At 45.5% G+C, this 72,089-nt stretch overlaps 1 protein-coding gene and 1 pseudogene across 1 annotated transcript; one reads left to right on the top strand and one right to left on the bottom strand.

Annotated features, from left to right (window-relative positions):
• Positions 1-7,798: 7,798 nt before the first annotated feature.
• On the top strand, positions 7,799-10,653 carry LOC137345750 (nuclear factor 7, brain-like; annotated as a pseudogene).
• A 32,627-nt stretch (positions 10,654-43,280) lies between these two features.
• LOC137345751 (probable G-protein coupled receptor 139) lies at positions 43,281-53,365 on the bottom strand (the record flags this gene model as incomplete). Its single annotated transcript, XM_068009009.1, has 2 exons — positions 53,299-53,365; positions 43,281-44,176 (listed from the first exon to the last, which is right to left on the bottom strand). Coding segments are annotated over exons 1-2 (963 nt in total), but the record flags the coding sequence as incomplete, so codon positions are not given.
• Positions 53,366-72,089: the final 18,724 nt, after the last annotated feature.

The raw sequence follows: 72,089 nt of genomic DNA on the forward strand, positions 1-72,089 counted from the left end.
TTAGATTTGAGGGGGGTGATCTTCTTGATGGTTGGCCCAAGAGCTCTCTTCATGCCATCATACATTCCTCTGATGTTTCCGGTGTCTGAGGCCAGCTGAATATGACTGCATAGGTGTTGCCAGTAGTCGTTTGCGCAACGCCTAGCTGTTCTTTGTGCAGTACTTCTGGCTGCTTTAAGTGCTGCGGATGTTAAATCGCTGGGGGCTTTCTTGTAGTTCAAAAGTGCAATGCGCTTAGCGGCTATGACAGGTTCCAGCTCTTCATTATGAGATTGAAACCAGTCTGCATTTCTCTTCGCACTTTTGCCGTAGGTGGTCAAAGCTGACTCATAGATGGCGTCTCTGATGTGGGCCCACTTGGTCTCAGCATCCCCTGTGGGAGTGTTTTGAAGGGCTGTTACAAGTGAATTTAGAAATTTTTGTAACAGCTGTGGGTGAGAAATTCTGCTCGTGTTGATGCGCGGGTGGCCCTTCTGCTTGGAATGATGCAACTTCTTTGGTCTGAGTCTAACCTTGCTGCACACCAGGGAGTGGTCGGTGTCGCAGTCCGCACTGTGGAAGCTGCGTGTGATTTGAACACTGTTTAAGGCGGCTCGCCTTGTGACAATGAGGTCTAGCTGGTGCCAACGACGTGATCTTGGGTGCCTCCATGAAACCTGGTGACAGGGTTTAGTGTGAAAGAACGAGTTGGTGATGCAGAGGTTATGATAGGTACACAACTCAAGCAGTCTCTGCCCGTTCTCATTCATCCTTCCAACGCCATAGCGCCCAAGGCAGGAGGGCCATGAGTCATGGTCGGCCCCAACCCTGGCATTAAAGTCCCCCAGCAGGAATAGGTGTTCGGTGTTGGGGATGCTGCTAATGATGTTATGGAGTTGTTCATAGAACTGGTCTTTAGCTTCAGGTGCGGAACAGAGTGTTGGAGCATAGATGCTGAGTAGGTGTACTGGACCAGAGGTGGTGAGCAGTCGGATGGACAGTATGCGTTCCGAGCCATTTGAGGGAGGCTCTATCATGCTGAGCAAGGAGTTTCTGATGGCGAAGCCCACTCCATGCTGTCTTGGTTCTTCAGGATCCCTGCCCTGCCAGAAGAAGGTGTAGTCTTGCTCTGCTAGAGAGCCACTCGCGGGGAGGCGAGTCTCCTGAAGTGCTGCAATGTCCACATTGAGTCTACTGAGCTCGTTGTTAATGATGGCGGTCTTCCGAGAATCGTTGATTTGTGTAAGGTCTTCCGACAGACCAGGACACATAGTTCTGACGTTCCAGCTTGCAAAGCGAAGGGCTGGTACCTTCTTTCCTTTTTTCATGTTGTTTGGTGCGGTGTATCAGTCCACCTTTCGGGCAATGACCCTGAGCTCCAAGCACCCATTGAAGCAGGCAGACTGTGGCGGGACAGAACCTTATTGACCGGGGGCTGCCCGGTTTGAGGCGGGCGGTAGCTGTCCAGTGAGGTGCAATGACCTCTCCCACCGACAAAGGCAACCCGTGGCGCCCAGTTTCTACGCCAATTTATCTGGACTTATAACCCGTAACTGCTGCCTTCCGTGTTGTTTCAGTCGCTGTGAGGCAACTATGGAGTGACCTCTCCATGGCGCATGCCTGGGCAAATTTATGGAGGTTGAGAGTTGCCCAGTCGTCAAAACCCCCCTCTCGGCCTTTCTGGTGGGGTCCAAAGGAGTGCAGGACACGACGTTTGGCACCAGTATGGCTGCAGGAACTGCCGGAAACATGCCAAAGGTGACACATGACCGCCTACGGGGTTCCGCTCCGGATTTTCTGTTAGGGTTTACTCCCTTAGCCTTGGTCTCTCCCGAGACGCCCACAAGGCAGTGGGGTTGTTGGGGCCCCTACACAGGTGTAGGATGGTGCCGGTGGGAGGAGGGGATGCAAGGGGGAGGGGTAGAGGGAGGGGGTGGGGGGGGGGTGCAGGGGAAGGGGGTGCGGGGTGAAGATGGTGCGAGGGGGGGGTGGGCTGGGACGGGGTTGTGAGGGGGTGAGCTGAGAGGGTGGAGCAGGGAAGGGGACGGGTGTGGGGGGGGGGTGGAAGGGGGGTAAAGGGGGGGGGGAGGGGGGGTGGAAAATGGTGCAGGTAATAAGCCATTTCCTCAGTGCCCACCATCGACATCCGGAAAGCTCATCCACGTCCTTCGGGAGGTGAAGCATCATTTGGCAGACTTAGAGGTGATTACATTTGCTAAGGGTTTTTTTTTTTGCAGTGGTTTAAATAAAGGCATGCAGCATTGCCGACAGTGCGCTGCAGATGCTCTCCGAGCCATCTCCCGCGGGCGCTTTGAAGTTGCGGCCGGGGGGGCCGTTCGTGGATGTTTTGGGTGTTCGGGGCACCTTTTCACAGTACTTCTCTCGGGTCCCGCAGCTCCTTCTTCACCTCAATGGACTTACCGCATGCCGTGGCTGCAGACACTCTGGACTGTGAAGACAGCAGGATCGGAGATTAAAGTATCGGCAGCTGTTCTCGTCAGTTTCCAGTTCAATCTCAAAAAATAAATATATTCTTTCACAACACAAACTGAATTTGATGTCATAATCTGTTTGGTGAATTAAAAAACAGTTTGAACAATGTTGCAACCTCAATATCCCCGTGGAGATCCCACAGGGTATAAATTACAGGCTCTGGCAATGTGTCACCTCAGAGTTTAATACAGAGAGATTGCCTGCAGCATGAAGAGACTCATCACTTCACACAGAAAATGGATCGAACAATTGACAGCATCTTTAAAATATATTACCCAATCCTTGCTGTCATTGGTGTTCCTGGTAAGTGACTCATACCATTGAAGTTGTGTAAATCTGTGTGTGAGCTGGTCTTTGGTTTTACTCCGTGACTGATAATGTTAAATGCTGATCAGAGTAAATACTGACATCAGTAGTGGGCAAAATGCTAGAGTCCATTATAAAATATGTACGTGCAGAGCAGTTGGAAAACAATGACAGGATCCGACAAAGTCAACATGGATTTACGAAAGGGAAATCGTGCTTGACAAATCTACTGGAATTTCTTTAGGATGTAACTAGTGGAATATATAAGGGAGAGCCAGTGGATGTGGTGTATTTGGACTTTCAGAAAGTTTTCGATAAGGTCCCACATAAGAGATTAATGTGCAAAATTAAAGCACATGGGACTGGGGGTAAGGTACTGACATGGATAGAGAACTGGCTGGCAGACAGGAAAGGAAGAGTAGGAATAAACAGGTATTTTTCTGAGTGACAGGCAGTGACTGGTGAGGTACCGCAGGGATCATTGCTAGGATCCCAGCTATTCACAATATATATTAATGATTTAGATGAGGGAATTAAATGCAATATATCCAAGTTTGAAGACGCAACAAAGCTGGGTGGGAGTGTGAAATGTGAGGCGGATGCAAAAAAGCTCCAGTGTGATTTGGACAGGTTGAGTGAGTGGGCAAATACATGGCAGATGCAGTATAATGTGGATAAATGGGAAGTTATCCACTTTGGTGGCAAAAGCAGAAAGGTAGATTATTATCTGAATGGCAATAGATTGGGAAAGGGGGAGGTGCAGCGAGACCTGGGTGTCCTTGTGCACCAGTCACTGCAAGTAAGCATGCAGGTGCAGCAGGCAGTTAAGATGGCAAATGGTATGTTGGCCTTCATAGCGAGAGGATTCGAGCACAGGAGCAGGGATGTCTTGCTGCAATTATACAAGGCCTTGGTGAGACCACATCTGCAGTATTGTGTGCAGTTTTGGCCCCCTTATCTGAGGAAGGATGTTCTTGCTATGGAGGGAGTGCAGTGATGGTTTACCAGACTGATTCCTGGGATGGCAGGACTGATGTATGAAGGGAGTTTGGGTTAATTCGTCTTGTATTCACCAGAGTTTAGAAGAATGAGAGGGGATCTCACCGAAACCTACAAAATTCTAACAGGACTGGACAGACTAAATGCAGGAAGAATGTTCCGATGGCGGGGAGTCCAGTCAGTGTCAAATCAAAATGAGTGTGGGTCACTAACCAGAGTGGAACACCTGATCCTAGTGACCATGTATGACTGGGAGTATCTGTCACTGTGGAATTGTACTGAGTGTGGGTCACTAACCAGAGTGAAACACTGATCCTAGTGACCATGTATGACTGGGAGTATCTGTCACTGTGGAATTGTACTGAGTGTGGGTCACTAACCAGAGTGAAACACTGATCCTAGTGACCATGTATGACTGGGAGTATCTGTCACTGTGGAATTGTACTGAGTGCAGTTGTACAACCTGCTTCTATTTTGAAATCATTATTTTGGGTATCTTATCTCTTCATTCCATGAAGCTGCCTTTGTGTTTTGATAATGTAATTGATTGGAAAGTGTTTTTTGCTGATGTTTGGTAATAATTGTACAAAGTGAAATGTATCGATATTGCTCTGTCTCTTTTTGAACTGCTCCAACAGCAACACATTAACTACTTACTGATGGTTAAATAGCAGGACAGCACTGTTACAGCATTCTCATCCTCTGTATCATGACGTTTCTTACAATGAGTTGCTCTTGTTAAGACTGAGGTGGCAGAAATGCACTGTTCATTCAGTCCCACTTCCCCACAGGTCACAGCATATCAATACATTTTCCCACCTACCGAAGAATAGGCAATTAGATACTTTATTTCTCCCCCAAAATAAAGCACATCAACCAGGTTTCTTTAAACGACAATATTAACTAGTTATTGGGAAATAAGTCTTACCCACTAATGAGATAAATCGATATATATATGAAAAACTCCTTAGTTACTTCGCCCTCATTCACACATACATACATTCAGAAGAGAAAAAAAACTGTTAACTGGGGTGAAAGGATTTTGGGTTTTCAATTGTTTCAAAGGAATAGAAGGAATTATAAAGTAAATCAGTTTGTCATGTTCTGGTAGGAATGTCTTCGGTTGGGTAAGGTGTACCAGAGTCAAAGAGTTGGATGCCACACAAAGTCTGTCCAGGCGAGGTTCATGAACAGCCTGTGATGGGTAGGCATTCCAGACAATTCAGCTAAAGCAGGTGTCACATAGGTCTTTCAGCAGGGTTGTAGCAAAAGGTCTGCTTAGGAATCACAGCAGCAGTACAGCAGTAGAAGCTTTCTTCAGATTCCAGGATTTCCCAAAACACAGGAGGAAACAGGAACCACACTGGATGCAGGAATTCCTCAGAGACAGGAAGCAATAGGAATCTGCCACCTTTCAAATACAGGGTTTCATTTCAAGAGATGCACGACCTCTTTACAGGGGAAGGTATATCCTGGGTCTTCCACTTTGATCTCCAGGCAGATCAAAAAACAAATGAGAAAATGCTTGCTCTTTGTCCATCTGACTTGTTTTTAAAAGGGTTCAAAGGGAAAGTAAACCTTCCTGACCCAATCACATGACCAGACAAAGGGTTTCCCCAGTCATTCACAGTGTTGCTCTGAGGAGGTCAAAACCCCCCTGGCTGGCTTCCTTAAAACGGCTTGCTTTCCTATTCTTGGATACAAAGTCAACGTGCAATAAATTTGGGTATTTGTTGGTGTCCATGTCCACTGAAAATCCTCTTTTCAGTGTTTAAAACACATAGAATTCTAAGTTTTTAATACAAAAATTAAAACCCTGGTAACACAAAGAATACATAAGTTACCTGAGTGATAATTAATCCCCTTTCCTCCAATATGGTCCTGAGAATTTGTGGGTCATGAGTAGTGAATTTTATTTTCTGTCTATTACACAGGATGAATATTGGGCTGTGTTTATTGAATCATCCACTTCTGTAACTGATTATGGTTTGACCTATCAGTTCTTATCTCTGATTCAGAGTCTTGACACATGTAACCTGTACCAATCTCTGCCCTTAGTTAGTGAGGTGTGTGCATGTGAGGAGAGACACCTATAACTGAGGAACAGATATATTGGGTTTTCATAATACAGAGATCAGACGGAGGGCAGTAAATAATAATATTAGTTAAACTGTTAATGATGAAATAAATAGTGCACTTCTCTCAGTTCTGGTATCATTCTGGTTAAAAGAATTTAACCTTCTCCAGTGCATCAATATCCTGTTTGTAATATGGAGACCAGAACTGTACACAGTACCCTAAATGTTGCATAACCAAGGTTCTATATTAGTTTAATATTAGCTCTTTTCTTTTTCAATTCAATTCCTCTCGAAATGAACTCCAGTGCTTTGTTTGTATTTTTCTGGCCCTGTTAACCTGTGTTGCTACTTTAAATGATTTGTGAATCTGTCCTCCTGAACCCCTTTTACCCTCGATCGCATTCAAATGCTTATTTTCCAAAGTATATGAGGGAATCTTATTCTTCCAACCAAAATTCAGCACCTCACACATGGCTCCACTTAAATTCATTGTCTATTTAAATGTTCATTGTGTAAATTTATTAATTATTATTAATAATGTTTTCAGGTATTTTGTTGTATTCTTCAATTGTGTTAACTGCACTCTCAACTCGGATTTGTCTGCAAATTTTGAAATTGCGCTTTTGTTTCCTGAGTCCATGTTGTTTACGTAAATTGCGAACGACAATGTTCTCAGCACTGATACTTGTGGAACACCACTTCCCACCTTCCGCTAATCTGAGGAAATACTTTTAACTCCTACTCCCTGTTTTCTGTTTCTGTAGCCAGCTCGCTGTCCATTCTGCTGTTTGTCCCCAAACTCCACTTGCTCTGAGATTAGTCATGAGTCTGCTGTGTGGTCCCTTATCGAAGACCTTTCGAAAATCAATATTTAGATTACATCATCTCTATTAGTCTTATCCACTCTTTTTGATATAATTCAAAGAATTCAATAAGATTGGTCAAGTAACCTTCCTTTTGGAATAAGTGCTGACTACTCTTTCCTATTTTATGTGTTTCTGGATGTTTTTCTGTTGCATCTTTGAATAAGGATTCCATTATCTTTCCTGTCACTGACATGCGAACTGGTCTGTAGTTTTTGGGACTTGTTCTATATTGTGATGATTATTAATGAACAGATAATCGTGCCTCTGCTATCTCTACCATTTTTTAGTCTGTGTGGATACAAACTATCAGAACCAGAGTGTTTTCTCTCTCAAATTACTTCATCAAATATCTTTCTACCTGAAATGAATCAAAGTTTTGATTGAATTTTTTGCTATTATTTGAAAGTTTAGTTTCTCCTCTCAGTGATCTCAGTCCCTTCTTCAGGCTCAGAATCCTCATCCACTGGGTCATTCTGACCCCGACTGTTCCACAACACACGAGACTTCCTTGCTTCTGAGCTCGGAGCTGTGCTACAGAATTCCATTTACATTTCTGTCCATGTCAATCTGCCCCTGTCTGCTCCAAAGTCCAGGAAACCCGAGCTCTCCTTAAACTCACAGTGGATGGGATCTTGCCTGACAGACACCATGAGGCTGTTTCTTGGCCAGTTTCCCTCCACCATCTCCTGCTGGGACATTCTGAGGGCCCAATTTGGAACTGATTCATTTTGTTTCATTTACTCACCATTCCCACTGGAACTCCTCTCTTCCTCACCGGCTCGGGTCTGGGAGGTTCCTGATCCTGATCCCTGTGCAGGGATCCTGTTGTAAAGTTGCTACATCTGTCAATCACCATTGGAGCTGAGTTCCGAGATCCACTTTACCAGGCAACCCAACTTTGCAGCATTGAGGAATGAATTAAACTCAATTAGATAGAAAAAGATCCAGTAAAACACGTTCATGAGGAAGGAATATATCTGATTCATTCCTCTGCAGTGAGTGCACAGTTTGTTAAAAGGAGGGGAAGAGCTGTTGGGTTAATATTGATAACTGTCCAGTCTCAAGATTGATTGATTCATGACTTGCAGTGCAGAGAATGGGAGTTATGGAGAAGTCCTCATCTGTCCCCTTTGCTTCATGTTATTTGTTGATGCTGTCCTAGTGGACTGTGAGTGTAATTTCTGCTGCTCCTGTATTTTGTCCTTCAGGAAGATGTAGGGGGGGTCTGTCTGTTGTTCCCAGTGTGATGAAAATGCTGCAGAGCTGAACCTGCAGCCCAACCGTGTGTTGAGGAATGTGGTGGACAAGATTCGCAGGCTGACCGGTCTTCAGGAGGTGACCGAGGAGGAGAGGCGTCTGTGCCAGGAACACTGAGAGAAACTGACCCTGATCTGTGAGACGGATGGGAGGTTTATCTGCATCTCCTAATTTTTAACAGGGTGTAACAGTTGCAATCTTCCAGTCCTCCGCAAATTCCATGCTTACTTCCCTCAGTGACTGAGGATGCATCCCACCTGGACTGGATTGAATTTGTGATGATCTGGAATGCACTTCCTCAAAGGGCAGTAGAAGCAGGACTTGAAAGGGAGGGACTTGAAACTTCACAAGCAGCACAAATTTAGAGAGAGAATTGGATTCATCACAACATGCAAGGTATGGGATCCCTTCTCAAAGGTGAGAATGGTGATGGGGGGGAATGGTGGAAATGTACAACTCAGTCAGTACATGAAGGTGGACTGGGGTAATTCTGGCTTCTCTTCTACTTAGTAACTTTCAGAACTAGCCTGGTATCCAGGTAGCACAGCTCATTACACTTCCTTCCTGTCTCCCCTGCAGAATAAAGGAGTTGCTTTCTTAAACTCACTAAACCAGAAGGTGGTCTCTTTGAAAGATGCGCTGCAGAAACAAGGACTCGAGATTGCCCAAACTAAAGTCAGTTGGTCTGATCTACCTGTGTCTAGAAAGGTTTATAATCTGCAGTCACTTAGTCACTTGTTACACAGGCTAATGTCTACATGACAACAGTGACTACATTTGGTACTTAGGATGTTCCAAGGTTGTAAGAGGTGTAATATCAATGCAAGTTTTCCTTCAATGAGGCAGCTATTTTGCATGTGCTTGGGAAATAAATGACTGAGTAGTTAATCTGTTTTTGTTGTTGTGAAGTGATTTATGACTTGAATCAAATCAGGAGTACATCCCTATGAATCTCCTTTTATTCATGTTCAAACCAGACAAACATTTATCGACACTTATTTGCGTCCAAAGAATTTAACTTTCTTTCCTTCAAAGAAAGAAAACCAACTGAGAATATTACCATCTTTCGGATAGCCTATTTTTAAATAATTATGGTTGTCATAAATATCCCAGATATCATTAGGGTCTGAGATACTCTCTTCAATACTTATCTCTCCACCTGAAGGGAGACAGAACGGGGGTTCTTGTAGCTGTATACAGAATGCTACATGAGATGATTTATTAACTTTTATATATTCAAGAATTTAACATGAAATACACTTGTGTGGATAAGTATATCAATATCATATATTAGTAAGATATGAAACACATGATCTTATTTCTAACATAGAATTCAATATTTTAACCTTGCTAATGTTACAGAAAAATATTTTAGAATACCCATCAAAATTTAAAGTAAACTTTTCCCTTAAATTCCCCGAGTAAGGCATAGGGTAAGAAATATTATTTGAGGAATTCAACACTTTTAATCTTTGTTTCAAAAACATTCTTACTTTTGCTCACATATCATCTGACTTTTCAGCATACAGATGTTACCTTTCTGTGTTTGTTTTTCCTGCTTTTAAGATCCATATTTGGTAGCATCATTAACTAATATCGCCACTTAATGTTTTGCTGGAATTCCCCTGCTCTTGAAATTGTGAGCATTTATCTGGTCAAATTGTTCATAATTGTGTTTACTTGACCTCTTGTTCCTGTAAATCCATTCCATTTACTATTTTATTTTCTGTAATATATATTATGGTACCTTAAAGCAATCTTTTGAGCTGATCTGTCTGAATTATAATTAAGTTTATTGCTACCTCTTACTGATGTCTCACAGGATATTTCAATGTATGTGTTTATCTTCTAATTCCATGGCAACAAATTCTATTCGAACAGGGACTTTGAAAGACCTTTGAAATTTTTAACTCTACCTTCTTAAAAGAGAATGTCAGTGAGCCTTGAAAACTGACCATTTATTCAATCTTTAATTCTAAAGGTATAATATTAACTATATCTAAATTCTACCTAATTAAGCCTATTATACCTGTATTCCATCACAGTTGTTTTGAAAGAGGGATGTCAGCTGGGGTATTGGGAAGACTCCCTACTCTTTTCAGAAGTGCCAAGGGATCTTTAACATCCACCTGGGAGAGCAGACAGGGTCTCTGTATAATATCTTTTCCAAAAGTTAGTAGATCCGACAGTGCAGCGTTCCCTCAGTACTACACTGAAGGTTTCAGGCTCGATCATGTGCTCAAGTCTCTGGAGTGGGTCTTGAACCCATGACCTGTCATCAGAGAGACTACCAACTGGGCCAAGGCTGCAAGCTGTGAATTTCACAGTTGTTTGGTTTGGAGAATGTTGAGGATGTTATCGGATTTTTATTGACTAGAAACAAGCGATTTCTCTATCCTGTTTAATTCTGAAGTTCCTGTGTATATTTGATCCTCTTTCCTTAGGAAATGGAGTGTAATCTGATCTGCCATGTTACACAGCAGTTTGCTGACCTGCATCAGTTCCTCAATGACCAAGAACAATAGCTGATGGAAAAGCTGGAAGCTCAGGTGGAAAGTAACTTGACAGGAATGGACAGAAACCTGACAAAAATGCACACGATACTCTTCTCCACTGAGCTGGACATCACTAACATTGAGGTCAAACTGGATCAAAGTGACTTGACCTCTTTCTGAAGGTCTACACTATGCTCTTCTCTCCCTCCCTCCCCATCTCCCGTTGATTCTGGTTGATAGTATCTGTCCCTTCCCAGTGACTCATTCCAATGTCAATGGTGGACATCTGTAACTTGGCTTCTTTGTTGCTCAGCAACAAAGTCAAGGTTTCTGTTGCTGACGTCCATTGGTTTCACTGAGTTGATATTCTCTCATCTCACTCTTACTAACAAAATGCTTCATTGTACATTTGTTAAATTTCATCAGCCATGTACCTGCCCATTTTACCAGTCGATGTGCTATTACTGTCCCCCCCACTGTTGACTACATTTGAATTTCATGCCGTCTGTAAACTTTGAAACTGTGCCCTGTCAACCCAACTCCAAGCCATTGATATATCAAAAAGAGCAGGTTCCTAATACTGACTCCTGGGGGACACCACTGTATAATCTCCCTCCAGACTGAAAAACAACCATTCACCATTACTCTCTGCTTTCAGTCTCTTAGCCAATTTTGCATGAGTGCACCCACTGTCCCTATTAATCCCATGGGTTTAAATTTGTTAACCAGCCTATTATTTAGTACTTTATCACAATGTTCTAAGCCTACACCTTTGTTAAATAAACAAAAAATTCTGATTACATAAAAACAGCAGAGTAAATCTATCTGAACCCTCTGTGCTGATGGGTGGGGGAGGGGGAGCCATTTTCCCCATCCCAGCTCCAGAATCTCCAGTTCTTCTCCTTCGCTTTGCTCAATGATCACACTGATCTGTCTGTGCAATGGTTCCTGGATTCTTCACTCCACCCTCTATCTGGAAATCCATCCCATGTGTCCTCAATGAGTGAAGAACTTCCTGACCATCCTAAATTTAACTTCCCCTGGTTTAACATGTTTCCCTTTGTCTGACTGTCATCATTTACCTTGAATTTATCTTGATCCATCTCTAAATATCACCCACTATATTACCGAACTTCTCGGGTCTCACCTACTCTTTCTTTACAAGCCTCAACAGTCACCAGCAGTTTCCCTGCCTCTGACTTAACTTTACTGATTTTTATTTTTGAAGCGTTAAATGGATTTTAAAAAGGGAGTACCAGGCAGTACATTTCAAATCCTGAACACACCTTGTGTAAAATGTTTTTCCTCTGTCACCTCTGGTTCTTCTGCCAATCACTTTAAATCTGTGCCCTCTGCTTATCAATCCTTCTGCCATTGGAAACAGTTTCTCAGGATTTACCTTTTCATGATTTTAAACACCTCGATCAAATCTCCTTTTGGGCATCTCTGCTCTAAGGAGAACCACCCCAGCTTCTCCAGTCTGTCTGTGTAACTGTAATAACCTCATCCCTGGAACCATTCTAGTAAATCTCTTCTGTACATTCACCAAATCCTTCATAAAGTGGGGCCCAGATTTAGACACAATTCTCCAGCTGGGGACAAGCTAATATTTTATAAAGGTTTACCATCATTTCAGGGGGAATGGTGTGATAGAATCTTTAACATCCTGATTTTAATTACTGGAATGGGGAGAATGATGGGAGAGGGGACTTGGCTTAGCACTGCTGGATGAGGACAGCACATCTGGCAGCAAAGCAGCCCCTCAGCACTGGGCTGCAGTGTCTCTTATCCTGATTTCCCATCTCGAGCCCCACAACCTTCTGACTTGGAGCTGAGCTGCCAACCTGACATTCCTGAGCACTTGGGCAATTGATATTGGGGTGGGCAGGGGCATTTGAATTAAATTTTGTGGGAGAGATTAAACTAATTTGGCAGGGAGATGAGATAAAGATTAAAGGCACAGTTGGGAGTGATGCACAACCAAATATAGAAGAGAAACTATGTCAGTCTGGAAGGCAGAGAAAATATAGACCTGCTAAGGCACAAGCGAACAGTGCAAGGCTGGATTGCATCCATTTTAATGCAAGGAGTCTTGCTAGTAAGGCAGATGAATTAAGGGCATTAATTAGCACATGGGGATATGATATTATTGCTATCACGTAGACATAGTTGAGGGAAGGGCAGGACTGGCATCTCAATATTCCAGGGTATAGAATCTTCAGGCGTGACAGGGGAGGGTGTAAAAGAGGAGGTGGCGTTGCACTGTTGATCAAGGAGTCAATTACTACAGTAAGGAGGGATGATATCTAAGAAGGTTCCTCAAATGAGGGCATATGAATAGAACATAAAAATAAAAAAGGGGCAATCACTTTGCTGGGAGTGTAGTACAGGCCTCCAAACAGTCAAGGAGTGATATAGGAGCAGATATGTAGGCAAATCTCAGAGCTGTAAAAGTAATAGGGTATCTCAACCTCCCCAGTATTAACTGGGATAGTCTTCATGCAAAGGGCTTAAAGGGGGCAGGGTTCTTAAAGTGCATTCAGGAGAGATTTTTCAGCCAGCACGTAGAAAGTCCGACAAGAGAAGGGTCGGTACTAGACCTAATCTTCGGGAATGAAGCCAAACAGGTGGTAGAAGTGTCAGTGGGGTAACATTTCAGGGATAGTGACCATAACACAGTAAGATTTAAGGTAGTTATGGACAAGGACAAAGATGGACCAGAAAATAAAGGTACTGTATTGGGAGAAGGCCGATTTCAACATGATTAAACAGAATTTGGTCAAAGTGGACTGGGAGCAGTTACCTGGGAGTCATTCAAAAAGGAAAGAGCAAGAGTTCAGGACCAGCATGTACCCATAAAGGTGAAGGATTGGACCAACAAGTCCAGGGAACCTTAGATGTCAAGGGATATAGATTGGATAAAGGAAAAAAAGGACGCTAATGCAGATTCAGAGGGCTGGACGACAGTGCAGAGGCATTGGAGGAGGATGGTGTGGTCAATCGTGTCAAAGGCTGCAGACTGTTCGAGAAGGACGAGGAGGGAAAGTTTACCTTTGTCACAGTCACATAGGATGTCATTTGTGACTTTGATAAGAGCTGTTTCAGTACGGTGACAGGGGGAGAAACCGGATTGGAGGATTCAAACATGGTGTTCCGGGAAAGATGGCCATGGATTTGGGAGATGACAACACGTTCAAGGACTTTGGAGAGGAAAGGGAGTTTGGAGATGGGCGTAAGTTTGCAAAGAAAGAGTGGGTCAAGGGTCCAGGAGGGGGTGGTGTTAGTCTGTTTTAGCACCCCCTCCCCCACCGCACTCCTGCAAGGGGGTGTATTTTCACATCCCCAGCGATTCCTGCTGTCATTCAGTTGATGGAAGTCTGGGGATAAATATTCCATTCATGGACTGGAATCACTGGGACCTGCCTCTGGGCTGCTCTCAATTGTTTAGTTTATTCATTAATTGAATAATTGATGTAACTGGATATTTCACTGCACTCTTGACCTGCTCTCTGAACTTGGACTGAGTCGCCACGTAAATAAATGTGTTTGTGCAGCAACTTAAATTCAACAGCATATATCCGACTTGTCCAAATGTATTAGAATCAAAATCAAAGTGATCTGTGATGTTAAAGTAAAACAAAACAAATACTGACCACAGAAGTATGAAGTTGCCGGATATGCTGAAGAGTAAAATCACAGACTTCCTTCTGCTCTCCATCTCTGGGTCACTGTGATTCTCTCCCTTGCTCTGACCCTTCAGTCCCTTACGGACTCGACTGGCCACTAAAATGTGTCTGACTGTCAGAGCGTTGAGCAACAGAATTAAAGCAAATGGGATCAATGGGGTTAAAATCATATCAAATCTGTTAAATCCCACCCATCCGGGCTCAGTATAATAACTTGGCTTTGTATAACAGAACATCGGTACATTGTCAATTATCTTAGCTGGTATATATGTAAAGTAGATGGGGATGTTTTTTAAACAGAGCAGAATGCAGGTTGTTGCTAGAACCACAGTCGCAGTTTTCTTGGTGCAATATTTTGTTTTCAGCTTCTGGCAACAAATGGCCACAAATCGATCAAAGGTGAAAGTGACGGTGAACCAAACAGAACAGTCTGTGGCTGCACGATTCAGGGGAAGTTTAACTCTACACACAGTGAGGATGTCCAAGAAAGATCCCAGGAAATAATAATGACCGATCTGGTTCAGTATGACCTGAAAGATAATGACCAGTAGATCTACCATTGCCATGGCCACCAGGTAGCGAGTGGTGCAGGTGGAGAGGCCGCACTTTCCCTGGGACAGGATCACAATCGCCAGTAAATTAACTGTAAGAGAGAGAAGGGAAAAGAGACTGGAAATTACTGATCAAACATTCTCCGTGTCTGACCCAGACAGTAAGGGCAGGATTTTAGCACCAAAAACAGGGGGGTTGAGGGCGGGACAGAGATTAAAATTTAAAAACATCAACCACGACCCCAACTGACCACTGACCCGCCACTTCCAGGTTCAACGGATTCGGGAAATGGGATGGACAGACAACCGCTCCCGGGAGACGGGTTGGTAATTTAAGTACTTGAATGAGGCTAGAAGTCTCTGATTTCATCTGTTTTACAGGTTTAACTCTGTCCAGCCGGGTTTCCTATTCTATCCCATGCGACATACAAAGACACCCGGGATTGGATCATCCCCGCCCTACCTTCCCCATGATAGGACCCCTCCATTCCACAGGATCGGACTCTACCCCTAGGATCAGACATCACCAGGATTGGATGCCCCAAGAATTGGATACCCACACCGGGAGTCAGACCCCACTAAACCCTGGGTTCAGATCGCATTCCCCTGGGATTATCTTGACAACCCCAAGGCGCATATCCTACACAAAGGCAGCATAGCTAAGACCAATACAGCTCCCATAGTGACAACATTAGAGAGTGGAATATTTCAATGTTTACACCCGAGGTCCACACACCTATACTTTGCAAGAGGGTCCCTGCACAGGGATCAGGATCAGGAACCTGTGAGGGTTTTCATTCCCAGACCAGAGCCGGTAAGAAAGAGAGCAGTTCCAGTGGGAATGGCGAGTGAATGAAACAAATGAATCAGTTCCAAATGGGGCCCTCGGAATGTCCCAGCAGGAGATGGTGGAAGGAAACTGGCCGGGAAATGGCTTCATGGTGTTTGTCAGGCAAGATCCCATCCACTGTGAGTTTAAGGAGAGCTCGGGTTTACTGGACGTTGGAGCAGAGAGGGGCAGACTGACATGAACAGAAATATAAATGGAATTCTGCAGCTCAGCTCCGAGCTCAGAAGGAAGTCTCATGTGTTGTGGAACAGTCGGGGCCAGAATGACCCAGTGGATGAGGATTCTGAGCCTGAAGAAGTGAGCGAGATCTCTGAGGGGAGGAACTAAACAGTCAAATAATAGTGAATAAATTGAATGAAAAACTTTAAGACAGTTAAAGTTGAAAGTGGGGAGATATTTGATAAAGTAATCAGAGAGAGAGAGCAAACTCATGGGTTCGGATAGATTGCACCAACACATGCGAAAAAAAGAACGGTAGAGATAGCAGAAGCACAATTAACTGTTCATTAATAATCATCAGGACATAGAACAAATCCAAAAAACTATAGACCAGTTAGCACGTCAGTGGAAAATAAGTGTTTGAATAGTTCGAGGGGAAAAGGTTTTCTGTGGGACAGATTCACAAATCATATAGAGTGACAACACAGGTTAACAGGGCCATAAAAATACAAAGCACTTGAGTTCATTTCTAGAGGAATGGAATTGAAAAAGAAAACAGCTGATATTAAACTAATATAGAACCTTGGTTATACAACACTTAGCGTATTGTGTACAGTTCTGGTCTCCAGATTACAAAAAGGATATTGATGCACTGGAGGAGGTGCAATTGTTTTAACCAGAATGAATCCAGAACTGAGAGAAGTGTACTCGTTATTTCATTAACAGGTTATGAATGATATTATTTACTGCCCTCGGTCTCATCTCTGTATTATGAAAATCTGATATGGCTGTTCCTCAGTTATTGGTGTCTCTCCTCACAGGGACACACCTCACTGAGCTAAGGGCAGGGATTGGTACAGGTTACATGTGAGAAACTCTGAATCATAGATAACAACTGATCCCTCAAAACATAATTAATTACAGAAGTGGACGATTCAATAAACACAGCCCAATATTCATCCTGTGTAAGAGACAGATAATAAAATTCACCACTCATGACCCACAGATTCTCAGGAGCATGTTGGGGGAAGGGGATTAATCATCACTAAAATATCTAAAGTGTTTACAGTAACTATACTCAGAGTAAGAAACATCATTAAAGACAGGATTAGAATACTGTAACAGTGCTGTCCTGCTGTTTAACTGTCAGTAAGTAGTTAACATCTGTTTCTGTTGGAGCAGTTCAATAGGAGACAGAGCAATATCAATGCATTTCACTTTATACACTTATTACCAAACATCAGCAAACACCACTTTGCAAACAATTACATTGTTAAAACATAGAGGCAGCTTCATGGAATGGAGAGATCAGATACCTGAAACAATGATTTCAAAACAGAACTCGTTTGTACACCCGTACTAAGTACAATTCCACAGTGACAGATACTCCCAGTAATACATGGTCACTGGGTCAGGTGTTCCACTCCGGTTAGTTACCCACACTCATTTTGATTTTACACTGACTGATGCTCCCACGAATACCTTCACTCAGAGTTGCCTTCACTGAGGTATAATTCAGCATGACACAATAGTCCACTAAATGCAATAACTTGATCATTCAGAGAGCCTGTCAGTTACAAGCAGATGTTTATTATCAGCTGAGACAATGGAATAAAACTGCAGAGATAATTCAGGATATTTGATGTAAGGAAATGATATCACTGATCGGGTGTCTGTATCACAGTGACCACTAGATCAGCATTTAACATTATCAGTCACAGAGTAAATCCAGAGACCAGCACACACACAGATTTACACAACTTCAATGATTATAGTCACTTACCAGGAACACCAATGACAGCAAGGAATGAATAATATATTTTCGAGATAATGTCAATTGTTTGGCGCATTTTCTGTGAAATGATGTGTCCCTTCGTGCTGTAGACAATCTCTCTGTATTAAACTCTGAGGTGACACATTGCCAGAGTCTGTAATTTATACCCTGTGGGATCTCCTCGGGGATATTGAGGTTGCAACATTGTTCAAAATGTGTTTTTTTTTAATTGAACAAACAGATTACAACATCGAGTTCAATTTGTCTTGTGATAGAATATATTTATTTCTGAGATTGAATTGGAAAACTCCAAAGACTGGACAATTCTGATCACATTAATTAACTAATGAAAATTTGAAGCTGTATTCTCCCAGCAATGAGGTTGTTCTTTCAAACACCATCAGTCCCATCTCTAGATCTCATGTTGTTTCAGTGATGTCCTTCACTCGACTGTGGTTCGGGTGGTGAAGAGCAGATTGTGACCATCGTCCATCTGGGCCTTGAGCTGCAGGCTCTCATTGTAAAGCACAGAGAACTGGGACTGCAGGCAGTGAAACTCTGGGGAGTCCTTCACCATCTCACTGGCAAGAGTCTTCATCTGTTCCTGGGGAGGGGAGAGTGGGGAGGAGACACAGGACAAGGACAGGGTTAACCAGATAGAGAGATTCACTGACTCACACCATGTCTGACAAATCAGAGTAAACACAGGAACAGGAGGAAGCCATTTAATCCTCTTAAGTCTGTAATACAGAAAAAGGAGGACATTCAGTTCCTCGAGCCTGTAACGGAGGACCAGGAGGTATCAATACAGCCCTTGAGGCTGTTCCCTCCTTTGATGCAAGCATAGGGGATAGTGGAACAGGAAAGTAAAGAAGAGATGAGCGTTTTAAAGTGACAGAGAGTATCTCAGCTGGAAGGAGGGGCCGTGGATTCTTTTAACTCCACAAGAGAGGATAAATGGGACCACAGAGTAACATTTTATTTTAAAAATGTCAACTCCGACAATGCAGCTCTCACTCAGTCCTGCCCCCCTGACAGTGCAGGACTCACGAGGTAATGACCCACTGAATGTGCAGCACTATCTCATGACTGACACGCTGACGGTGCAGCACACCCTCAGGACTGGCCCTCCAACAGCATAGTACTCCCTCTGATAGTATAGCACTCCCTCAGTACTGGACCTTCTGACAGTGCAGCACTCTCACAGTACTAACCCACCGACAGTGCAACAACCCCTCAGTACTGACCCTCTGACAGTGCAGCACTCCCTCAGTACTGACCCTAGACTGTGTAGCGCTCCCTCCGTACTGATCCTCTGTTAGTGCAGCACTCAATGAATTCCGACCTTCCGAAAGTGAAGCACTCCCTCAGTACTTACCCACTGACAGTGCAGCACTCCCTCAGTACTTACCCACTGACAGTGCGGCACTCCCTCAGTACTGACCCTCTGACAGTGCAGCACTCGGTCAATACTGACCCTCTGACAGTGCATGACTCCCTCAGTACTTACCCACTGACAGTGCAGCACTCCCTCAGTACTGACCATCTGACAGTGCAGCACTCCCTGTTTACTTACTCACTGACAGTGCAGCAGTCCATCAGTACTGAACCTCTGACAGTGCAGCACTCGGTCAATACTGACCCTCTGACAGTGCATGACTCCCTCAGTACTGAATCACTGACAGTGCAGCATTCCCTCAGTAAGGACCGTCTGACAATGCAGCACTTACTCAGTACTGACCATCTGAAATTACAGCGCTCCCTCACGACCGACCCTCTGACAGTGCAGCACTCCCTCAGTACTGACTCTCCGACAGTGCTGCATTCCCTAAGTACTGAACGTCTGACAGTGCAGCATTCGCTCACTACAGTCCCTGTGACATTGCAGTACTTCATCAGTACTGATCCCTTAGCAGTGCAGCTCTCCCTCAGTACTGACCCTCTGACAGTGCAGCAATCCCTCATTAGTAACCCAATTACAATGCAGCACTCCCCCAGTACTGAACCTCTGACAATGCAGCGCTCCCTCACTACTGACCCTTAAGCAATGCAGCACTCCATCAGTATTAATCCTATAACAGTGCAGCATTCCCTCAGTATTGACCCCTTGGCAGTGCAGCGCTCCCTCAGTACATAACTTCTGACAAAGCAGCACTCCCTCAGTACCGAACTTCTGACAGTGCAGCACTCCCTCAGTACTGATCCTCTGACAGTGCAGAGTTCCCTCAGTCCTGATCCTCTGACAGGGCAGTGCTTCCTCAGTCCTGACTCTCCGAATGTCCAGCACTCCCGCAGTTTTGACCCTTTGATATTGCTGTCCCTATTCAGTCCTTACCCCTGACAGGGTAGCACTCCATCAATACTGACCCTCTGACAATGCAGCACTCCCTCAGTACTGATTCTCTGACATGTGCAGCACACCCTCATGACTGACCCTCTGACAGTGCAGCGGTCCCTCAGTACTGACCTTCCGACAGTGCAGCACTCCCTCAGTACTGACCCTCTGACAGTTCAGCACTCCCTCATTACTTACTCACCGACAGTGAGGCTCTCCCTCAGTACTGACCCTCTGACAGTGCAGCACTCCCTCACTACTGACCCTCGAGCAATGCAGCACTCCCTAAGTACTTATCCTCTGACAGTGCAGCGCTCCCTCAGTACTTAACTTCTAACAATGCAGCACTCGCTCAGTACTGGTTCGCTGACAGTGCAGCATTCCATCATTACTGTCCCTCCAATAGTGCAGTATACCCTCAGTACTGTCCCTCCGACAGTGCAGTATTCCCTCAGTACTGACCCTCCGACAGTGCAGCGCTCCCTCACTACTGACCCTCGAGCAATGCAGCACTCCCTCAGTACTGATCCTCTGACAGTGCAGCGCGCCCTCAGTACTGACTCTCCGACAGAGCAGCACTCCCTCAGTTCTGATCCTCTGACAGTGCAGAGCTCCCTCAGTACTGATCCTCTAACAGGGCAGTGCTTCCTCAGTGCTGAATCTCTGACAGTGCAGCACACCCTCAGTACTGATCCTCTGACACGGCAGTGCTTCCTCAGTACTGACCCTCTGACAGTTCAGCACTCCCTCATTACTTACCCACTGACAGTGAGGCACTCCCTCAGTACTGACCCTCTGACAATACAGCACTTGTTCAATACTGACCCTCTGACAATGTATCACTCCCTCAGTACTGATTCTCTGACATGTGCAGCACTCCCTCAGTTCTGATCCACTGACAGTGCAGCACTCCCTCTGTTCTGACCCTCCGACAGTGCAGCACTCCCTCAGTACTGATCCTCAGACAGTGCAGCACTCTCACAGTACTAACCCACCGACAGTGCAACAACCCCTCAGTACTGATCCTCAGACAGTGCAGCACTCTCACAGTACTAACCCACCGACAGTGCAACAACCCCTCAGTACTGACCCTCTGACAGTGCAGCACTCCCTCAGTACTGACCCTAGACTGTGTAGCGCTCCCTCCGTACTGATCCTCTGTTAGTGCAGCACTCAATGAATTCCGACCTTCCGAAAGTGAAGCACTCCCTCAGTACTTACCCACTGACAGTGCAGCACTCCCTCAGTACTTACCCACTGACAGTGCGGCACTCCCTCAGTACTGACCCTCTGACAGTGCAGCACTCGGTCAATACTGACCCTCTGACAGTGCATGACTCCCTCAGTACTTACCCACTGACAGTGCAGCACTCCCTCAGTACTGACCATCTGACAGTGCAGCACTCCCTGTTTACTTACTCACTGACAGTGCAGCAGTCCATCAGTACTGAACCTCTGACAGTGCAGCACTCGGTCAATACTGACCCTCTGACAGTGCATGACTCCCTCAGTACTGAATCACTGACAGTGCAGCATTCCCTCAGTAAGGACCGTCTGACAATGCAGCACTTACTCAGTACTGACCATCTGAAATTACAGCGCTCCCTCACGACCGACCCTCTGACAGTGCAGCACTCCCTCAGTACTGACTCTCCGACAGTGCTGCATTCCCTAAGTACTGAACGTCTGACAGTGCAGCATTCGCTCACTACAGTCCCTGTGACATTGCAGTACTTCATCAGTACTGATCCCTTAGCAGTGCAGCTCTCCCTCAGTACTGACCCTCTGACAGTGCAGCAATCCCTCATTAGTAACCCAATTACAATGCAGCACTCCCCCAGTACTGAACCTCTGACAATGCAGCGCTCCCTCACTACTGACCCTTAAGCAATGCAGCACTCCATCAGTATTAATCCTATAACAGTGCAGCATTCCCTCAGTATTGACCCCTTGGCAGTGCAGCGCTCCCTCAGTACATAACTTCTGACAAAGCAGCACTCCCTCAGTACCGAACTTCTGACAGTGCAGCACTCCCTCAGTACTGATCCTCTGACAGTGCAGAGTTCCCTCAGTCCTGATCCTCTGACAGGGCAGTGCTTCCTCAGTCCTGACTCTCCGAATGTCCAGCACTCCCGCAGTTTTGACCCTTTGATATTGCTGTCCCTATTCAGTCCTTACCCCTGACAGGGTAGCACTCCATCAATACTGACCCTCTGACAATGCAGCACTCCCTCAGTACTGATTCTCTGACATGTGCAGCACACCCTCATGACTGACCCTCTGACAGTGCAGCGGTCCCTCAGTACTGACCTTCCGACAGTGCAGCACTCCCTCAGTACTGACCCTCTGACAGTTCAGCACTCCCTCATTACTTACTCACCGACAGTGAGGCTCTCCCTCAGTACTGACCCTCTGACAGTGCAGCACTCCCTCACTACTGACCCTCGAGCAATGCAGCACTCCCTAAGTACTTATCCTCTGACAGTGCAGCGCTCCCTCAGTACTTAACTTCTAACAATGCAGCACTCGCTCAGTACTGGTTCGCTGACAGTGCAGCATTCCATCATTACTGTCCCTCCAATAGTGCAGTATACCCTCAGTACTGTCCCTCCGACAGTGCAGTATTCCCTCAGTACTGACCCTCCGACAGTGCAGCGCTCCCTCACTACTGACCCTCGAGCAATGCAGCACTCCCTCAGTACTGATCCTCTGACAGTGCAGCGCGCCCTCAGTACTGACTCTCCGACAGAGCAGCACTCCCTCAGTTCTGATCCTCTGACAGTGCAGAGCTCCCTCAGTACTGATCCTCTAACAGGGCAGTGCTTCCTCAGTGCTGAATCTCTGACAGTGCAGCACACCCTCAGTACTGATCCTCTGACACGGCAGTGCTTCCTCAGTACTGACCCTCTGACAGTTCAGCACTCCCTCATTACTTACCCACTGACAGTGAGGCACTCCCTCAGTACTGACCCTCTGACAATACAGCACTTGTTCAATACTGACCCTCTGACAATGCATCACTCCCTCAGTACTGATTCTCTGACATGTGCAGCACTCCCTCAGTTCTGATCCACTGACAGTGCAGCACTCCCTCTGTTCTGACCCTCCGACAGTGCAGCACTCCCTCAGTACTGACCCTCCGGCAGTGCAGCACTCCCTCAGTGCTGAACCTCTGACAGTGCAGCATTCTCTCAGCACTGAACCCCTGAGAGTGCAGCACTCCTCAGTGCTGATCCTCTGACAGGGCAAAGCTCCCTCAGCATTGACCCTTTGTGAGTGTCGTGCTCCCTCAATACTGACTCTATGACAGAGCAGCAATCCCTCAGTCCTGATTCTCTGGCAGTGCAGAGCTCCCTCTGTACTGTCCATCTGACAGTGCAGCGCTTCCTCAGTGCTAACCCTCTGACAGTGCAGCACTGCATCAATTCTGACCCTCTGACAGTACAGCACTCCCTCATTACCAACCCTCTGACAACGCAGCGGTCGCTCAGTACTGCCCTTACGACAGTGCAGCACTCCTTCAGGACTGACCCACTGACAGTGCAGCACTCCCTCAGTACTGATCCTCTGACAGTGCAGCACTCCCTCAGTACTGACCCTCTGACAGTGCAGCACTCCCTCAGTACTGACCCACTGACAGTGGAGCACTCTATCAGTACTGATCCTCTGACAGTGCAGCACTCCCTCAGTACTCACCCTCTGACAGTGCAGCACTCCCTCATTACTGACCCTCTGACAGTGCAGCTATCCCTCAGTACTGATTCTTGAATATGTGCAGCACTCCCTCAGTCCCGACCCTCCGACAATGCAGCACTCCCTCAGTGCTGATCTTCTGACAGTGCAGCATTTTCACAGCACTGAACCCCTGAGTGTTCAACACTCCCTCGATACTGTCCCAGTGACATTGAACTTCTTCTTCAGCACTGACCAACTGGCAGAGCAGCACTCCCTCAGTACTGACCCACTGACAGTGGAGCACTCTATCAGTACTGACCCTCTGACAGTGCAGAACTCCCTCATTACTGACCCTCTGACAGTGCAGAGGTCCCTCTGTACTGACCTTCCGACAGTGCAGCACTCCCTCATTACTTACCCACTGACAGTGAGGCACTCCCTCATTACTGACCCTCTGACAATACAGCACTTGTTCAATACTGACTCTCTGACAATGCATCACTCCCTCAGTACTGATTCTCTGACATGTGCAGCACTCCCTCAGTTCTGATCCTCTGACAGTGCAGCACTCCCTCTGTTCTGACTCTCCGACAGTGCAGCACTCCCTCAGTACTGACCCTCCGGCAGTGCAGCACTCCCTCAGTGCTGAACCTCTGACAGTGCAGCATTCTCTCAGCACTGATCCCCTGAGAGTGCAGCACTCCTCAGTGCTGATCCTCTGACAGGGCAAAGCTCCCTCAGTATTGACCCTTTGGGAGTGTCGTGCTCCCTCAATACTGACTCGATGACAGAGCAGCAATCCCTCAGTACTGACCTTCCGACAGTGCAGCACTCCCTCAGTACTGACCCACTGACAGTGCAGCACTCCCTCAGTACTGATCCTCTGACAGTACAGCACTCCCTCAGTACTGACCCTCTGACAGTGCAGCACTCCCTCAGTACTGATCCTCTGACAGTGCAGCACTCCCTCAGTACTGACGCTCTGACAGTTCAGTACTCCCTCATTACTTACCCACTGAAAGTGAGGCACTCCCTCAGTACTGAACCCCTGACAATACAGCACTTGTTCAATACTGACCCTCTGACAGTGCAGCACTCCCACAGTACTGATCCCCTGGCATTGCAGCACTCCCTAAGTAATGATCCTCTGACAGTGCAGCGTTCCTCAGTACTTAACATCTGACAATGCAGCACTCCCTCAGTACTGACCCTCTGACAGTGCAGCACTCCCTCAGTACTGATCCTCTGACAGTGCAGCACTCCCTCATTACTGACCCTCTGACAGCGCAGCGGTCCCTCAGTACTGACCTTCCGACAATGCAGCACTCCCTCAGTACTGACCCTCTGACAGTGCAGCACTCCCTCATTACTGACCCTCTGACAGCACAGAGATCCCTCAGTGCTGACCTTCCGACAGTGCAGCACACCCTCAGTACTGACGCTCTGACAGTTCAGTACTCCCTCATTACTTACCCACTGAAAGTGAGGCACTCCCTCAGTACTGAAGTTCTGACAATACAGCACTTGTTCAATACTGACCCTCTGACAGCACAGCACTCCCTCAGTACTGACCTTCCGACAGTGCAGCACTCCCTCATTACTTACCCACTGACAGTGATGTACTCCCTCAGTACTGAACCTCGAACAATACAGCACTGGTTCAAGACTGACCCTCTGACAGTGCAGCACTCCCTCTGTTCTGACCCTCCGACAGTGCAGCACTCCCTCAGTACTGACCCTCCGGCAGTGCAGCACTCCCTCTGTACTGTCCCTCTGACAGTGCAGTGCTTCCTCAGTACTGTAACCTTTGACAGTGCAGCACTGCATCAATTCTGACCTTCGAACAGTGCAGCACTCCCTCAGTACTTACCCGCTGACAGTGCAGCATTCCCTCAGTACTGATCCTCTGACAGTGCAGCACACCGTCATTACTGACCCTCTGACAGTGCAGCGGTCCCTCAGTACTGACCTTCCGACAGTGCAGCATCCCCTAGTACTGACCCTCCGACAGTGCAGAGCTCCCTCAGTACTGATCCTCTGACAGTGCAGAGCTCCCTCAGTAGTGATCCTCTGACAGTGCAGAGCTCCCTCAGTACTGATCCTGTGACAGTGCAGAGCTCCCCCAGTACTGATCCTCTGACAGGGCAGTGCTTCCTCAGTGCTGAATCTCTGACAGTGCAGCACTCTCTCAGTACTGATCCTCTGACACGGCAGTGCTTTCTCAGTACTGACTCACCGAAAGTGAAGCACTCCCTCAGTTCTGATCCTTTGACAGTGCAGCACTCCCTCAGCACTGACCATCCGACAGTGCAGCACTCCCTCAGTATTGACCATTTGGCAGTGTAGTGTTCCTCAGTACCGACTCTCCGACAGTGCAACACTCCCTCAGTTCTGATCCTCTGACAGTGCAGCACTCCCTCAGTACTGATCCTCTGACACGGCAGTGCTTCCTCAGTACTGACTCTCTGACAGTGCAGCACTCCCTCAATACTGACCATCCGACAGTGCAGCACTCCCTCAGTATTGACCATTTCGCAGTGTAGTGTTCCTCAGTACCGACTCTTCGACAGTGCATCACCCCCTCCGTACTGATCCTCTGACAGTGCAGCACTCCCTCAGTGCTGATCATCTGACAGTGCAGCATTTTCTCAGCACTGAACCCCTGAGTGTTCAGCACTCCCTCGATACTATCCCAGTGACATTGAACTTCTTCTTCAGCACTGACCAACTGGCAATGCAGCACTCCCTCAGTACGGATCCTCTGACAGTGCAGCACTCCCTCAGTTCTGACCCTCCGACTGTGCAGCACTGCCTCAATACTGATCCTCTGACAGTGCAGCGCTTCCTCAGTGCTAGCCCACTGACAGTGCAGTGCTTCCTCAGTGCTAGCCCACTGACAGTGCAGTGCTTCCTCAGTGCTAGCCCACTGACAGTGCAGTGCTTCCTCAGTGCTAGCCCACTGACAGTGCAGTGCTTCCTCAGTGCTAGCCCACTGACAGTGCAGTGCTTCCTCAGTACTGTAACCTCTGACAGTGCAGCACTCCATCAATTCTGACCTTCTAACAGTGCAGCAATCCCTCAGTACTGACCCTCTGACAGTGCAGCAATCCCTCAGTACTGACCCACTGACAGTGCAGCACTCCCTCAGTACTGATCCTCTGACAGTGCAGCAATCCCTCAGTACTGACCCACTGACAGTGCAGCACTCCCTCAGTACTGACCCACTGACAGTGCAGCACTCCCTCATTACTTACCCACTGACAGTGCAGCACTCCCTCTGTGCTGAGCCTCTGACAGTGCAGCATTCTGTCAGCACTGATCCCCTGAGAGTAAAGCACTCCCTCAGTACTCTCCTAGTGACATTGAACTACTTCTTCAACACTGACTAACTGGCAATGCAGCACTCACTCAGTGTTGATCCTCTGACAGTGCAGCTCTCTCTCAGTACTGATCCTCTGACAGGGCAGTGCTTCCTCAGTGCTGAATCTCTGACTGTGCAGCACTCCCTCAGTACTGATCCTCTGACACGGCAGTGTTTTCTCAGTACTGACTCACCGAAAGTGAAGCACTCCCTCAGTTCTGATTCTTTGACAGTGCAGCACTCCCTCAGTACTGATCCTCTGATTGTGCAGTGCTCCTCAGTACTGACCCCCTGGCTGTGTAGGGCTCTCTCAGTACTGTCCCTCCAACAGTGCAGCATCCCCTCAGTACTGACCCTCCGACAGTGCAGCACTCCCTCAGTACCGGCCCTCCGACAGTGCAGCACACCCTCAGTACTGACCCTCCAACAGTGCAGCACTCCCTCAGTGCTGATCCCCTGACAGTATAGTACTCCCTCAGTACTGTCCAAGTGACATTGAACTACTTCTTCAGCACTGGCCAACTGGCAGTGCAGCACTCCCTCAGTAGTGACCCTCCTACAGTCCAGAGTTCCCTCAGTACTGGCCCTCTGAGAGGGCACTGTTTCCTCAGTACTGAATCTCTGACAGTGCAGCGCTCCCTCAGTACTGATCCTCTGACAGGGCAGCGCTTCCTCAGTACTTACTCACTGACAGTGCAGCACTCCCTCAGTACTTACCCACTGACTGTGCAGCATTCTGTCAGTACTGAACCTCTGACAGTGCAGATCTCCATCAATACTGACCCTCTGACAGTGCAACACTCCTCAGTACTGACCTTCTGACAGTGCAGCACTCCCTCAGTACTGATCCTTTGACAGTGCAGCACTCCCCCAGTACTGATCCTTTGACAGTGCAGCACCCCCTCATTAATGACCATGCGACAGTGCAGAACTCCCTCAGTATTGACCCTTTAGCAGTGGAGTGCTCCCTCAATACTGACTCTATGACAGTGCAGCGCTCCCTCATTACTGACCCTCTGACAGTGCAGAGCTCCCTCAGTACTGATCCTCTGAAAGGGCAGTGCTTCCTCAGTGCTGACCATCCGACAGTGCAGCAATCCCTCAGTACTTACCCACTGACAGTGCAGCACTCCCTCAGTACTTACCCACTGACAGTGCAGCACTCCGTCAGTGCTGAACCTCTGACAATGCAGATCTCCGTCAATACTGACCCTCTGACACTCCTTCATTAACAACCCTGCGACAGTGCAGCACTCACTCAGTACTGAATCACTGACAGTGCAGCACTCCCTCAGTACTGACCTTCTGACAATGCAGCACTTCCTCAGTACTGATCCTTTGACAGTGCAGCACCCCCTCATTAATGACCCTGCGACAGTGCAGCACTCCCTCAGTATTGACCCTTTAGCAGTGTAGTGCTCCCTCAATACTGACTCTCCGACAGAGCAGCACTCCCTCAGTACTGATCCGCTGACAGTGCAGAGCTCCCTCAGTACTGATCCTCTGACAGGGCAGTGCTTCCTCAGTACTGGCTCTCCGAAAGTGCAGCACTCCCTCATTATTGACCCTTTGATATTGCAGTACTTATTCAGTCCTTACCCGCTGACAGGGTAGCGCACCCTCAATACTGACCCTCTGACAGTGCAGCTCTCCCTCAATACTAATCCTCTGACTGTGCAGCGCTCCCTCTGTACTGTCTCTCTGACGGTGCAGCACTTCCTCAGTGCTAGCCCTCTAACAGTGCACTGCTTCCTCAGTACTGTAACCTCTGACAGTGCAGCACTCCCTCAGTACTTACCCACTGACATTGCAGCACTCCCTCATGACTGAACCTCTGACAATGCAGCATTGGTTCAATACTGACCCTCTGACAGTGCAGCATTCCCTCAGTACTGATCGTCTGACAGTGCAGCGCTCCCTCAGTACCTACATTTTGTTTCAGCAGTGATAGGGCGTGCGTATTGTCAGCTGGGAAGGTGAGTTTCAGTTTAAAATAACTTACCTTTTGTTTCGGCGGACACGGGGACTGCTGGGTAAGTAAACCTATATATTCGGACAGTGGCTAAACCCGAAACACTAAACGTGTCGTGTCCCTCCGACAGTGCAGCATTCCCTCAGTACTGTCCCTCCGACAGTGCAGTATTCCCTCAGTACTGACCCTCGAGCATTGCAGCGCTCCCTCAGTACTTAACCTCTGACAGGGCAGTGCTTCCTCAGTATTGACCCTTTGGCAGTGTTGTGCTCCCTCAATACTGACTCTCCGACAGTGCAGCGCTCCCTCAGTACTGATCCTCTGACTGTGCAGCACTCCCTCAGTACTTACTCACTGACAGTGCAGCACTCCGTCAGTACTGAACCTCTGACAATGCAGATCTCCATCAATACTGACCCTCTGACAGTGCAACACTCCCTCATTCACAACCCTGTGACAGGGCAGCACTCACTCAGTACTAACACTCCAACAGTGCAGCACTCCCTCAGTACTTAACCTCTGACAGGGCAGTGCTTCCTTTGTACTGACTCTATGACAGTGCAGCGCTCCCTCAGTACTGCTTCTCTGACAGTGCAGAGCTCCCTCAGTACTTACCCACTGACAGTGCAGCACTCCCTCAGTACTTACTCACTAACAGTGCAGCACTCCCTCAGTACTCACTCACTGACAGTGCAGCACTCCCTCAGTTCTTACCCACTGACAGTGCAGCACTCCCTCAGTACTTACCCACTGACAGTGCAGCATTCTGTCAGTACTGAACCTCTGACAGTGCAGCACTCCGTCAGCACTGAACCTCTGACAATGCAGATCTCCGTCAATACTGACCCTCTGACACTCCTTCATTAATAACCCTGCGACAGTGCAGCACTCCCTCAGTACTGATCCTTTGACAGTGCAGCACCCCCTCATTAATGACCCTGCGACAGTGCAGCACCCCCTCATTAATGACCTTCCGACAGTGCAGCACTCCCTCAGTATTAACACTTTAGCAGTGTAGTGCTCCCTCAATACTGAATCTCCGACAGTGCAGCATTCCCTCAGTACTGATCCTCTGACAGTGCAGAGCTCCCTCAGTACTGATCCTCTGACAGGGCAGTGCTTCCTCAGTACTGGCTCTCCGAAAGTGCAGCACTCCCTCATTATTGACCCTTTGATATTGCAGTACTTATTCCTCTGACAATGCAGCACTGGTTCAATACTGACCCTCTGACAGTGCAGCACTCCCTCAGTACTAATCCTCTGACAGTGCAGCACTCCCTCAGTAATGATCGTCTGACAGTGCAGCGCTCCCCCTGTACTTACCTTTTGTTTCAGCAGCGATAGTGCAAGCGAGGTGTCAGCTGGGAAGGTGAGTTTCAGTTTGAAATAACTTACCTTTTGTTTCGGCGGACACGGGGACTGCTGGGTAAGTAAACCTATATATTCGGGCAGTGGCTAAACCCGAAACACTACACGTGTAGTGTCTCCCATCCATCCTCCTCCTCTAACCAAAAAAAAGGACTCTTGTGTGGAAGGTTTGGTAAGGTAAGGTTTTCCTTTTTTTAAAATCTCTTGTCAATTTAGAGCAGAGGGGATGGAAGCTAGGGCAGTTGCATGCTCCTGTTGCAGGATGTGGGAGGTAAGGGTCACCACTTGTGTCCCTGCTGACTTCACCTGTGAGAAGTGCACCCAACTCCAGCTCCTCACAGACCGCGTTAGGGAACTCGAGCTGGAGCTGGATGAACTTCGGATCATTCAGGAGGCTGAGGGGGTGATAGCCAGCAGTTCTAGGGAAGTAGTGACACCTCAGTTACAGGATAAAGGTAGCTGGGTGACCGTCAGGGGAGGGAAAGGGAATAGGCGCACAGTGCAGGGATCCCCTGTGGCCGTTCCCCTCAATAATACGTATACCGTTTTGGATCCGGTTGGGGGGACAACCTACCAGAGGAAAGCCACAGTGGCCAGGTCTCTGGCACTGAGCCTGGCTCAGTGGCTCAGAAGGGAAGGGGGGAGAATAGGAGAGCGATAGTGATAGGAGATTCAATGGTTAGAGGAACAGACAGGAGATTCTGTGGTCGCGAACGAGACTCCCGGATGGTATGTTGCCTCCCGGGTGCCAGGGTCAGGGAGGTTCACTAGGTTGATTCCGGAGTTGAGGGGGTTGGCTTATGAGGAGAGACTGAGTAGATTGGGATTATATTCATTGGAATTCAGAAGAATGAGGGGGGATCTTATAGAAACATATAAAATTATGAAGGGAATAGATATCTTGCCAGTCAATGTCTTTCATGTCCCCTCTTCGCTCTCCTAATGACTTTTTTAAGTACCCCCCACACTTTCTATACTCCTTTCGTGCCTCCGCTGTTTTCAGCACTCTGAATCTGCCATAAGTCTCCTTTTTTTTCGTGATCGAATCCTCTATATTACTTGACATCTCGGGTTCCCTGGACTTGTTGGTCCTACCCTTCACCTTAACGGGTACATGTTGGCTCTGAACTCTCACTATTTCCTCTTTAATGACTCCCACTGGTCTGATGTAGACTTTCCTACAAGTAGCTGCTCCCAGTCCCCTTCGGCCAGATCCTGTTTTATCACATTGAAATCGGCCTCCTCCCAATTCAGTACCTTTATTTCTGGTCCATCTTTGTCCTTTTCCATTACTACCTTAAATCTTTCAGAGTTATGGTCACTATCCCCGAAATGCTCCCCCACTGACACTTCTACCACTTGTCCGGCTTCATTCCTTAGGATTAGGTCCTGTACTGCCCCTTCTCTTGTAGGACTTTCTACTTACTGGCTCAAAAAGCTCTCCTGTATGAATTTTAAGAATGTTGCACCCTTTAAGCCTTTTGCACCAAAACTATCCCAGTTAATATTGGGGAAGTTGAAATCCCCTACTATTATTACCCTATTATTTTTACATGTCTCTAAGATTTTCCTACATATCTACTCCTCTATCTGTCCCTGACTGTTTGGAGGCCTGTAGTACACTCCCAGCCATGTGATTGCCCCCTTTTTGTTTTTAAGTTCTACCCATATGGCCTCATTTGAGGAACCTTCTAAGATATCATCCCTCCTTACTGCTGTAGTTGACTCCTTGATCAACAGTGCAATACCACCTCCTCTTTTATCCCCTCCCCCATCTTGCCTGAAGATTCTATACCCTGGAATATTGAGCTGCCATAATCCCATGTGCTAATCAATGCCCTCAATTCATCTTCCTTACTGGTAAGACTCTTTGCATTAAAATAGATGCAATCCAGCCTTGCATTTTTCACTTGTGCCTTAACAGGTCTATATTTGCGCTGCCTTCCAGACTGACTTAATTTCTCTTCTATATTTGGCTGCGCATCACCCCCTACTGTACATCAACTCTGTATCCCATCCCCCTGCCAAATTAGTTGAAACCACCCAACAGCACTAGCAAGGATTTTGGTGCCGTACCGGTTCAGGTGAAACCTGTCCAACTTGTACAGGTCCCACCTTTGCCCGAAACCCAGTGATCCAGGAAACTAAAGCCTTCCCTCCTGCACCTTCTCCTCAGCCACTATTCTCCTATTCCTATACTCACCAGCATGTGGCACCAGGAGTAATCCAGAGATTACAATCTTTGAGTTCCTGCTTTTTAATCTGCTACCTAGCTCCTTAAATTCTTGTTGCAGGATCTCATCCCTCTTTCTACCTATGTCGTTGGTACCAATGTGTACCATGACCTCTGACTGTTCACCCTTCCCCTTCAGAATGTCCTGCAGCCGCTCTGTGACATCCTTGACCCTAGCACCAGGGAGGCAACATACCGTTCTGGAGTCACGTTTGCAGCCACAGAAATGTCTATCTGTACCCTGTACAATAGAATCCCCTATCACTATAGCACTTCCACTCCTTTTCCTCCCCTCCTGTTCAACTGAGCCACCAATGGTGCCACAGACTTGGCTCTTACTGCATTCCCCAGAGAAACTACCTCCCCCAACAGTATCTGTTACAGGGAGTTCAGTCACCCTCCATTCCCTTTCGGGAATTCAATCACCCTTCCTTATTTCCAACCCGTGCGGGAGTTCAATCACCCTCCCTTATCCCTGGTACTTGCGAGAGTTCAGTCACCCTCCCGTAGCCCATTCTGGGAGGTCAGTCACCCTCCCTTGTTCTGCTACCTGTGAGAGTTTGTTCTCCCTCTCCACGTGCAAGCTGTTACCAGGCGAGACTCAAGACTCAAGTTTCTTTGTTTGAACGATTTATTCAAGTATGCAGGGGAGCTCACACAAATCAAGTTGACCCCGTGCAAGCTCACTGAAACACAATGGGTCTTACATGTTTATAGGATTTCTTATCCAACATTATTTGCATGGTACCAGTCAAATTATACAGAGTGATTCAAAGAGCCTATCAAGACTCGTCCATACCCATGCCACATTTAACATAGCCATGATAAAGCAATTAACAGCAAATGTGTCTCCTCGGTGGTCATCAGGTCAGCTTATCCGAGGAGCTACACCTATACATTGATAACAGAACTCCAATTCACAATTGACACCGACACATCTGCTGAGTACCAGTTTGTTATCAGAAAGCCACACCAGCCCCCTGCTCATCTGACCCTGTCTGTTTCAGCATTTTACACATCCAAGGTCCTTTTAAAATCTGTTCTTTGTTTCATGTATCTTTTAGCTTATTCTTTGTGTCATATATCCTTTTTAGCTTATATTATTTTTCCCTTTTCAGTATCCAAAGTTGAAAATCTGTTAGATAGGGAGATGGACCCAGGGGACTCCTGCACTATCTGCCTATTTCTTCTACTCTGCCTGGCAGTCACCCATTCCCTTTCTGCCTGAGCAGTCTTTACCTGTGTGTGACCACCTCCCTGTACGTGCTATCCACTATGATCTCAGCCTCACGGATGCTCCACAGTGACTGCAGCCGCCCCTCCAGATCCGAAACGCTGATTTCAAGTAGCTGCAACTGGAGACACTTCCCGCACATGTGTTCGCCCTGGACACTGGAAGTGTCCCTGACTTCCAACATTGCACAGGAGGAACACTCCGAGCTGCCCTGCCATTACTTACCCTTAATTTATCCCCTTAAATTACCCAAAAATTTGATTATTTACACTAGGGACCTTGATTCTCTAAAAAGAAACTAGCTACTATACTAAAAAAACTGTAGACCTTTCTCTTTACTTTAGTTACTGACCCAGCTGTTCAAAGATATTCCCTAACAGCATTCATCTGACCATCCCACTTTGTTTTTCTTTTTGTAACAAATTGGTTAATGGAGTAGCCACAGTACTAAAATTCTGTACAAATTTCCTGTAAAAACCGCACATCCCTAAAAACCTCATTATTTCCCATTTCGATTTAGGAATGGGGAACTCCATTAAGGCTTGTACCTTTGCCATTTTCGGCAATACCTGTCCTTGCCCCACTGTGTGTCCGAGGTAAGTTACTCTTGCTTTTGCAAATTCGATTTTTGCCAGAGTTATCACTAAGTCCATGGTCTGTAACGTCTTAAACAGAATTTTTAGCTGGTTTCAGTGTTCTTGCCAAGTGTTACTGTATTTTAGTGCATCATCGAGATACACAACACAGCTGAAACACTGACTCCCACCTGATTAATTCATCTTTGAAAAGTGGCTGGGGTGTTACTAAAGTTGATATCTCTTTGACTCAAGGAGTCAAATGGTCTTGCCAGTATCCCTTTAACAAGTCAATCTTGATAAGAAACCTAGCACTGCCCACTCTGTCGATACAGTCTTCTAAACGCGGAATTAGGTAGGAGTCTGCCTTTGTTACTGTACTGACTTATCTATAGTCTATGCAAAATCAGGTTGACCTGTCAAGTTTTAGAACTACTAGTGAACTCCAGCTACTTTGACTAGGTTTGATCAAATTGTTTTCCAGCATGTACTGGATCTCTGCTTCCACTTGGGCCTGTTTGTCTGGATTCAGGTGGCAAGGATGTTGTTTTAAAGGAACGGTTCCCCCTATATCCACATCATGTGTGGCTAAGGTTGTACATCCCAGGTTATCCGTACAAACTCTTTTAAATATTGTGAAAAGTCTGATTCGGTCTTCACGCTGTTTTGCCTCTTAAGTATAAAAGCATGTTGTTCAATTTTCCTAGCCATTCTGTGTTCTCTAATCTGATAGTTGGAGGTTCAATCTGAGAATGTTCTAGGCCTACTTCTGCCTCATCCTCACTATCCTTTTCCTTCTCAACAGTCCCGATTACCTGGCATACCTGTACTGGCTTATCCTCTTCCCTGTGATAATATTGCTTTAACATATTGATATGATTCAACCGATTCTTCTTCCAGCGATCAGGGGTGTCAATCAAGTAATATACCTGACCTAATCTTTTGATCACTCTATATGGGCCACTGAACCATGTTTGTAATATTTCTCCGTGTAATGGAAACAACACTAATACTCTGGTTGAAAATTGTAGGTTTTTGCATTCTTCTCTGCCCATTTTTTCATATTGACTTGGGATGCTTTAAGATGTTCCTGAGCCACACCGCAAGCTTTTGTGAGCCTTCCCTGGAACACAGATACATAGTCCAATATCAAAGATTCATTCTTTTGGTCCAAGTATCTGTCTTTTATAAGTTTTAGAGGACCTCTTACTTCATGTCCTAAACCAGTTCAAAGGTCTGAAGCCTGTAGACTCATTCGGTGAATCTGGTGGCAAATAAAAGAAAGTCAAGTCCTTTATCCCAATTATATTTATGAAAGTATGTTCTAATCATTGTTTTGAGAGTTTGGTGGTATCTCTGGAAAGCTCCCTGTGATTGTGGGTGATATGCTGAAGATTTCAATTGCCTAATCCTCAAATTGCCCATGAGTTCTTGAAATATTTTTGACATGAAATTAGAACCTTGATCCGATTGACCTTCAAGTGGTAATCCATATCTCGTAAAGAATTGGGTTAACTTTTCAATTACTATTCTAGCAGTAATTGTCTTCAAAAGAATGGACTCAGGAAATCGAGTAGCCATATCTATGATGGTAAGTATGTATTGATGTTGTCATGACCCTGTTTTTTTTTTCTCCTCGGGAAATATGCAGTGTGCCTTTAAGACTGGAAGAGATCAGTACTTCTTTAAGGCAGCCAGCTTCAGAAGTTAACAAGTAAAGATGCATCTTGGCTGCCTGGATACAAGCATAGAGAGGGAGAAAGGACATACAATGTTGCCGTTTGACTTTGAAAATTGGCTTTGCAGAGACAGTTGACGCGGACTGTTCTGGCACATGAAGGAAATAGAAGAGCTCTCCCTCAGTCTATTTAAACCCTATTTATTATTATCTCAAAATTCTAAAAAATCAAGCTAGATTGATTCTTTTGAAAGTGGTAGCAAATTGTTGATCTGCTGTGTTCATCATTGGAAAAAGAGTAACACTTCAACTGCTGAACTAAACAGCTGAATTTCCTATCGTTGAAGAACTTGTTTTTTCCCATTGGTCAACTGTGAAGATGTCAAGCAACCTTGGACTGTGTCTACATTGAAGATTCCATTTCATCAGGAATATAAATCTTCAAAGACTTTATTGTTATTTCTATTTTTTTGGGCAACTAATTAAACACCAAACTACTGTTAGTTTGGGTGTACATATGCGAATGTGAGAGTTAGATTCTTTAAATAAGTTGTAAGGTATTTAGATATTGGTTTATCTTATTGTTTAAGATTTTCGTTTTTTTCAATGAAGCAGTTAATTTGTTGATATCTAAAGCTACCTGGTTTAGTTTGTCTCATTCGGGGGTCACTGGATTGTTTCAAGTCGGCTGTGGCTTTTCCTCAATCACTGGTATGGAAACTAGTGATGCCAGTTTTATCGTAGATTGTGGTTTTCCCACCATTTGACAGATATGGCATGCCCTACAAAATTGCCTCACATCCTTTGTAAGACCTGGCCAGCAATAACATTGGCTTATGCATGATTTGGTCTTCCGAATTCCCCTATGTCCTACAAAAGGAATGTCGTGTGCTCACCTTAATAATCGCTGCTGATATTTATGTGGTACCACTATCTGTTCAACAACTGTCCAGTCTTCCTCTGAAGATCTATGAGGCGGTCTCCATTTACTCCTCAAAACCCTGTTTGTCATATGATAGCCTTCTGGAACTTCTTTCTTATCAGCTTCTGTCAGAGCCATCTGTGCTATTCGATGTATCTCTGGATCAGCTTGCTGTGCTGCAATGATACACAATCTGTTAAACATCTCATTTGGATTATCTAAATCCCCAAATAAGGTTTCAGATACTTGGCTATCTGTTTGTGGTGCCACTTTTACCTCCGACAATGGATGGTCTTTAGTCATTTTTCGGGTGATTACACAAGCAAGAAATATTGCTGGAACTTGGGCGGCACAGTGGTGCAGTGGTTAGCACCGCAGCCTCACAGCTCCAGCGACTCGGGTTCAGTTCTGGGTACTGCCTGTGCGGAGTTTGCAAGTTCTCCCTTTGTCTGCGTGGGTTTTCGCCGGGTGCTCCGGTTTCCTCCCACAGCCAAAGACTTGCCGCTTGATAGGTAAATTGGCCATTATAAATTGCCCCTAGTGTAGGTAGGTGGTAGGAGAATGGTGGGGATGTAGTAGAGAATATGGGGTTAATGTAGGATTTGTATAAATGGGTGGTTGTTGGTCGGCACCGATTCGGTGGGCCGAAGGGCCTGTTTCAGTGCTGTATCTCTAAATAAAAATAAATAAATTGTTCCTGTAATTGCTCCATTTTGCTAACTTCACTTGTTTCCTCTGTAATTATAGGAGAAACTGATATTTCTGTTCCAGCCAAATCATTTCCTAGGAGTAGATCAATTCCCTCTACTGGCAAACTGTGGACAACACCTACAGTTACTATCCCAGATATTAAGTCACTCTCTAGGCATACTTTTTACAAAGGTACGGGAATATACTCCGTGCCAATTCCATTCACTAAAACTTTAGCATTCAAGGCGCTCTTTGGTGGAATCTTGAATCTTTCCCCAGCAAGGGTGTTGGGGTTGATCCTATATCCCTGAGTATAATAAAATTTCCTGCCTCACTTACAGGATGTGGAGTTACTTTCCCCTTTGACAAAAATTCATTATAACTTTCGGGTAGCTTATTCTTAACCTCTACACTCACTTTAGTTTTTGTATCTGGTTTTACAGCTATCATTAAAACTGTAGCTTAGTCTGCTATACTCTCAGTCAGAGCTCTTTTCCTCTGCATTAGCTTTGCATTCCCCAACAAATCCTATGTGTTTACCTTGCAATTTCCAGCACTCTGAACAAAGATGACCCATTTTGTGGCAATGATAACACTTCGGCTTGTGAACCTCACTTCCACCCTCAGCATCTTCCTTTCTGACCCGAGGAGGTGATCCTGGGGCATTCCCAGCTGTTCTTTCTTATTCCCGGTTATTTGCCTTCCTTTCACTATCCCACTTTCTATCCTTCTCGGGTTTACGTGCGGGTGATAGACAAAATAGGTTGGCTTATTCACAAGCTCAAAATCATCAGCAATCTCTGCTGCTTGCCTAGCTTTCAAAACTTTAAGATTACTATAGGAGTTCTCACTACTGAAGAATGAAGTTTTTAAATTCCTCCAAGAGAATCAATTCTCAAAATTTCTCATATGTAGTTTCCATCTTTTAATGCCCATATCCAACAATCAAAATTAATTTGCTTCACCCTCTCAAAATCTACATACATCTGTCCAGTCAATCTCCGTAAGTTCCGAAACTTCTGACTGTAAGCTTCAGGGACTAACTCATATGCAGCCAGAATAGCCTTTTTTGCCATCTCAGAATTTGCAGAAGCCTCTTCAGTAAGCATGGCATAAGCTTCATGAGCTCTGCCTACCAGCCTGCCCTGCATAAGCAGTGTCCAACTTTCCTTTGGCCATTTCATGTGTTTGGCTTAATTTTCAAAAAATATAAAAGATGTCCCTACGTCCCTTTCCTCAATCTTAGGGAGAGCTTATATGACTTTCAATAGTTTTTTGCTGGGTCCTAGGCTGAATTCAGATTCTTTCTGACCCAAATTTTCCCTGGAGTCAAGATCACCCCTTTGTCTTAGTTCCATCTCTTTTAGCCTAAATTCCCTCCCTTTCACTTTCTCACTGAGGTGCTCTCTTTTTCTCCCTTTCCTCTTTTTCAAAGTTCAAGTTTTCTTCATTCATTTTCAGCCTCAATTTGTATAATTTCCAACTGAATTTTGGCTAATTCTACTGTATCACTACCTTCTACTTACGACCTTCTTGTTCCTCTTCTTCAAATTCCAGATGTTAAGCTATTAGGTCAATTATCACTGCTTTTTTGGCACCTAATTTCAATTCTAACCCCAATTTTCTTTCAATTCTTTTAGTTTATTCTTAGTTAAAGTTATTGTCACTGAGGGAAACATTCTCCTTCCCCAGAAACTCTGCTGCAACTACTAATGCCACTTCACTGGTATATACAAGAGATCTGGCTCCTTTTTAGCTTCACAATTGGCATTAGATTTGGATCCCAACAATCAAGTTTACAATTGATATGATCCTAAACTTGAGAGCAATTAGTATGATGTCAGATGCAAGACCCCAATTTATGTGTTATCCCACAGATGAGTAATTCATATGATTCCAAACATGAGCCCCCTAATTAATCCGATTCTGATCCCGGAGCGAGCTGCCCAATTAAATATGATCCTGATTGTGGACGAGCTCCCAATTAAATATGTTACAACTATGACAGGAGCAAAGCACTGTGAATTCAGTCCCGTCACTCCACAGGTTGCAGCATATTATTTCAGCTTTCACACCCAATCAGAAAAACAGCCACATTAAACATTCTAGTAATCCCAGAGTGAAACAGACCAAATCAGGTATCTTTAGACAACAAATTAACTATTTATTAAAAAAAACTAAACCTTAAACACTATTGAGATAAACCTATATCTAAAGACCTTATAACTTCTTAATTTAATCTAACTCCCCCATTCACACACATACACTCAAAAACTAACAGTTAACTGTTTGTAAAAATTGATGTTTTACAATTAGCTGACTCTTAAGAATAAATAAATTCAGAAAATCGTTGCGGATTACGTTGCTGGTGGATGAGGTCTTCCAACGTAGAAATGGTCAAAGGAAACTTGAAGTCTTCATCCAGATTTGATGAAAATAGTCCTTCAGTAGATAGGCATTCAATTCTTTGGCTGCAGTAGCATTAAACAGTTCTTAGAACGAAGAGCACAGCAATAAAAATGATTTCCTGTAAAAGAAAAGTTTTTTTTAAACTCGGAATTAACTTGGCGTGTTGTTTCCTATAGAATTTTTGCTGAGAGAGAATAAAACAGTTCCTTTGCTATTCAGTTCACCTCGCTGAAAAAAAACTCTCAAAACTAACTGGTTTTAGCCAGTTTCTGCCAGTTCCACACACAGCCAAGTGGACATATTGCATCATGTGACCCCTCTCTCTCCGACTGGTAGACTGTGTCTCAGAAATTCGAGAATGGTCTCTCCCTTAAAGCTGCACTGTATTTAACAAAGTCTTAAAGGCACACACACTGTTTTTAATCCGAGGAGAAAATATAATAACCGGTTCGTGACCTGTTTGTGCCATCGTTAGTCTTTTTAATGTCCGAGTCAAAGTGGTGTCTGACAACAGCTCACAATACACCGGAAAACCATTCCAGGATATGTGGGAAGAATGACCCATCAACCATGTCACATCATCACCCTGATATCCTCGTTCAAATGCAATGACTGAAAGTATGGTCAGGACAGTCAAATCACTGATCTAAAACTGTTCAGAAACCGGGCAGGATATCCAAACTGCTTTATTACATCTTCATGCAATATCATTAGACTCTAGATTGCCATCACCTGCTGAGATTCTGTTTGGTCAACCGGTCAGAACCACACTACCAAATTATTATCTCACCAAGTCTTCCCCGATCATAGACCGGTTACATCAGAAACAAGATAAAAGACACACATGTCATGCATGCAGGTGCAGAATTACCAGCACTAAGGTGAAAGTCCTTCACCCACAAAGACAGATATGGATCCCAGCAGAGGTGTCCAAAGTTTGCAAAGAACCACGTTCATATGAGGTGACAACACCAAAGGTTGCAGTTCTGTGAAGGAATCAATCTCACCTCAGGGGACTCTCTGCTTGTCTTGTACAAGGCAACCAACGAGCATCAGCTGTGCATTTTGAAGACGAAGGAACAATAAGCAACACATCAACAATTGAGGACAATCTTCCCAAACACAATCTTCAGTAGGAGAGGGCAGACAGTTCGAGAACACAACCACGTGTCTTTGTCACAAGGTCTGGTCGATTCAGCCAATGACCAGTACGGTTCCAAACTTAGACAACACCTGGAAGAGGAGTGTTCCAAATGTTCTTGTTACAGTTGAATGTTTTATGCAAATATTGTTGTAGTTGTCAAATATTTCATCAGGGTTGCTTATTCCTGTACATATTAATGTTAAAATGTAAGGGGCTGTCATTTGGGGGAACGGAGATATTATTTTTGTGTATTTGTCAGTATGTTCAATATAATCATTTAAATATATGTCTAGGCTAATATGTGTGTCATCACAGGAAGTGATGCAATACCACATGATTCAGTTCTCTTGCACAGTCAAGGCTAGTTTGAATGAGCCCCCAGAGACGGGCTAGGAGGCAGGAGTCCCAAAGAATTGTGATCAGAGGTGGGGATGGAGTGCCCGTTTTCTTCTTGTCACACTGCAATTTAGTCTGGGGCAGAAAAGGCCGATGCCACCCTTCCCACCGAGGGCCCAAGTGAGGCCCTTAGGAGGCCCATTGTCAGCCACTTAAGGGCCTCTTCGTACCACCACTGGAATTATGCCACTAGCAGAATGGGGTGGGGGGGTGCTCTTCAGCATATGGAGGTCGCCCACGAAAATGCCCACCAAGCCTGCAGGGAGATCGCCCTTTGTGGGCATCTGTGACCCATGGAGGGCTCCTGCTAGAAAACAACCTACCTCCCTGGACACCCGTCTCCCTGGACTCAATGCCCAGCCTCCCTCCCCACATCACTGGGGCTAGTCTGTCAGTTTCCCCACATCGACCCCGGTGACCCTACCTCACTTACCTTGGGTCCGGGTCTCCAGTGCTCGGCTACTCCTCGGCCTCCTGCAGCAACTGCAGTGACCATCACTCCCGATGGTGCTGCCGATACTACTGGGCAGCCTACCTTCTGATTGGCTGGCTGCTCATGGTGGTGGGATCCCCATCCTTAATGAACCTAACTGTTAATTGCCCAGGCACTGATGATAGAGCCGGGGGAGAGGAGGGGCTCCAAATGGCTGAAATGGGTTTCCCACCGTCTTTTTGATGCGACACCACATTACCTGCCATCTCCACTAAATACAGCCCTCAGTTGGTCATATGTAAACTGAAGCAACAAGTCTCCATTAGAGCTCTGTCTTTCAGCTTCATTTTTATTAGTCTAGGAAGAAATAATATAACACTATCCATCTGGAAGACAGTGCAGAGGCGTTGGAGGAGGATGGTGTGGTGAGCCATGTGAAAGGCTGCAGACAGGTCAAGAAGGATGAGGAGGGAAGGTTTACCTTTGTCACAGTCACATAGAATGTCATTTGTGACTTTGACAAGAACAGCTTTTCTACAGTGACGGGCAGAAATCTGATTGGAGGGATTCAAACAGATTTTACAAGGAAAGATGGCTTTTGGAGGTGACAACACATTCAAGGATTTTGGAGATGAAAGGGGGAGGTTAGAGATGGGACGTTAGTTTGCAAGGGCAGAGTGAGTCAAGGGTTGTTTTTTGTAGGAGAAGGGTGATAATGAGAGATTTGAAAGAGGGACAGAACCTGAGGAGAGGGAACCATTAACAATATCAGCTAACATGGGAGCCAGGAAGGGACTCAGCCCCGTCCATCCGAGCACCACAAAGCTGAGGCCCCTGGGCTGCTGGCTGCTGTGCCGAGCCCAGCTCTGCTCCCTTGCCACAGGTCCCATCGCCCCTTCTGAGCACCCGTTGCCCAGATGTAAACCCCCACCAACAGCATCATCTGACTCTGAGGGGGCGGTGAGGGGGAGGGGAGAGAAAGATGGCAGAGACTGAATGAGGAGAATGGTAGGGAGACGGATTCAGTAAAGTAGAAAATATAATTAATTCACACAAGAAGATTTACAGTATCTGCAGCTTTTTGGCTTTTGTAAGAACAAGTTTATTTCTTTTTGAGCAGAAATGAGGGGCTGAAAATGGAGCCAGTGGAGGTGGAGAAGAGATTGTGGCTGCTGTTTCCCCTCCTATCCTGCAGGGGGTGGTGTTAGTCTCTTCCAGCCCCCACTCCCGCCGCTGGGGGTATTTTCACATCCCCAGCGATTCCTGCTGTCATTCAGTTGTTGGAAGTCTGGGGATAAATATTCCATTCATGGACTGGAAACACTGGGACCCGCCTCTGGACTGCTCTCAGTTGTTCTGTTTATTCATTAATTGAATAATTGATGTAACCGGATATTTCACCGTACTCTTGACCTGCTCTCTGAACTTGGACTGAGTCACCACATAAATAAATGTGTTTGTGCAGCAACTTAAATTCAACAGCATAAGTCCAACTTGTCGAAAGATATATAAAGCATCATTGTAATTATTGGGATCTGATCCTGTAAAGATATAATATAAGAAATTTATAACATACACCAACCACAAAAGTATGAAGTTGCCAGATATGGTGAAGAGTAAAATCACAGACTTCCTTCTGCTCTCCATCTCTGGGTCACTGTGATTCTCTCCCTTGCTCTTACTCCTCAGTCCCTTACGGATTTGACTGGCTACTAAAATGTGTCTGACTGTCAGAGCGTTGAACAAAAGAATTAAAGCAAAAGGGAGCAATGGGATTAAAACCGTATCAAACCAGTCAAATCCCACCCATCCGGGATCAGTATAATAGCTTGGCTTTCTATAACATCCCCATGGTACATTGTCAATTATCTCTCTAGGATCAAATATAAAGTAGAAGGAGATGTCTTTTGAACAGAGCAGAATGCAGGTTGTTGCTAGAACCACAGCCGCAGTTTTCTTGGTGCAATATTTTGTTTTCAGCTTCTGGCAACAAATGGTCACAAATCGATCAAAGGTGAAAGTGACAGTGAACCAGACAGAACAGTCTATGGCTGCAAAACGCAGGACAGCGTTAACACTACACACAGGGGTGACGTCCAGGAAAGATCCCGGGAAATAATAATAACTGATCCTGAACAGTATGACCTCAGTGATAATGACCAGTAGATCCACCGTTGCCATGGCCACCAGATAGCGAGTGGTGCAGGTGGAGAGGCTGCACTTTCCCCGGGACAGGATCACAATCGCCAGTAAATTAACTGTAAGAGAGAGAAAGGAAAAGAAACTGGAAATTACAGATCAAACATTCTCCGTGTCTGACCCAGACAGTAAGGGCAGGATTTTAGCACCAAAAACAGGGGGTTGGGGGACGATCAGAGGTTAAAATTTTAAAATCTCAACGCTGACCCCAACTGACCTCTGACCCGCCCACTTCTGGGTTTCATGGAGTTGGGAAAGGTGATGGACAGACAACTGTGCCCAGAAGATGGCCTGGCAACTTAAATATTTTAATGAGGCTGGAAGTCTCTTATTTATCTGATTTACAGGTTTTGCTGTGTTCGGCCGGGATTCCCAGGCCTCTGGAAAGCAATAGCTGTGGGAGGTGAGGGCAGCTTCATGGAGAAGGTCAGTGTCTTTACAGCACTGCTGGTGGGCCAGGAAGAGCAGGGGTTCTTCCCCCAGGACTCCAGGTTTCTCATCCATCAGACTATCAGACATGCTCATGCAAAGACCTTCAGCATCAGACCCTCACCTGGGATCAGACCATCCTCATTCCAGGATCAGACACCCACTGCTTCCCCACCTGGATCAGACCATTTCCCTGGGATCAGACCACCCCCATCCTAGGATTAGACACCCACTGGTTCCCCACCTAGATCAGACCCTCATCTGGGATCAGACCAACCCCATCCCGGGGTCAGACTCTCACCACTTCCCCACCTGGATCAGACCCTCATCTGGGATCAGACCAACCCCATCCCGGGGTCAGACTCTCACCACTTCCCCACCTGGATCAGACGATTTTCTGGGGATCAAATCAAACCCATTCCGGAACTGGACATACTCCCTACCCCACCTTGATCGTAGACTATCCCGGGAATCGTATCACCCCCCTTCCTGAGATTGGACACACCTCAGTCTCTGCCACCCAGATCAGAGACTTTCCCAGAGTTAGGATTCGGAATCACCCAAGACTCAAATCCATGCGGGTCATGAATCAGACCGACCTGCTCCTGTAACCTGTCAGATTGGAAGCCAGGCCTGTCAATCAGGCTCACTTCAGAGTGGTGAACCTGTCAAAGACAAATGATGCACCTTGTGCAGATCAAACATTACAGCATGCTGGCCGGGATAAACCAGAAGAGTACAAGGCAACTTGATTGAACCATATAAGTTCCTGAGAGGTCTTGACAGGGTGGATGTGGAAATGTTTCCTCTTGTGGGAAAATCTCGAACTGTTTAAAAATAAGGTGGCGCCCATTTAAGACAGAGATGAGGAGAAATTATTTCTCTCAGAGAGTTGTGAGTTTTTGGAACTCACTTCCTCAAAAGGCAGAGGAAGCAGAGTCTTTGAATATTTTAAAGGCAGCGGTAGAAAGACTCCTGACAAACAAGAGGGTGAAAGGTTATCGGGGGTAGGCGGTAATGTGGAGTCGAGGTTATAATCGGATCAGCCATGATCTTATTGAGTGGTGGAGCAGGCTCGAGGGGCCGAGTGGTCTACTCCTGCTCCTAATTCGTACGTTCATATATCAAGGGGAGTTGTCCCCTGACACCTCGTGATCTTACTTAATGGCTGAATAGGCTGTTAAAATCCACTGTTAATATCCAGGAATAAACATTGGATTAAAAACAAAATATTGAAACTGCTGTAAATCTGATAAAAATAGCAGAATGTTGAAAACACTCAGCAGGTCAGGCAGCATCTGTGGAGAGAGAAACAGGGTTAATGTTTCAGGCTGATCGGCTTTCATCAGAACTGGAAGATATTAGAGATTAACAGTTTGAAAGCAATCATGTAGTCAGTGAAAAGTGGGGTATAGGGGGAGGAAAGAACAAATGGGAAGGTCAGTGATCGGTGGAGGGCAGGAGTGATTCAATGATAAAAGGGATGATGATGCAAGGTGAATGGGACAATTAAAGAAACAGAGGATGGGTCCAGAGAAGGTGTAAATGGTTACAGCAGAAGAACAGAGGGGGAGGGGAGCATGGAAAATCTGGCAAAGAGGAGAAAGCTCCAGTGGCCTGGAAAAGTGATGGAGAATGGTGGGTAGATCCCAGGGATGTGGACCAGCCTGCCAGTTGTGTACCAATAGGGGATCCCACCCCAAGCACCAGCCCACACCCCCTCCACTCCCAGTGACTCTGGTGCAGCCATCCTCCATTACCAGCACAGGCCATCCCGGAAAGAGGGAGCAATGGTTATAATCTGAATTTTTAATCTCAGTGTCGAGTCTGAGAGGCAATAACATGCCTAATTGTTAAATCCAGTGCTGTTCCTCTTTGAACTTCAGAGGAACAGTGCAGGAGGTCGGAGATAGAGAGGTCAGAGTGGGAGTGGGATGGAGAATTAAATTGACAAGTGACCAGAAGCTCAGGGTCACACTTGCAGACTGAATGGAGGAGTTCAGCAAAGCAATCACTCAATCTGTGTTTGCTCCTCTCCCAATGTCCAGGAGATTCCATCATGAGCAGCGAATACTGCTAATAAATTGAAAGAAGTCCAAGTAAATCACTGTTTCACCTGGAAGGAGTGTTTGGGACCTTGAACAGTGGGAAGGGAGGAGGTCAAAGGGCAGGTGTTACATCTCCTGTGCTTGCACGGGAAGGTGCCTGGGGAAGAGGAGCTGTTGTTGGGGGTGATTGAGGAGTGGATCAGGGAGTCACAATGAGTGGGGGGGATGGGAGGGAGCAGAATATATGTTTGGTGATGGACTTAGCTGGATGTGGCAGAAATGTTGGAGGATGATGTGTTGAATGTGGAGGCTGGTGGGGTGGAAGGTGAGGACAAGCAGAACCTTATCGTGGTACTGGCAGGGAGGGAAGTGGTGAAGGCAGTAACGTGGGAACTGGGATGGACATGGTCGAGGGCCCTGTTAACCACAGTGGAGGGGAATCCTCGGCTGAGGAATAATGAAGACATTTCAGAAACACTGGTGTGGAAGGTAGCATCGTCAGAACAGATGGAACGGAGGTGGAGAAACTGGGAGAATGGAACAGAGTCTTTCCAGGAAGCCGGGTGGGAGGAAGTACAATCGAGGTAGGTTTGGGAGTCGGTGGGATTACAGTAGATATTGGTGGACAGCCAATCTCCTGAAATCGAGGTGGAGAAGTCGAGGAAGAGAAGGGAAGTGTAAGAGATGGATAATGTGAATACAAGGGAGGAGTGGAAGTTAGACACAAAAATAAACCGGAAAGGTGACTCAGCTGTGGCTTACAAAATAAATTAGGATAGTATTAGATCCAAAGAGGAGGCATAGAAAATTGCCCGAAAAAGCAGCAAGTCTGAGGATTGGGAACAGTTTAAAATTCAGCAAAGGAGGACAAAGAGGTTGATTCAGCATGGGAAAATAGAGTATCACAGTAAACTTGTGGGGAACATACAAACTGACTGTAAAAGCTTCTATAAATATGTGATAAGAAAAAGATTAGTTAAGACGAATGTTGTTGTCTTATTGTCAGAAATGGGGGAAAGTATAATGGGGAACAAAGAATTGGCAGAACAATTAAACACATACTTTGGTTCTGTCTCCACGAAGGAGGACAGCCAATCCCCTGAAATGGAGGTAGAGAAGTCGAGGAAGGGAAGGGAAGTGTCAGAAACGGACCGTGTGAAGACGAGGCAGGAAATTTGAAGTAAAGTTGATGTAATTTTCCAGTTCAAGGCAGAAGAAGGAAATGACACCAGCACAGTCATTAAAGTATCGGAAAAATATGTGAAGGAGGGGAGCTGAGTAGGATTCGAACAAAGAATGGTCCACATATCCTACACAAAGGCAGCATAGCTAGGACCCATACAGCTCCCATAGTGACAACATTTGAGTGTGAAATAACCCAATGTTTACACTCGAGATCCACACACCTATACTTTACAACAGGATCAGGAATCTGCGAGGGTTCTCATTCCCAGAACAGAGAGCCACTGAGGAAGAGAGGAGGTCCAGTGGGAATGAGACTGAATGAAACAAAATGACTCAATTCCAAATGGGCCCTCGGAATGTCCCAGCAGGAAATGGTGGAGGGAAACTGGCTGGGAAATGGCCTCATGGTGTCTGTCAGACAAGATCCCATCCACTGTGAGTTGAAGGCGAGCTCTGGTTTCCTGAACTTTGGAGCAGAGAGGGGCAGACTGACGTGGACAGAAATGTAAATGGAATTCTGCAGCACAGCTATGAGTCGGGACCAGAATAACCCAGTGGATGAGGATTCAGAGCCTGAAGAAGGGAGTGAGATCTCTGAGGGGAGGAACTAAACTTAAATAATAGTAAATAAATTCAATTAAAAACTTCAAGACATTTAAGGTTGAAAGTGGGGAGAAATTTGATAAAGCAATCAGAGAGAAAGAGAACGTTCTGGTTCAGATGGATTGTATCCACACTGATACGATCAGGTGAGGAAAGGGTCTCAGGCTCCCCTCTCACCCTTTCTCTAGTTTGGCTGTAAAAGAGTTTATCTTTCAAAACACAGTGGTGTAGCTGACCAACTCAGTGAGCTTCCACAACTCGCTCCTGTTACTCTAATTACAATTGCCAATGATCCAAACAGACAGGTTTTCTTGAATTTAAACAAAGATAACGTAAATTCATTAATCTGATTACAGTGCGGCACAGTGGTGCAGTGGTTCGCACTGCAGCCTCACAGCTCCAGCGACCCGGGTTCAATTCCAGGTACTGCCTGTGAGGAGTTTACAAGTTCTCCCTGTGTCTGTGTGGGTTTCCTCCCACATGCCAAAGACTTGCAGGTTGATAGGTAAATTGGCCATTAGAAATTGCCCCTCGTATAGATAGGTGGTAGGACAAATATAGGGACAGGTGGGGATGTGGTAGGAATATGGAATTCGTGTAGGATTAGTGTAAATGGGTGGTTGATGGTTGGCACAGACTCGGTGGGCCGAAGGGCCTGTTTCAGTGCTGTATCTCTAAAAAAAACCCAGTTAGAATAAGAATTACTAAAATCTGCAACTAATCACTTTCTTCTTCTTTTTCTTCTTCTTCTTTGGCCTCCTTGTCTCGAGAGACAATGGGTAAGCCCCTGGAGGTGGTCAGTGGCTTGTGAAGCAGCGCCTGGAGTGGCTTTCAAGGCCAATTCTAGAGTGACAGGCTCTTCCACAGGTGCTGCAGATAAAATTGGTTGTCGGGGCTGTTACACAGTTGGCTCTCTCCTTGTGCTTCTGACTTTTTTCCTGCCAACTGCTAAGTTTCTTCGACTCGCCACGCTTTAGCCCCGCCTTTATAGTTGCCCGCTAGCTCTGGCGATCGCTGGCAACTGACTCCCATGACTTGTGATCAATGTCACAGGACTTCATGTCGCGTTTGCAGACGTCTTTAAAGCGGAGACATGGACATCCGGTGGGTCTGATACCAATGACGAGCTTGCTGTACAATGTGTCCTTGGGGATCCTGCCATCTTCCATGCAGCTCACATGGCCAAGCCATCTCAGGCGCCACTGGCTTGGTAGGGTGTATATGCTGGGGATATTGGCCACCTGGAGGACTTCTGTGTTGGAGATACGGTCCTGCCACCTGATGCCAAGGATTCTCCGGAGGCAGCAAAGATGGAATGAATTGAGACGTTGCTCTTGGCTGACGTACATTGTCCAGGCCTCGCTGCCGTAGAGCAAGGTACTGAGGATACAGGCTTGATACACTCGGACTTCTGTGTTCCGTGTCAGTGCGACATTTTCCCACACTCTCTTGGCCAGTCTGGAGATAGCAGTGGAAGCCTTTCCCGTGCGCTTGTTGATTTCAGCATTGAGAGACAGGTTACTGGTGATAGTTGAGCCTAGGTAGGTGAACTCTTGAACCACTTCCAGAGTGTGGTCACCGATATTTATGGATGGAGCATTTCTGACGTCCTGTCCCGTGATGTTCATTTTCTTGAGACTGATGGTTAGGCCAAATTCGGTGCAGGCAGCTGCAATCCTGTCGATGAGTCTCTGCAGACACACTTCAGTGTGAGATGTTAATGCAGCATCATCAGCATAGAGGAGTTCCCTGATGAGGACTTTCCGTACTAATCATTTAAAATCATTGAAAGTAGCAACACAGGTTAACAGGGTCATAAAAATACAAACAAAGCACTGGAGTTCATTTCAAGAGGAATGGAATTGAAAAAGCAAAGAGCTGATATTAAACTAATATAGAACCTTGGTTGTACAACACTTTGTGTACTGTGTACAGTTCTGGTCCCCATATTACAGAAAGGACATTGATGCACTGGAGAAGGTGCAATTATTACCAGAATGATACCAGAACTGAGAGAACTAATGTTATTACTTCCTACTCTCTTTCTGATCTCTGTATTATGAAAATCCAAATGTCTGTTCCTCAGTTATAAGTGTCTCTCTTCACAGGGACACACCTCACTGAGCTGAGGGTAGAGATTGGTACAGGTTACATGTGTCGAGAATATGAATCATAGATAAGAACTGATCCATCAAACCATAATCAGTTACAGAAGTGGACAATTCAATAAACACAGCCCAATATTCATCCTGTGTAATAGACAGATAATAAAATTCACCACTCATGACTCACAGATTCTCAGGACTATGTTGGGGGAAAGAGATAATTCATCACAAAAGTAACTTATGTGGTTACAGTAACTATACTCAGAGTAAGAAACATCATTATGCAGAGGATTAGAATGCTGTAATAGTGCTGTCCTGCTGTTTAACTGTCAGTAAATAGTTAACATCTGTTTCTGTTGGAGCAGTTCAATAGGAGACAGAGCAATATCAATACATTTCACTTTATACACTTATTACCAAACATCTTCAACCAACAAGAAAGGTATTCCTGTTTGCCAGATATAACATTCGTTAAACACAGAGATGGTTCTATGGAGTGGAGATGCCGGTCATGTAAAACAGCAATTTAAAATTAGAAACAGCTTGTCCATTACAGTTAGTGACACACACTCAGTACGATTCTACAGTGACAGATACTCCCAGTAATACATGGTCACTGGGATCAGGTGTTCCACTCCGGTGCATGACCCACACTCGGTACAATTCCACAGTGACAGATTCTCCCAGAAATACATGGTCACTGGGATTAGGTGTTCCACTCCGGTTAGTGACCCACACTCAGTACAATTCCACAGTGACAGATTCTCCCAGAAATACATGATCACTGGGATTAGGTGTTCCACTCCAGTTAGTGACCCACACTCAGTACAATTCCACAGTGACAGATTCTCCCAGTTATACATGGTCACTGGGATCAGATGTTCCACTCCGGTTAGTGACCCACACTCAGTACAATTCTACAATGACAGATTCTCCCAGTAATACATGGTCACTGGGATTAGGTGTTCCACTCCGGTTAGTGACCCACACTCAGTAGTAATTCCACAGTGACTGATACTACGAACATAAGAGCACCCGAATTAGGAGCAGAAGTAGGCCATTCGGCCCCTCGAGCCTGCTCTGCCATTCAATAAGATCATGGCTGATTTGTTTGTGTTTCGAATTCCACACTCCCATCTATCCCTGAGAACCTTTGATTCCCTTGCCTAACAAGAATCTATCTATGCCCACCTTAACATTATTCAATGACCCCACCTCCACCACATTCCGAGGCAGAGAGTTCCAAAGTCACACAACCCTCTAAGAGAAAAAAATTCTCATCATCTCTGCTCTAAAAAGGGGGAACCCTAATTTTAAAAGTGTGCCTCCTAATGCCGGACTCACCCAGAAGAGGAAACATCCTTCCCACATCCACCTTGTCAAGACCATTCAGGATCTTATATAGTTTAGTTTAGTTTAGAGATACAGCACTGAAGCAGGCCCTTCGGCCCACCGAGGCTGTGCCGACCATCAACCACCCATTTATACTAATCCTACACTAATTCCATATTCCTACCACATCCCCACCTGTCCCTATATTTCCCTACCACCTACCTATACTAGGGGCAATTTATAAAGGCAATTAACCTATCAACCTGCAAGTCTTTTGGCATGTGGGAGGAAACCGGAGCACCCGGAGGAAACCCACATGAGACACAGGGAGAACTTGCAAACTCCACACAGGCAGTACCCAGAATTGAACCCGGGTCGCTGGAGCTGTGAGGCTGCGGTGCTAACCACATACTTCAAACAAGTCTCCCCTCACTCTTCTAAACTCCAGTGAAAACAAGCCCAGTCTGTCCAACCTTTCCTCTTAAGACAACTCACTCTTTCCAGGTATCAATCTAGTAAACATCCTCTGAATCGCCTCCATTGCATTTACATCATTCCTGAAATAAGGAGAGCAAAACTGCACAAAGTATTTGAGATGTGATCTCACCAATGCCCTGTATAACTGAAACATCCTTACTTTTATTTTTAATTCCTCTCATAATAAAGGATAGCATTCCATTAAACTTCCATTACTTGCTGTACCTGCATTCTACCTTTTTGTAACTCATGCATGAGCACACCTCGATCCCTCTGAACCTCGGAGTTCTGCAGTCATTCTCTGTTTAAGTAATACTCTGCTTTTTTATTCTTCCTGCCAAAGTGAACAACTTCACATTTTCTCACATTATACTCCATCTGCCAAATTTTTGCCCGCTCACTCAACTGATCTACATCGATCTGCAACCTGCTAATGTCCTCTTCACAATATACTTTCCTACCTATCTTTGAGTCATCTGCAACTTTAGCTGCCATCCCATCACTCCTCTCATCTGAGTCATTGATATAAGTTGTAAAAAGTTGAGGCCCCAGCACAGACCCCTGTAGGAGTCCACTCGTCACATCCTGCCAATCAGAAAATACTTCCAGTAATACATGGTCACTGGGGTCAGGTGTTCCACTCCAGTTAGTGACCTACATTTACTTTGATTTTACACTGACTGATGCTCCCACTAATACCTTCACTCAGAGAGTTGCCTTCACTGAGGTCTAATTCAGTATTAGACGATATTCCACTAAATGCAATAACTTGATAATTCAGAGAGCCTGTCAGTTACAAACAGAGGTTTATTATCAGCTGAGACAATGGAATGAAACCACAAATATAATTCAGGATATTTGACATTAGGAAATGATATCACTGATCGGGTGTCTGTATAACAGTGACCACTAGATCAGCATTTAACATTATCAGTCACAGAGTAAAACCAGAGACCAGCTCACACACAGATTTACACAACTTCAATGATTGTAGTCACTTACCAGGAACACCAATGACAGCAAGGAAGGGGTAATATAGTTTCATGATACTGTCAATTGTTTGACGCATTTTCTGTGTGTAGTGATGTGTCTCTTCGTGCTGCAGACAATCTCTCTGTATTAAACTCTGAAGTGACACATTTCCAGAGCCTGTAATTTAAACCCTGTGGGATCTCCCCAGGGATATTGAGGTTGCCACATTGTTCAATTTAATAAAAAGGGTTTTAACAAACAGATTACGACATCGAGTTCAGTCCGTGTTGTGATAGAATATAATTATTTTTGCAATTCAATTGGAAAACTCCAAAGACTGGACAATTCTGATCACATTGATTAACGAATGAAAATTTGAAGCTGTATTCTCCAGCAATGAGGTTGTTCTTTCAAACACCATCAGTCCCATCTCTAGATCTCATGTTGTTTCAGTGATGTCCTTCACTCGACTGTGGTTCGGCTGGTGAAGATCAGATTTTGGCCATCGTCCATCTGGGCCTTGAGCTGCAGGCTCTCATTGTAAAGCACAGAGAACTGGGACTGCAGGCAGTGAAACTCTGGGGAGTCCTTCACTAATTTACTGGCAAGAGTCTTCAGCTGTTCCTGGGGAGGGGAGAGTGGGGAGGAGACACAGGAGAAGGACAGGGTTAACCAGAGAGAGGGAAATTAACTGTCCCACACCATGTTTGACCAGAGTAAACACAGGAACAGGAGTTTGCTCATTCAGCCCCTTGCGCCTCTTACATATGAAATGGAACAGATGAAGCACTTGAGGAATATAAAGACAGTAGGAAGGAACTTAAGCAAGGAGATAGGAGGGCTAAACGGGGTCATGAAAAGTCATTGGCAAACAGGATTAAGGAAAATCCCAAGGCTTTTTATACATATATAAAGAGCAAGAGGGTAACCAGGGAAAGGGTTGGCCCACTCAAGGACAGAGATGGGAATCTAAGCGTGGAGCCAGAGGAAATGGGTGAGGTGCTAAATGAGTACTTTGCATCAGTATTCACCAAGGAGAAGGACTTGGTGGATGATGAGCCTAGGGAAGGGAGTGCAGATAGTCTCAGTCATCTCATTATCAAAAAGGAGGAGGTGTTGGGTGTCTTGCAAAGCATTAAGGTAGATAAGTCCCCAGGGCCTGATGGGATCTACAGTGGAATACTGAGGGAGGCAAGGGAAGAAATTGCTGGGGCCTTGACAGAAATCTTTGCATCCTCATTGGCTACAGGTGAGGTCCCAGAGGACTGGAGAATAGCCAATGTTGTTCCTTTGTTTAAGAAGGGTGGTAAGGATAATCCAGGAAATTATAGGCCGGTGAGCCTATTAGAGGAAACTATCAGAGAGGATTCTTCGGGACAGGATTTACTCCCATTTGGAAACAAACAAACTGATTAGTGAGAGACAGCATGGTTTTGTGAAGGGGAGGTCGTGTCTTACTAATTTGATTGAATTTTTTGAGGAAGTGACGAAGATGATTGATGAGGGAAGGGCGGTGGATATTGTCTATATGGACTTCAGTAAAGCCTTTGACAAGGTCCCGCATGGCAGACTGGTGCAAAAGGTGAAGTCACACGGGATCAGAGGTGAGCTGGCAAGATGGATACAGAACTGGCTCAGTCACAGAAGACAGAGGGTATCAGTGGATGGGTGTTTTTCTGAATGGAGGGATGTGACTAGTGGTGTACCGCAGGGATCAGTGCTGGGACCTTTGCTCTTTGTAGTATATATAAATGAATTGGAGGAAAATGTAGCTGGTCTGATTAGTAAGTTTGCGTATGACACAAAGGTTGGTGGAGTTGCGGATAATGATGAGGATTGTCAGAGGATACAGCAGGATATAGATCGGTTGGAGACTTGGGCGGAGAAATTGCAGATGGAGTTTAATCCGGACAAATGTGAGGTAATGCATTTTGGAAGGTCGAATGCAGGTGGGAGGTACACAGTAAATGGCAGAACCCTTAGGAGTATTGACAGGCAGAGAGATCTGGGCGTATAGGTCCACAGGTCACTGAAAGTGGCAATGCAGGTGGATAAGGTAGTCAAGAAGGCATACGGCATGCTTGCCTTCATCAGTCGGGGCATAGAGTATAAAAATTGGCAAGTCATGTCGCAGCTGTACAAAACCTTAGTTAGGCCACACTTAGAATATTGCGTGCAATTCTGGTCGCCACACTACCAGAAGGATGTGGAGGCTTTGGAGAGGGTACAGAGGAGGTTTACCAGGATGTTGCCTGGTCTGGAGGGCATTAGCTATGAGGAGAGGTTGGAAAAACTCGGATTGTTTTCACTGGAACGACGGAGGTGGAGGGGTGACATGATAGAGGTTTACAACGTTATGAGCGGCATGGACAGAGTGGATAGTCAGAAGCTTTTTCCCAGGGTGGAAGAGTCAGTTACTAGGGGACATAGGTTTAAGGTGAGAGGGGCAAAGTTTAGAGGGGATGTGCGAGGCAAGTTTTTTACACAGAGGGTGGTGAGTGCCTGGAACTTGCTGCCAGGGGAGGTGGTGGAAGCAAGTACAATAGCGACGTTTAAGAGACATCTTGACAAATATATGAATAGGAAGGGAATGGAGGGATATGGGCCCCGGAAGTGCAGAAGGTGTTAGTTTCGGCAGGCATCAGGATCGGCGCAGGCTTGGAGGGCCGAATGGCCTTTTCCTGTGCTGTACTGTTCTTTGTTCTTGTTCTTTGAGAAGGCCATTCAGCCCCTCGAGCCCGTAACAGAGGAACAGGAGTTAGTACATCTAGCCCTCAAAGCTGTTCCATCTTTTTGATGGAAGCTGAGGGGGGTGGGGGGGGGCAAGACATTAGGGAACACTTGAGAGTTTTAACGTGACAGAGATTCTCTCAGCGGGAAGGAAGGGCTGTGGAATCTTTTACGTCCACGAGAGAGGACCACGGAATAGCAACTCATGAAAAAGCGACACCTCCAATGGTGCAGCTCTCGCTCAGTGCTGACCCTCTGACAGTGCAGTGGCCCCTCAGTACAGACCCTCCGACACTGCAGCGCTCCCTCAGTACAGACCCTCCGACACTGCAGCGCTCCCTCAGTACTGACCCGTCGACAGTGTAGTGCTCCCTCAGTACTGACCCACTGACAGTGCAGTGCTCCCTCAGTACTGACCCTCTGACAGTGCAGTGCTCCCTCAGTACTGACCCTCTGACAGTGCAGCTCTCCCTCAGTACTGACCCTCTGACAGTGCAGTGCTCCCTCAGTACTGACCCTCTGACAGTGCAGTGCTCCCTCAGTACTGACCCTCCGACAGTGCAGCTCTCCCTCAGTACTGACCCTCCGACAGTGCAGCTCTCCCTCAGTACTGACCCTCCGACAGTGCAGTGCTCCCTCAGTACTGACCCTCCGACAGTGCAGCTCTCCCTCAGTACTTACCCTCTGACAGTGCAGTGCTCCCTCAGTACTGACCGTCCGACAGTGCAGCTGTTCATCAGTACAGTCCCTCCAACAGTGCAGCTCTCCCTCAGTACTGACCCTCCGACAGTGCAGCTCTCCCTCAGTACTGACCCTCCGACAGTGCAGCTCTCCCTCAGTACTGACCTCTGACAGTGCAGTGCTCCCTCAGTTCTGACCCTCCGACAGTGCAGTGCTCCCTCAGTACTGACCCACCAACAGTGCAGCGCTCCCTCAGTCATGACCCACTGACAGTACTGCACTCCCTCATTACTGACCCACTGGCAGTGCTGCGCTCCGTCAGTACTGACCGACTGACAGTGCTGCACTCACTCAGTGCTGCCTGTAATTAGTTCTTTTTATGTTGTCTGATGCAACATTAATGAGATGTGTGGAGTCCAGGTTGTTGAAGATCTCCAACAGGTTTATTACTCTATATAATGGAAGCAAAATACTATAGATGCTGGAAATCTGAAATAAAAACCAAATTGCTGGAAATACTCAGCAGGTCTGGCAGCATCTGTGGAGAGAGATGCTGAGTTAATGTTTCAAGTCTGTGACCTTTCATCAGTTTATTACACACTTATTATGCAGTACAGAACTCACTATTTACAGAACTTGCCTCGACTTGTTATAGCAGCAGTGAGACTAGCATGTAGTACATCCTGGCACTTATCTCATTAGCATACCAAGCTCTTAAAGGGACACACTTGAAGGCAATCACACAGCATCCCCTTCTTTCCAAAGATAAGTCTCGTGTGCTAGAATGAAAATAAAATTACATTAGATAACATCAAAATTAGTATATAGAAGGATAGAGATTGCTAAATTTACAAATATAGAGCCGCAAGAGTCTATGTTTCGTTTTGGTAGTTTGACAACTCTTGCTCGGAGAATGTGTGTCTCAGGTGTTGCTTTTCTTAACGAAGTTTCTCCATCTCTGCATTCAGTTTCTGATGCTCTGCCTTCAGCCTGCTGACGTACTCTGTTGCTTTTCTCAAGATGACCACTTTTGAGGCCTTGTCAATCTTGGCAAGTTCCGGCACCTCATCTCATAGATCCAACAGACAATGCTTCAACTCATTCCTCCTCTGCCTCTTCAGGGCATTGTGTGTCCTTCACCTCTCCTCATCCTCTGTGTATGACGCTTGAGGCTCAAGGTTGAGCAGCAGTTGGGGGAGGAGTACTTTGTCTTATGGAGATAATTGCCCGCTCTGGCTTGTTGTGCTGTTGTCAGTTCTCTAGAAAGCAAAAGTGAAGGCACGGCATAGTTGTGCTGTCACTGGGTTTCCAGACTGCACCATTTGATGCTGGTCAGAGAGCCTGTGAGCGGGTTCTGGTCCTTGGAGATTTCCCCTTGGTCTCTTCTGTTGTAATGGTTACCTTGGTGACCTCATGGATGGTTATAATGTTGAGGTCCTTATACATTGGTAGTCCAACCTCTGCCTGTTCGCTCATGTCAACCAGGTAGAACATATGTGGTTCCATGCTGACTTGCCATAGCTGCATGGCATTGTTAGTGTGATGCTGCAAGGGATGGGAGACCCATTGTCTGCAGAATACTTGGCAGTTGCCGGTTAGATCATTGATTTCCAGAGACTCCAGACATATCTTTCATGATTCAGACTGGTAGTATATTTGCACTAGCTCCGGTGTCAATCTTGACCCAGAGTGTATGTTTGTCAGATTTCTTTGGGCACGTGATGTTAATGGGGGCAAAAGTTGTTTGACTTCATCAACATGATGTTATAGGTTCATAATGTGGAACGCTTTCTCATCTTCTGTCTGAGAACGTCTTCCCTCAGAGTCTGCTCTCAGGTCTGTTTTGCTCTGGACGTCATATATCAGCTTGCATTTACTCAAGTCTTTGGCATGTTCCTTGCTGCTGTTGCCCTGTTTTTTTTTTGCTTGTGTTGTACCGTGACTTCTGGCTGTGTCTCTGGAGCCAGAATTGTTGCATCGGTGCACCCTGTGTCCTTTTGCACTACACACCTTGCACAGGTCTCAAAATGCAGGACACCTTCACCGTGAATGGGACCAACCACACTTACCACACAGCTTGTTTGCTCTTTTCAACCTTGTTATTGCTCTGATACTGTTGGCTGCACTAGTGCTTGCAGGTCCTTTTGTTCAGCTACAATGGCTTCATATTTCCTGCCATCTTGCAGGAGTGCATCAATATTGTGGCCTTTCCTTTCTCTAAGAGGTCTTTCTGAACTGCTTCAATGGGTGTTGATACGAGCATCAGCTCCATTATTTGGTTAGACAGCTTGGTTTCTGCCCTTACTATGGCATCTACTAATGAACTGGTCCATTGATTCCTGTGGCTGCTGCCTGTAGGATATCAATTCCAGGTAATAAATTTGAAAATTCACTCTTAATCGGAGCTGATAATCCAGCACCATCCAGATCTTTACGGGATATTTCTGGTCCTCTTCAGAAAAGCCAGAGGCATTGATTCTGTGTAATCCCTCAATTCCGACAGCTATGAGTATTTTCATAGCCTGTTTTTCTGGTTCTGCAATTATTTGGTCTGTAAAGTATAATTGCATTCTTTTTTGGAACAGTTTGAACTCTGATAGGATACCCAAGGCTTTCCAGTTTCTGCTGCAAAATTTGGTATTCATATTTCCACTGCTGTTTGGCTTTAAGACAAGCTTCTTTGACTCTGTCCTGCTTACTTTAAAAAAACCTCTTGGCTGCTTTGATTGACAGGAGCAGGTGTTTCGCAGTGCTTGTCTGTTTATGTAGCTTCTCGCACTCTATTCTGCCTGTTTACACAGCTGTGCAATAGCCGATTTAAGTGTTTTATTTTTGCTTGCATTTGTTTTTCCAGTCGTTCAATAGGCAATTCTTCCTGCTCAAGTATTTTTTTAACTCTGACTGAGTGAATGAAAATTCTTCATGCTCGAATGGTTTCACAATTTATTTTAAGCTTTAGGTGCATGGAAGAAGGCTCTGCAGTATCGAGCTTTCCCCCACTTTTTGCAATTGGATACCTCCTGTAATGGTACCGCCCCGCTCAGCCCGGGAAATGAGTTGGGTCTTCCCCATTATTTTATTTACAATTTTCTTGCAGCCTGCTGTTCCAAGCTCTGTCTGCTGCAGCTTGAGGTAAGTGTTTTCTTCTTTCCTTGTTTGGGACAGTATTTTTTTGAATCTTTCTCTCTTTCAGCTGTACGGAGGGTAGTTTTTAAAGCAGTTTTCCCTGTGGTTTTCAATCTTAGATTCTGTCTTCTCACCTCAGCTGCCACCAAGTAACGAGTTCTATTTGTCTGATGCAACATAAATAAGATACATGGAGTCCAGGTTGTTGAAGATCTCAAAACAGGTTTATTAACAGCTAACAAGTATATAGAGTGCAGACCAAACAACTAACAAGACCTGCCTCTCGGTGTTACAGTTAGAGTGAGACTACATGACAAATCCTGGCACTTAGCTCATTAGCAAACTAAGATCTTAAAGGAGCATCATTCTTAGAGGCAATCATACAATAGCAGCAGTAAACATGGGGACCCTTACCCAGATAATGTCCTAGAATTTGATTAATTTAGTGAAAATGTATATCCTACCCGACCCGCTTTTTCTATATCAGGTCCTCCGTTCTATTTTAATAGTAACAAAAAGGAAGTTCTGAAAATCTCCTGTGAAGATAAAACTCAGCTTTATTTCCCAAATACAGAAAACCCAGTTAGTGTCCTAATTAGAACTCAAGTGGTTTTTAATGTTCCAGCCACAGGACTGGGAGAAAATCCAAAAAATCCACCACCAAGAAATGGGAATGAGGGGCAAGGAGCAATTCCACCTGAAGTCCCATTGACAGGTACATGTGAATGATCCCAACCCTTACACTATTGTGAACAGCAGACATGTATTTAACAATTAGGATCAATCAACCCACAAACATGTCCCATAGACCGAAGACAGTATGTGCAGGTGTTTCAGAATTACCACCCCAATCTCAATACAATATAAAGAATGTTATCTTGTCCACCCTTAGCTCAGACTTGTGAGATAGTCTCTCTTTTATTGTTTTTCACCAGGATACTGTCCTGAATAGTTTGATCAGTGCTTTGGGAATAGATGGCATAGACTGGGAGAAAAGATATCTCAAACTAAACAGGACCCTCGTGAAAGCCCCACTGCATTCAGTGATCGACAATACACTATTTACAAAATGATGCACTGAAACCCCAATGTTAATGCTCTAAATGGAAAAGATGAAGCTGCTTTTAAAAAGGTATATCTGAAAAATATACACCCTTCCTTACAAACAGCCCTGGGCCATATTGTCAGCCACAGCTCACCCTGGACTGATCTCCTACGTGAAGTGAACACGTAGGAGCAAGGATTTGCTATAAGCCAGAGCAAGGATTCCCAGAAAGGGAAACCCATGCAAATAGTTTAGATTAGATTAGATTAGAGATACAGCACTGAAACAGGCCCTTCGGCCCACCGAGTCTGTGCCGACCAGCAACCACCCATTTATACTAATCCTACACTAATCCCATATTCCTACCAAACATCCCCATCTGTCCCGATATTTCCCTACCACCTACCTATACTAGTGACAATTTATAATGGCCAATTTACCTACCAACCTGCAAGTCTTTTGGCTTGTGGGAGGAAACCGGAGCACCCGGAGAAAACCCACGCAGACACAGGGAGAACTTGCAAACTCCACACAGGCAGTGCCCAGAATCGAACCCGGGTTCCTGGAGCTGTGAGGCTGCAGTGCTAACCACTGCGCCACTATGCCGCCCATGCAGTTGAAAGACCCCGTGCCTTTCCATCTGTACCACCCCTTAAACAGTCAGGAATGTGCAATAATTGTGGCAAGTCAGGGCACCATGTCAATGACTGCAGCAGCAGTAAACGGTCAGGACCTGGGGCAGGAAGATTTTTTAAGCCTCACTGGCACCACAGAAACGAAAACACATATGTTGGCCTCTAATTTGGAAAAAATGTCTGCTATTATCCAGGCCTTGGTAACCACCCAGGTATCATGACGTCCCGTGGTGCAAACCACCAGTGCACCTTCACCTACTTCAAATGGAACTGGAAACCCTGACTGGCGGGGTCTGGCCCCTCTGGCCTGGTCAGAGGTGGGGTTCAGACGACATGGCCACGACCGACCGGTTGTTTCTGTTTTGCTGTCTGTGGGCCAACAACAAAATATGTTTATAGACACTGGTTCACCCATCACAATTGTACACATCCCACACCCGGTGCACCATCTTGTGTCAGGGAAAAGGTGCATCACCATCACTGGTGTTACAAGCACTAAAGTTTCAGCTTACCCAGGAGATAGAATCAGTTTTACTTTGGGCACGATCCCGGTACAGATTGTCGAACCCGTGTACATGTGTATGACCAATGAAAAGGGAATTTTGGGTAGTGATACTCTCCGCACACTGACAGCTATTGTGGATTACAATCAAAATGGTTTATGGGTCAGTTCAGGATCAGGGGACGTTGTCCAAATTTCAGACGCTCACTCGGTATTTGCCATTAAACAGCCTGAACCCATTGCTTTACCAACTCACTCACTGCTGCTGGTAATGCTTTAATCACTGATCATGTTGCAGCTTTTGCTGAGTCTAAACATGTTTGGAGTATCCCAGTTGCTCAGAAAGTCCAGTCTAAATTCACTTTTACATTCGAGGGGCAAGGGTATTCTTTTACATGTCTCCCACAAGGCTTCCATAACTCACAGTCAATATCCACCAGCATATGACACAAGCTGTGAAGGCATTTTCAAAACCATCGGTTCTTCTCCAATATGTAGACGACCTCCTCCTTGTTACAGAAACTGTCGAAGAACATTTGTTGTTTTTAAATGAACTTTTCGATCTGTTACAGAAAGTGGGATTGAAGGTGAACCTGAAAAAGACTCAGTTGGTGCAGAGTGAAATCACCTCCTTGGGGGTAAAAATCTCTGCTCCAGGAATCAGTCCGGATCAGCATAAGGTCAAAGTTATTCAGAGACTCCCATTGCCTGTTTCGAAGGCGGCATTGTCATCCTTTTTGGGGTTGGGAGGATATCAGAGAAGTTTTATCCTGAACTTTGCAGATTTGGCCAAACCATGCTAAACTAATTGTATACAGAACACCCCACTCAATGGGCTGACATGAAGCCTCTATGTTTGATGACAATAAGTATCAGCCTTCACAAGGCAACAGGGATAAGTCCATATGAGGCTATGACTGGGAGACAAATGCAGATACCGGGACACGTAACTCTGGGGAATAGAACATCATTAAAACTACAGCCGTGTAGTCAGAAGTGATTGCAGACAATGATAGACCATGTGGAATAAGTGAACAGACTGGTGGCAGAAAACCTGGGAAGGTCACAAAATCAAGTTAAACAATGTTTTGACAAGAAGGTCAAACCATTCGAATATGATGTTGCAGATCAAGTAAAGTTACAACATTTCTCCCCTAAAAAACACTCTTTTGATGTGAAATGGGTCGGCCCCCACACCATAACAGACAAATTAACCCAGCTGTACACCTATTGAATGTGCCACACGGTCCAAAAAAAGAACTAAAGTTAAGGTGATTCCATATTAATCAGATGGAAACTGTTAAGGATTAAGATGTTACATTTGCTCTACCAACAGGTGAGAATGTGGACCTGCATGCTTGAATTGATACTTGGAAAGATGGTGAACACAAGAAATACAACAACAGCTTTCAGGACACCATTATTCACTGTACTCTGGACAAAGGAGATGAATGTGTCCCACTTGCAATTTATGGATCAGAACCTCAGATTCTTGGTGCACACAAAAGGTCAAAGAGCCACAATGACTCAGACAAAACATACGAAGAGGATCTCCTGGTTTGGATAAGAAATAATAAAAGAGATAGCATAATGACAGCATACATAACAGGCTGTGATGCTCTCCCGGAAAGAGTTTCCATGTGGGAAATAAAAGAGGGATATGAAGTGTGTATTATGTGCAAGGTAAAAGACAGGGGAGGCCTGAATGTGTGGAATTTTCTGCTAAAGAATAAGAGGAATTGGGAGCAAGTAAAAGAATCAAACTAAGGCCCAGTGGAATCAGGGAGTGAAGGAGACATCCAATTGTGTTGGCCTCGATGGTGCAAGAGACAGGAAGGGCAATATTCTTGTCTTAGTTCTAATAATGGAAATTGGGACGACAGACCTCTTTGAGTAACTTTTAGGTGATGGGGCCTCGGGGGGGGTGATAGGCCAAGTCAAGATAAGATTTCAGGATGCAATAACCGGATGTACAAATACCGACAGGTACGCTACAGTGTTACACTCATACCAATGAGAAGGCAGATAGCTCAGATGCTTGGGATCAGGAACAAGCGGGGCAATGTCCTCAATTAGAGACAGGACCCTGTTGACCTTCAAACTAGGGTGTCAACTGACATGGCGGACAAAAGACACCGACACGAGATACTTCATATAAACACCTTTATTGATACTTAAATCACTTATTAAGCTACTCGTTAATTTCCTTGTTAAATTACTTGTTACTTGTTACAATAAATCACAAGACTCACGGCTTGGAATTAAATACTACCCGTTGTGAGGTGAGGTGATCAGTCTCCCTCCAGTGGTAGTTTCTCGTCACTGAATCCTGGGCTCAGGGTTCCCTTCCGCGATGGTGGTTCCTGCAGATCTACGCTTCGGAGGTTCCTAGCCTCCTCTTTTTATCCAGTTGCTTCCAGCATCGAGAATTTTCTTAGTCACGTACACCCAGGACTTGGAGCCATCCGTTTGTTCAGTGCTAGTTGCAAAGCAAAACAAAATACATCTGCTGGCCTTGTTCCCCCTATCTGTCCTTGTCTAGCAGACTTCGTAACTGCAGCAGTCTCATATTCTCATAGTCTAATTCGGAAAACAAAATACATCTGCTGGCCTTGTTCTCCCTATCTGTCCTTGTCTGGCAGACTTCGTAACCGCAGCAGTCTCATATTCTCATTGTCTGACCAGGAGGCTCATAATGATGTACGCATTATGTACTGGAATTGGTTGGTAGAACAGTTCAGAGACAACTGAGAAGTTATCAATGAAGGTGTCTTCCCACTTGGGTAACAAGCAGATATTTGTCAAGAATCAGGACGATGCAGAATTATGTAAAATTAGGAGTTTGATTGAAGTTTGCCCAGTCAAGCACGAATGCTACAAGGTTGGGAAGCAGAAGTTATTGGGACTAGTAATACAGATCCCCAGTCTTATGAATTGACCCATGCGTAATCCTCTGTTTAGAGTAGAAAACATAGGGGTTGTGAGGGAAAGTGTCATTAGTCAAATCCTGAAAGCACCCCAATGGTTCACCGGCTGGAAGAACTAACTTATATGGAACCAAACCTACAGGGATGCAGAACAAGTAAGGATGTTCTCATTTGTCCATATGATTTATATGATCATTCAAGTGATGTGGATTTAACTGGAATGAGAAGGGGCTGAACTGTACAATGGAAGTTACAGGACCATCAGATGTGAGAACGAGAATGACCAATGTACAATCAGGGAATTACTGTTTTACCACCTTCGAAGACTATTATCATCACGGGTCACTGAAATGTTCAATCAAACCTGGGACTTACAGTACGACAACTACCAAAACCACACTGATAGGAAGAAAAACCCTCCTCGCTATTGCTACACCTGACCAACAGGTCTTACGAGTAAAAGATGGCTTGAACATAAATCGAGAGGATTATGTCACTAAATTTGGGAATGACATCCTTGAACTACCTCTAACCTTGTAACATTAATAAGTCAAGTTAATGCCTCCCAACGATTATTATTACACACTGGATCAAAGAAATAAAACTACAGGTAAGAAAATTCCAGGGGCAGAGAATTCAACATAAAATAGGGTTAAACATGAAAATTCCCCCCGGATCAGAATAATTTCACACATACTGGTTATAACTCAGTTATTGGTGATAATATACTTACTGCTCTACATTTGCTACTTGAAGCACCAGGTGTGCCAGACAAGATCACAATTAAACATGATCACAGCACAAAATCTCTTGGAAATGAATAAATATGGAAGTTCAAATTGCACAAGAATTTAATTTGAGGGTTTGGCATAAATGCCTTGCCCTCAAGGTGGGGATATTGTAAGATAGTTCACTGCTTAGTGTAATGTTTTCAAATGTATAAGCTTGATGAGAAGTGATTATGTTAAGTAATAATGCTTTAAAATATTGTTAAAGTAACGAAATGTGTAAACTCAGTTAAACATGGTCTGAGACTGAAAAGCAAAGCCTGATGAAGGATGCCTTGTGAAAGGATGGAGAACGAGAGGACACAGATTTAAAGTATTTGGTAAGAGAAACAAAAGTGACATGAGGAAAAACTTTTTCACGCAGTGAGTGGTTAAGGTCAGGAATGTGCTGCCTGAGAACATGGTGGAGGCAGGTTCACCTGAAGTATTCAAAAGGGAATTAGACAGTTATATGAAAAGGAAGAATGTGCAGGGTTATGGGGAGAAGGCAGGGGAATGAAACTGAGGGAGTTGTTCTTTCAGAGAGCCGGTGAGGACACGATGGGCTGAATGGCCACCTTCTGCATTGTAATGATTCAGTGATTCTGTGATGTTCAGCAAAGGTTATGTTTAAAAACAAGAATGTCGTGGGATGTTTGAAACTAAAAGATAATCAAAAACAGAATATTAATTAATAAGAATTAAAACAGAAGGTTTAAAGTTTTTAAGATCTGTTATCACTGGAGTAAAAGATATTGCTGTAACTCATGTAACAACTGTTTGTATGAAGTTTATAGATAAAGAATAAGAAGATGGAACAAAGTGATACCAGAAGATTAGCAGAAAATTTAATGTTAAAAGTTTTTAAAAATGATGATTAAATAGAATGAGTGAGATAGCCCAGGTGATTGTTAGGCTCAAAAGAGAAAAAGGATATCAAAGAACAGCTATTGAACATGAGAAGCAGCACGAAAACCAAGAGAAAGAAAGAAGAGAATCTCCAGTCAACAGAATACAGCAAGAAAAAGACAGAACGCACCACAGTCACTCAGAGGACTAGCGCTGAGGTTCTGAGGGACAGACTGTGACTGCTGTCTTTGGACTGGATGCAAAATACTTAATAAATCTGTGATATGTATAATGAAAATATATCTGTACCCCTTGTGATTTATTGCAGTCACAGACAAGTCAACCTTGTTGGATTAAATTGAATCCGGAAAATAGCAGGAAAGCTCCACAAACATCCCATCCTCAATGATGGGGGAGCCCAGCACATCAGTGCAAAAGACAAGGCTGAAACATCTGCAACAATCTTCAGCCAGAAGTACCGAGTGGCTGATCCATCTTGGCCTCGTCCTGTGATCCCCAGCATCACAGACACCAGTCTTCAGCCAATTTGATCCACTCCACATGATATCAAAAAAACGACTGAATGCACTGGATCCTGTAAAGGCTTTGGGCCCAGACAACATTCCGGCTAGAGTACTGAAGACTTGTGCTCCACAACTAGCCATACCCAGAGCCAAGCTGTTCTAGTACAGTGACAACACTGGCATCTACCCAGCAATGTGGAAAATTGACCAGATATGTCGTGTACACAGAAAGCAGGACAAATACAACCCAACCAATTACCATCCCATCCATCTACTCTCAATCATCAGTAAAGTGATGGAAGGTGTTGTCGACAGTGCTATCAATCAGCAATAACTTGCTCACTGATGCTCAGTTTGGGTTCCACCAGGGCCACTCTGCTCCTGACCTGATTACAGCCTTGGTCCAATCATGGACAAATAATCAGAACTCAGGATGTGAGGTGACAGTGACTGCCCTTGACATTGAGGCAGCATTTGACTGAGTGGTATCAAGAGCCCGAGTAAAACTGGAGTCAATGGGAATCAGGGGAAAACTCTCTGCTGGTCAGAGTCGTGCATAGCACAAAGCTGGTTGTGGTTATTGGAGGCCAATCAACTCAGTCCCAGGACCTCACTGCAGGAGTTCCTCAGGGTAGTGTGCTGGGCACAACCATTTTCAACTGCTTCATCAATGACCTTTCTTCAATCATAAGGTCAGAAGTAGGTAGTTTACTGATGATTGTACGATGTTCAGAACCATTCGCGACTCCTCAGATACTGAAGCTGTTCATGTTCACAAGCAGTAGGTCCTGTGCAACATTCAGGCTTGGGCTGATAAGTGACAAATAACTGTCATGTCACACAAGTGCCAGGCAATGACCATCTCCAACAAGAGAGAATCTAACCATCTCCTCCTGACATTCAATGGCATTACAATCACTGAATCCCCCACTATCAACATCGTGGGGGTTACCATTGACCAGAAACTTAACTGGACCAGCCACATAAATACTGTGGCTGCAAGAGCAGGTCAGAGGCTTAGAATTCTGAGGCGAGTAACTCATCTCCTGACTCCCAAAGCCTGTCCACCATCTACAAGGCACAAGTCAGGAGTTTGAAGGAATACTCTCCACTTGCCTGGATAGATGCAGCTCCAACAACACTCAAGAAGCTCGACACCATCCAGGACAAAACAGCCCACTTGATCGGCAGCCCATCCACCATCTTCAACATTCACTCCCTCCACCACCGACACCCAGTGGCAGCAATGCGTACCATATACAAGATGCACTGCAGCAACTCACCAAGGCTCCTTCAACAGCACTTTCCAAACCTGCAACCTCTACCACCGAAAAGGACAAGGGCAGCAGACACATGGGAATATGACCACCTGCAAGTTCCCCTCGAAGTCACACACCATCCTGATTTGGAACTATATCGGCGTTCCTTCACTGTCACTGGATCAAAATCCTGGAACTCCCTCCCTAACAGCACTGTGGGTGTATCCACACCAGATGCACTGCAGCCGTTCAAGGCATTGACTCACCACCACCTTCTCAAGGATGGGCAAGAAATGCTGGCAATGCCAGTGGTGCCCACATCCCATGAAAGAATTAAAAATATTACCATTGTTTCATCCCCCTACAGGCTGGGTGTTACCATTACAGCAGCAGCAGAATTATAATCCACCACAATCTGTTACCTCATCTCCCAGCAGATCGCTCATTCCACCATTATCCTCAACCCAAGTCACCAACTGATTTCAAGGAGGAGTGAAGGAGAACCGACCAGGAGCAGCACCAGGAAGACCTGAAAATGAGGCACCAACCTTTTGAAGCTACAACACAGGACTGTATGTGTGCTAAACGATAGAAGCAGCAAGTTATAGACAGAGGTCAGCGATCCCCTAATCAATGGATCAGAACACAGCTCTGCAGTCTGGTGACATCCAGTCATGACTGCTGGTGAACAATTAAACAACTAACAGTAGGTGGAGGCTCTGTGAACATCCTCATCCTCAACGATAGCAGAGACCAGCGAGTGAATGTAAAAGAGAAAACTGTAGCATTCACCCCAATCTTCAAACAGAAGTGGAGGGTGGATGATCCATCTCAGCCTCTTTCTGAGGTCCCCACCATCACAGATGTCAGTCTTCAGCCAATTCAGTTCAATCTACAGGATATTAAGAAATGGCTGGGTGCACTGGATAGAGCAAAGGCTATTGTCCCTGTAACATCTCAGCTGTAAAGCTGAAGGCCTATACTTCAGAACTAACTCCATCTCTAGCCAAGCTGTTCCAGTACAACTACAAAACTGGTATCTACCACACAGGTATGCCCTATCTACAAAAAGCAGAACAAATCCAATCCAGTCAGTTACTGCCCCATCAGCCTACTCTCAATCATTAGCAAAATGATGGACGGTATTGTCGACAATGCTATCAATTGCCATTTACTCACTAATAATCTGCTCACTGAGGCTCAAATTGGAATCCAAGAAGATCGCTCAGCACAAGACCTCATTACAGCCTGGACCAAAGATGGACAAAAAACCTGAATCCCAGAGGTAAGCTCAGAATGCCTGCTCTCGACATCAATGCAGAATTTAACCGAATGTGGCATCAAGGAGTCAATGGGAATTGGGGGGGGGCGGGGAACTCTCCACTGGCTGGAGTCATACTGAGCACAAAGGAAGCTGGTTATTGGAGGAGGCCAATCATCTCAGCTCCAGAATGTCAGTGCAGCGGTTCCTCAGGGCAGTGTCTTCAGCCCAACCATCTTCAGCTGCTTCAATGTCCTTCCCTCCATCACCAGCTGAAAAGTGGGGATGTTCACTGAGGATTGCACTGTGTTCAGTTCCATTCACAATTTCTCAGATAATGAAGCAGTCCATGCCCGCATGCAGCAAGTCCTGGACAACATTCAGGATTGAGCTAATAACAGGCAAGTAACATTCGAACCAGACAAGTCCCAGGCAATCACTATTTTGTTTATTCATTCATGGGATGCGGGCGTCACTGGCTCGGCCAGCATTTATTGCCCATCCTTAATTGCCTTTGAGAAGGTGGTGGTGAACTGCCATCTTGAACCACTGCAATCCATGTGGGGTTGGTATACCCACAGTGCTGTTGGGAAGGGAGTTCCAGGATTTTGACCCAGCGGCAATGAAGGAATGGCGATATTGTTTCAAGTCAGGATGGTTTGTGGCTTGGAGGGGAATTTGCAGGTGGTGGTGTTCCCATGCATCTGCTGCCCTTGTCCTTCTAGGTGGTAGAGGTCATGGGTTTGGAAGGTGCTGTCTAAGGAGCCTTGGTGCGTTGCTGCAGAGCATCTTGTAGATGCTGCCACTGTGCATTGGTGGTGGAGGGAGTGAATGTTGTACATGGGATTCCAATCAAGCAGGGTGCTTTGTCCTGGATGGTGTCGAGCTTCTTGAGTGTTGTTGCAGCTGCACCCATCCAGGTAAGTGCAGAGTATTCCATCGCACTCCTGACTGCACATGTCCTACCTCTTTGACGTCACTCTCTTGTCCCTTGGACAGTCCTGGAAGTGCGCTGTCTGGAATTGTGGAACATCTGAAGGACAGTCCTGCTCTTCAATGATGAGCTGAACTCAAGGAATTGAAGAGATCGAAGTTGGGAAATTCCTTCGGCTGGATGTCACACACCCAATATTCCCACTGTAACCAGTAGAAAAGGATAAAGTAGAATGGGAGTGGACAAGGGCTCATCTCTCGAGGTTTCTAATGTACCTGTAGAGTGAGTGCTGCACCATCCTTGGGGAAGCTCCTGTGAATGGAATGTTTTGTGCTCTTGTGCTGATCTCTGTGGGGCTGCAGAACGTGTCTGATTTCAGGCCAGTCCTGGGTACAACAACTATATTTATATAGTGCCTTTCTTGTAATAAAACATCTCAAGGCACTTCATAGGAACATTATAAAATAAAGCATGACACCGAGCCACAAAAGGAAATATTAGGTCAGATCACCAAAAGCTTGGTTAAAGAGGTAAGTTTTAATGAGTGCCTTAATGGAGGAAAGTGAGGTGGAGAGGCGGAGAGGTGTAGGGAGGGTATTCCAGAGCTTGGGGCCTCCGCAACTGAAGGCATCGCGACCAATGGTGAAGTTTGGGTTTTAATGCACCAATTGTTAGAATCAGGGGAACTTCAACAGCAGAAGAGAGAATTTAGGGGGAAGAAGAGCAGCAGATGGCAGCAAATGGCCATGGATGGACATGCACAGTGAGGAGCTCCCTTTGGAGCCCACTGTCCAGGAGTGACCTTACACTGGTATTTGAATGAAATGGTCAATGAAGGTTGTCAGTCAGTCTCAGTTCGATAAAGAGTAAATCTCCCTCTACACAGTCACAGAAAACACTCCCAGGGCAGGTACAGCCCAAGTTAGATACAGAGAAAACTCTCTCTGAATTGGTTCACCAAGCACAGCCAACTCAGTTACAGCCTGTGTTAAACACAACAGGCAAACTCTTTGACACCAGTTCAGGTACAGCATGGTAAGCAGACAGATTAAAAATCCCTCGACATGTCAGTGTCAGGTCCTCCCTGGTGAGGTATAGACTCACTTTACACATGGGTTAAGATGCAGTCAACTTGTTACATCAAAGTCCGAGCTTCATGGTTAGACTGTCACCTCGGCAAAATCCTGGACTGATGGGAATTTCAGTAAAGTTCCTCACCTTTACAATCATTGAAGCTGCTGTTTCATCACATCCTCAATACTGAGGGTCTTGGAGCCACCAGATCTGCTCTGTGAACCCAGAGACCTTTCTCCAGTCCCAGTTAGTGTGGTGATGATTCAACTTCTCTCTCCAGCTTCCTGAGATACTGTTCACTCCAAGAATACTTTAATACTAAAATGATGAATATTAATTCTAGAATCTGTAACTTCAATACATTGAGACTATGTTTGTGCCGATGATTATATTTAATTTGAATATTTTTGTAATTAATGACATTTGGTTAAATTACTTACTTTAATATGAAATTGTTCTTCTCTTTCCATTTCCCTTTCGATATGGTCTAAAGTCACTCACCGAGTC

The sequence above is a fragment of the Heterodontus francisci genome, chromosome 29, assembly GCF_036365525.1.
Source record: "Heterodontus francisci isolate sHetFra1 chromosome 29, sHetFra1.hap1, whole genome shotgun sequence".
Taxonomy (NCBI): Eukaryota; Metazoa; Chordata; class Chondrichthyes; order Heterodontiformes; family Heterodontidae; genus Heterodontus; species Heterodontus francisci.